We start from the raw sequence: 62,536 nt of genomic DNA, 5'->3' as shown, positions 1-62,536 counted from the left end.
ATCACATGGCATTTTATACTATTTGTGTGTGTGTGTGTGTGTGTGTGTGTGTGTGTGTGTGTGTGTGTGTGTGTGTGTGTGTGTGTGTGTGTGTGTGTGTGTGTGTGTGTGTGTGTGTGTGTGTGTGTGTGTGTGTGTGTGTGTGTGTGTGTGTGTGTGTGTGTGTGTGTGTGTGTGTGTGTGTGTGTGTGTGTGTGTGTGTGTTTGAGGACCATAAGAGATATGAGACCAATATTTTTTATTCACAACACATAGTCATCTGCTTTGTTCTGCAGCTCTTCTAAAGAGTAAGCAAATGTACAAGTCAAGGGAGATTCCATGCGTTGCCTTTTGCCATTAAGTTAATTGTGCAGCGAGTGAAATTACATTTACAAACTTAAAGACCTGCAGGCATATTTATTTTAGCATTAAAAACAGGGTGTGTTTAGTGAGCTTTAGGCATTTTGTATAACTTTATTTCTTCTTTATGGACCTTCCACCTCAATAGTTTTGAGCTTAAAGAAACATAACTGTACATAAATTAATTAAGGAATAAACGACTAAACAGGCTCTCCAAATCTGTTTTATTATATTCCTTAGTTTGATCGCGTTATAATGAACCATACTTTTCTGGAAACCATGGAACATTGCTGTGCCACCCTGTTTATATTGCTGGGGAAATCAAAAGTTCTGTATAAATAGTGATGACGCAAAGGGATGCTAATCTGATGAAGGAAAGAGCGGTATAGGCTATAATGAAGCCTATGCGGAGGCAGGGGAGTGAAGAGTGATGGTAGCAATGACTAATTCCGTAGTCATCGTTTCAAGGAGTTAATGCTCTTGAAGAGCAGCACTTATAATGCGGGATCCCAGTGCTTTCCATTAGGAGCGCACTTGGCTATCTGCGTTAATATCAGATATCTCACCTCGGTCAAGATAGCGGAGCACATCACATAAGCCCGCAGTCATTACACCATGATTACACCTATCAATACCTCTTTTTCATATTCATTTTTGCTTTACCGTATACTTGACATTTGTTGATGTTCAAACCATCCGTACAAGGATAAAGAGTTAGGTGAGTAGCCTGCCGGTCCGGTAAAAATGTTTTATTGATTGCCTTTGTCAATGGGATCGAGTTTAAGTTTTTTTTTAAGTAGTTTAACTCATTTATTGCAATATATTTTGGTTGATTGTCAACAGATATGTTATTAACGTTTGCATGCATTGCATAGGCTACTTTTACGCGGGGCTGCATTGGAATAATAGGCTAAGGAGATTAAATGTAGGATAGTCTAATTTTGAGGTAAAATTACACCCAGTTATATTGAACACGGTTCCATTTATGAGAATCACAGTCACGGACAAAAGACCGAATATCTACTCGACTTTTTCATTCTCTAATTCTTCTTATTTTGTACAGAATGAAAACGGTTCATTCTAGTGTCTACAGTTAATCATAAATATCTGCATTTTCATAAACTTTGTGGTTTTCAATACTGGTCTAATAGCATAATCATCGTTAGATATCCGCTGCTTTTGCAGAGCCTGGCTTGTGTAGTTAAAATGTGTACAATGACAGTATACTGCAGTAAACTAGTAACGATACCTGAAATAATATGTTTAATTGTTTATTGCATTACACTTTACATTAGCCTTGAAGAGCAGTAAGGAGAAACAGTTATTTGTTAGGCTATGGCTTCTATGTCTTCCTTTCTTTCTTTCTTACTGTCTTTCTTTCTTTGCAGAGGAAATGGTATGTTCTTACAAATTGTGTATTTATATTTCTTTGATGCATTTTTTCACACATACTGTATTAACTTGCTTCCTTCCGTGTTTTATTTCATAGAATTGAGCTGAAATAGGTCTAGTCCAATAATGTACGTGAAAAACAAACAGTGTGACTATTGAGCATTAGAGCTGTTGGTAATAATTTGGTAGGTGCTTATATTTGTCCTATTTCACACAGGTACAAGTGTGTATTCAACACATGCAAATTGGAAATGTGTTTTATTGCATATCCCAACTCCCCGTAGTACACTTTCGGAGAGAGTGGGGTCACAATTCTGGGTCTGCTATGATCAACTGTTAAGTGCCTTGCTCAAGGACATATGGACAGATTTTTCACCTTATCAGCTTTGTTATTCAAACTAGTGACCTTTCAGTTACTGGCCCAACGCTCTAACCGTTAGGCTACCTGCCACCCCATGCCATGTGATAGCTGAGCAGCCCCATACTATGTGATAGCTGTTCATTAAAGCGTACCAGTATTTGTAATGTAATCTTGGACAGATTGGATGATGCTGTAGGGGCGGTCACGACTGCAGTTATGCGGACACAATGTTTCAGGCTTAATGTAATGCTTGCCTTTAACCATCCATGACTTATCTTGACTGTTTGTGCAGCTTGCTAGACCCTGTTTTCTTGATTTTAGTACAATGTGTTTGCAGTTTGGGTTTGTGGTAGTTTATTGAGACATTTCAGCAGACCTGTGCACCTGAGTCTGGTATGTACCTAATATCTAACATCCAGATGTTGCCTACAAGGCACTAGGCTGAGGACAACTGAGCTTTCATGGGTGACGATGATGCAACTGTCATTGTTGATTATTCTGGAGAAATGAATGAACAAATGTCATAACTTTGTCATGGGCTGTTTTTAATTTGTTCCACACACTTCAGTGGCTGAGAATCAGATACAGTCTTAGCACCCTATACTGCCCTCAAAGCAAATGAGCACTCTCATCCTGCTACAGATGTAGCATTTTAATTTCAGCCAGTTTCCTACAGCAGGAAAATAATCCTGCATCAACAGGAAATGTGAATTATTATGTGGATTATAATTAATGGACATGTCTGTAGGGGTTGACACATTTTTCGTAAATGCAAATCAAGTCTGAAATTTCAAAGTGGAAATTGCAAACTTTAGAAGCTTTTTTAAACCTCAAATACACTACATGTTTTACATTTCCTGAGTTGCTGGACAATTCTCCTGCGACAGGGTGATCAAATTAATATTCTACATCTGTAGGACACAAGCCAAGTGCTGTTGTGTGTTATAACCACACTGTGAGTAATATGGCTGCACCATCCCAGTGTTAGCTCCAGCAGCACAGCACAGGCAGGAGCTGGTTGGAGGTGTGAATGTGGATGGCAGCTGACTGCACACAGGAGTCCACCAGGCTGCTTCAGCAGCTGCTCAGCCAGTGTGGAGCAGGACTCAGTGGGGCACAGAGGAAAGGTCACACTGTGGTTAATAATGTGACAGAGGAGATATCGAGGGAGGACAGTAGCGGACTAAGTAATACTTTAGAGCCATCACTACACATCTGCGTTTTTTCCACCCATTGTATCAGCTCTGGGACCAGAAATTGGCCCTGGCATTTCTAACACATCGGCCCATTTTTTCCTTGAGGTACCCATTATTAGCCAAATAACGATCACATTGCGCAAAAAAGAGACAAGTTAGACATGACCACTGACCTAAAAATGGACCAGCCCATCTGGCACTTGCCTGAAATGCCACATGGCTTGTCCGCCCCTGCTCACCTATTCTGCATGGCAGGTCTAATGGATAGGGTGCGTGCAAAGTGCAAGAGAGGGGGTTTGGTTAGAATACATAAACCTTGACACTGATGGACATATAGTCTAAGAGCTGCAATCAGATTAACTTCTAATGTCATCTTCTCAGTCAAAGCTGCTTATCATAACCCAATATAAATCCACTAGGGCTGTTTCCCTCCACTTTTAGTATTCTACTCTGTTGTCAACGTCAGGCATTTTATCAAAACCATATTCCATAGATGACGTCCATGTACCAATTGCCATTGAGCAGCGAGACAGTGGGCATTTTATGTGAGACATTGTGAAAGTTTGTTTTGCAACAGAAGGAGAGACAGCCAGAAAGATTGTTGCATTTCCTCCATACATCAAAGTCAAGATGAATTATATAAAAGGATCTAGCACGGCATGTCTTAAGATTTTTGACGTCATTAAAGTCAACGATCAAATCCAATTTTCTCTTCTATTCCTAGTCTACACAGATACATTGAGATAAAGGGACATATTTGCTAAGCGTTTGCAGCAGGTGCAAATTCTGCATCTGTTTTTCTTTCAAAAGATAATTAAATTCAGGACGAGAGAATATAAATGTAAAAGCAAGGTTAGAAGAAAGAGTAAGGCTGTTATTGTGATGGAACAGTTTTATGTTTTAGCTTTGTTTTTGGTCTTTTATCCCTTCCCACTGGGCACACACGGATTGAATCAACAAGGTTTCCACATCATTTCAATGAAATTACGTTGAACCAACGTGGAATAGACGTTGAATTGGCATCCGTGACCAGTGGGTAACTGAAAAAAAGCGTGATGAAAGCTTAGTAAATCTAGATAATAAACCAAAAAATCCTAAATGCTAAATATTTCGCATAGACTGCCATTATTTAACAGTGCATTCTGGTAATTATAAAAGACAAGAGCGAGTAAAACCAAAAGCAAGTAAATTGATGCCATACAATATGGTGCAGTGTGAGGAGTTGAACATGAACAGTACACCATTAGAATCCAGATTGTAATCAACATGGTTTACAGTTGACACAATGTGATGTATTGATTATCCCACATTGATTTACACAGACATGGGATAGAGATTGATGAAGTCAAGGATAAAAGCATTTCAAAGAAAATGTGTTTATTAAAGGTTGTCACTGATATTGAAATACACTATATATGCGCATGTACAGTACCAGTCAAAAGTTTGGACACACCTACTCACTCAAGGGTTTTTCTTTATTTTTACTATTTTCTTCATTGCAGAATAATAGTGAAGACATCGAAACTATGAAATAACATATATGGAATCATGTATTAACCAAAAAAGTGTTAAACAAATCAAAATATATTTCAGATTTTATATTCTTCAAAGTAGCCACCCTTTGCCTTGATGACAGCTTGGCACACTCTTGGCATTCTCTCAACCAGCTTTATGAGGAATGCTTTTCCAACAGTCTTGAAGGAGTTCCCACATATGCTGAGCACTTTTTGGCTGCTTTTCCTTCACTCTGCGGTCCAACCAGGGGCGGAAATCCCTGAAACATAACTATGTAATTTAAATAATATTAATAATAGGCAATGAAAGTAATTGTGCTGATTATAGACACTTAATAGCGCGTTTTTAAGTTTCAAAAGATTGCGACCCCCCCGCCCTTTGCCTCACAAAGGTTTGATCCACTGCCAGTTCCTTAGCTTGCTACGTAACTGCCGTGAGGTTCATCCAGTCAATCGCACACACAGTAGCTGAATATGCAGAGCTAGTGCGCAAATATTAACTATTAAGCTAGCTAGTACCTATTCCATTTATGTGGCGTCGTCAAAGATGGAATCATCATGCAGATGATGTAAGTTAGTGCTTCAAAGTCCCTGTGATAAGGTTAGCGATAAACTGAAGTCCAAACTGAACAGAACTACACTCTCTTCTACCATTGTCTTAAATATATTTAATGGTCTCGTTGCAAAAGCTAAATTGTCGCAAGGGAACTTTTATTTCTTTATTTTATTTCACCTTTATTTAACCCAGGTAGCAAAGATTATAGCAAACACCACTGAAACTGAATTGGTGCTCGCTGGCTTTGCAAATTCAGCTATTGTTGGAAGCCAGCCAATATGAAACAAACTATTAAAATTACAAAAAGTTGCAGCATATGTTGTGTAAATGGTGAACTCATACAGCTGTCAACTCTTGTCATTTTAATCCGTTTTACAGTTTAGAACTACCTTTTAGATCGAAGCCCATATAGAATGATTGAAGATGATAGAAGCCCATCTCCTACTGTAAATAACCTACACACTGTGTGTGTAGCCAGCCAGCCAGCCAGGTAGAAAAATGGCAGAAAAATAGAAGACGGACATCAGAGTATTTTTCAATACACCAAAACGCATAGTAAGAACCCTAGTAGCCTAATATCTCAAAGACTAGTTGATAAAATGTTCATAAGAAAGAAATGAAATTCTAATGGAAATGTTTCACAATGATGTCATTAGGCAGAGCAGGCAACAGATGGCACACAGACAGCAGAGTTGGGGACAGATATGCAGGGACAGACTGGCAGAGACAGGGAGTCTCAGGTAAGTTTGTTGAGTCTTTGTTTGGCAACATTATGAAAGGTTGTCAATTTTTTTGACTTGTAAAATAGGAACATAATTGGAAAATGCCATGGATACCCCCACTCTCAACTTAAACTGGTGACTGAACTAAGATTTGTTAAAGGCAATGGCATTGCTGTTGTGATTAGTTGTGTAGTTTTGGGTACCGGTAGTTAGGAGTACGGCAAACACCTTATTTCTTTGGTTCCTCAATATACATTTACCATATTACAATGTAGGCTATGTGTTACAGCACTACTTTTGGTGTCCCCCTCAGGAATTGCTCTTGAGAAAATTTCATGTAATTGTCCCCTCCAAAGTGGATATCAGATTTTCGCCCCTGGGTCCAACTCATCCCAATCCATCTCAATTGGGTTGATGTCGGGTGATTGTGGTGGCCAGGTCATCTGATGCAGCACTCCATCACTCTCCTTCTTGGTCAAATAGCCCTTGCATAGCCTGGAGGTGTGTTGGGTCATTGTCCTGTTGAAACCAAATTATAGTCCCACTAAGCGCAAACCAGTTGTGAAGGCATGTCGCTGCAGAATGCTGTGGTAGCCATGCTGGTTAAGTGTGCTTTGAATTCTAAATAAATCACAGACAGTGTAACCAGCAAAGCACCCCCACACCATCACACCCCCTCCTCCATGCTTCATCATGGGAACCACACATTTGGAGATAATCCGTTTACCTACTCTGTGTCTCACAAAGACACGGCGGTTGGAACCAAAAATCTCAAGTTTGCAAACAAAGGACAGACCAAAGGACAGATTTCAAATGGTCTAATTGTCCATTGCCCGTGTTTCTTGGCCCACGCAATTATCTTCTTCTTATGGATTTGGTATTTTACCAAATAGGGCTATCTTCTGTATACCAGCCCTACCTTGTCACAACACAGCTGATTGGCTCAAATGCATTAAGAAGGAAAGAAATTCCACAAATTACCTTTTAACAGGGCACACCTCTTAATTGAAATGCATTCCAGGTGACTACCTCATGAAGCTGGTTGAGAGAATGCCAAGAGTATGCCAAGGTGTCATCAAGGTAAAGGGTGGCTACTTTGAAGAATGTCAAATATAAAATATATTTTGATTTGTTTAACACTTTTTAACCCTGGATCATTGTTATTCTAACTTCCGTGACGCATATAAGGCCCTCCCCCGCCCTCCCTTCAGAAAAGCTGACCACGACTCCATTTTGTTGCGCCCAGTCTATAGACAGAAACTAAAACAGGAAGCTCCCGCCCTCAGGTCTGTTCAACGCTGGTCCGACCAATCGGATTCCACGCTGCAAGATTGCTTCGATCACGTGGACTGGGATGTGTTCCGCATTGCGCCGAACAACAACATTGACAAATACGCTGATTCGGTGTGCGAGTTCATTAACAAGTGCATCGGTGATGTTGTACCCACAGCGTCTATTAGCCTCTCTGGGCTAGGTGGGACGAAATCGTCCCACCTACTCAACAGCCAGTGGAATCCCGTGGCACGTTATTCAAATACCTTAGAAATGCTATTACTTCAATTTCTCAAACATATGACTATTTTACACCATTTTAAAGGCAAGACTCTCGTTAATCTAACCACACTGTCCGATTTCAAAAAGGCTTTACAACGAAAGCAAAACATTAGATTATGTCAGCAGAGTACCCAGCCAGAAATAATCAGACACCCATTTTTCAAGCTAGCATATAATGTCACATAAACCCAAACCACAGCTAAATGCAGCACTAACCTTTGATGATCTTCATCAGATGACAATCCTAGGACATTATGTTATACAATACATGCATGTTTTGTTCAATCAAGTTCATATTTATATCAAAAACCAGCTTTTTACATTAGCATGTGACGTTCAGAACTAGCATACCCACCGCAAACTTCCGGTGAATTTACTAAATTACTCACGATAAACGTTCACAAAAAACATAACAATTATTTTAAGAATTATAGATACAGAACTCCTTTATGCAATCGCTATGTCCGATTTTAAAATAGCTTTTCGGTGAAAGCACATTTTGCAATATTCTGAGTAGATAGCCCAGCCATCACGGGCTAGCTATTTAGACACCCACCAAGTTTAGCCCTCACCAAAGTCAGATTTACTATTAGAAAAGTTTGATTACCTTTGCTGTTCTTCGTCAGAATGCACTCCCAGGACTTCTACTTCAATAACAAATGTTGGTTTGGTTCAAAATAATCCATAGTTATGTTCAAATATCCTCTGTTTTGTTTGTGCGTTCAAGACACTATCCGAAGGGTAAAGAAGGGTGACGCGCCCGACGCGTTTCGTAACAAAACATTTCTAAATATTCCATTACCGTACTTCGAAGCATGTCAACCGCTGTTTAAAATCAATTTTCATGCCATTTTTCTCGTAAAAAAGCGATAATATTCCGACCGGGAAACCGTGTTTACATTCAAAGAGAAAGAAAATAAAAACATGGGGTCGCCTCGTGCACGCGCCTCAGTCTCATTGTCCTCTGATAGACCACTTACCAAAGGCACTAATGTTTTTCAGCCAGGGGCTGCAAAGACATCATTCAGCTTTTTCCCGGGTTCTGAGAGCCTATGGGAGCCGTAGGAAGTGTCACGTTACAGCAGAGATCCTAAGTTTTCAATAAAGAGAGTCAAGAAGCCCAAGAAGTTGTCAGACAGGTCACTTCATGTAAGGAGTCTTCTCAGTTGTTTGCCTGCCATATGAGTTCTGTTATACTCACAGACACCATTCAAACAGTTTTAGAAACTTTGGAGTGTTTTCTATCCAAAGCTACTAATTATATGCATATTCTAGTTTCTGGGCAGTAGTAATAACCAGATTAAATCGGGTACGTTTTTTATCCGGCCGTGCAAATACTGCCCCCTACCCCCAACAGGTTAAAACATTCCCCAACCAGAAACCGTGGATTGATGGCAGCATTCGCGCAAAACTGAACTTGCGAACCACTGCTTTTAATCAGGGCAAGGTGACCGGAAACATGACCGAATACAAACAGTGTAGCTATTCCCTCCGCAAGGCAATTAACTTGTTATGGATAGGGGGCAGTATTTTCACGGCCGGATAAAAAACGTACCCGATTTAATCTGGTTATTACTCCTGCCCAGAAACTAGAATATGCATATAATTAGTAGCTTTGGATAGAAAACACTCCAAAGTTTCTAAAACTGTTTGAATGGTGTCTGTGAGTATAACAGAACTCAAATGGCAGGCCAAAACCTGAGAAGATTCTGTACAGGAAGTACCCTGTCTGACCATTTCTTGGCCTTCTTTGTCATCTCTATCCAAAACAGAGGATCTCTGCTGTAACGTGACACTTTCTAAGGCTCCCATAGGCTCTCAGAAGGCGCCAGAATGTTGAATGATGACTCTGCAGTCTCTGGCTGAAAAACAGTAGCGCATTTGGTAAGTGGTCGATCTGAGAACAATGAGACGCACGTGCACGTGAAGAGTCCATTTTCTTCTTTGAGTCTTTGAACGAAAACAACGACTCCCGGTCGTAATATTATCGCTATTTTACGAGAAAAATCACATAAAAATAGATTTTAAACAGCGTTTGATATGCTTCGAAGTACGGTAATGGAATATTTTGAATTTTTTTGTCACGATACGCGTCCGCGCGTCACCCTTCGTTACCCTTTGGATAGTGTCTTGAACGCACGAACAAAACGCCGCTATTTGGATATAACTATGGATTATTTGGAACCAAACCAACATTTGTTGTTGAAGTAGAAGTCCTGGGAGTGCATTCTGACGAAGAACAGCAAAGGTAATCCAATTTTTGTGATAGTAAATCTGAGTTTGGTGAGTACCAAACTTGGTGGGTGTCAAAATAGCTAGCCTGTGATGGCCGGGCTATCTACTCAGAATATTGCAAAATGTGCTTTCACCAAAAAGCTATTTTAAAATCAGACACCGCGATTGCATAAAGGAGTTCTGTATCTATAATTCTTAAAATAATTGTTATGTTTTTTGTGAACGTTTATCGTGAGAAATTTAGTAAATTCACCGGAAGTGTTCGGTGGGAATGCTAGTTCTGAACGTCACATGGTAATGTAAAAAGCTGTTTTTTTATATAAATATGTACTTAATAGAACAAAACATGCATGTATTGTATAACATAATGTCCTAGGAGTGTCATCTGATGAAGATCATCAAAGGTTAATGCTGCATTTAGCTGTGCTTTTTGGTTTTTGTGACATTATATACTAGCTTGAAAAATTTGTGTCTGATTACTTCTGGCTGGGTACTCTCCTGACATAATCTAATGTTTTGCTTTCGTTGTAAAGCCTTTTTGAAATCGGACAGTGTGGTTAGATAAAGGAGAGTCTTGTCTTTAAAATGGTGTAAAATAGTCAAGAAACAAAATGTACTCTGCATTGCTGCTAAAATCTGGGTAAAAGATTGAAAGGAATGTGAGTCTTATTCAGTACATTTAGTTATTACTTGCTTTTCTACCAACTTTGCCAGCAGGCATGCCAGCTAAGATAGACAAGCTAGCTACTCTAACTTGATTGATAGCCTGTAATGTCTTCTTGGTAGCTAATTGAGGTTGGGAGATAGGTTCTCAATCTGGGCTAGATAAAGCCAACTTCATACAATTGCTGGGTGGCTAGTAGTATTACAAAGAAACAAAAACAAAACATTTAACAAAACAATAATTTTCAAACAGGACGAATCTGAGGGGGCATGTGTCACTCGTGTCCATGGCTGGATCTGCCTCTGTATTCTTCAACCAACATGTCCAATCAATAACAACAAAATAAGGCCACAGCTCCATTGATCAGCCAGAGAAGAGGGCGTTCCTGAGACATGCTCTCGCTCCCATACAATGGTGATGGATAGGAGCCAGTTTTTTGAACAGCTAATGATATTGAAACATGCTGCAGAATGCAAAATGTGGCTGTCTGAACATTTTTATAAGATGCACTTGTCTGATGAGAGTTGATTTTGCATGAGATCTTTTGTGGATATTGGATGTCAAACCAGCTTATACTTTTCCTTACTCGAGCAAAGCATCATTGTGGCTGTATCTCTTTGTTACAGGGGGAGTCACGCCACAGACACACAGTGACTACTGAACTCATCCACATCCAGACTGAGGCCGTCCCAACATTCAGAAGACTTGGACAGACTTGCCCTGGGACTAGCCTGTTTTTTTCACCTGTAATAACCCTCCTACCTCCTACCCTGGCAAGGGGTCTGGTCTGGAGCTCAAGCTTTAACGGAGAGGACATCGTTGAATATTCACTTCCAGTTGGACTGGACCAAACTAAAACCAAACTCCTCGCATTGACACTTTTACAGATTGCATATGCGTCACTTCCTCTTCCCACTATTCAATTTTTTTAATATGATACAGACTTGCACTTGTTCACTTTGATCTAGCTATTGGGAAAATCAGAGCGAGGGACCCCAGAACCTATGCCTATGATAATGATCCTCAGTAACCAAATACTACTCTGATAGGTCAGACTGTCAGAGTCAACTCCACACTCCATCAAATATATTTTAGGTCTCCAGCTGTATTATAACTTGTGGTTTAACATCAAGGATAATCTCAAGGTGGATTAGCTTTTGTTTGTTAAATAGCATTCCTCTGCATACACAATGTTTGTCTCTATCAGTGTTTTAAACAAGCCCATAGCTTTCTATTTTTGATTAATTGTAATTGCCGATTAGATTAAGACAACATGAGTCAAATGATGCTTTGACATGACAGACTTAATGTGATCATTATTTGAATGGCTCTCAGGAAAGTGCTCTGATGTCTTTGTCTTCTCTCAGCGAACTTAACTGTCTGCAGTTTGTCTGTCAGTCTACTGTTCAGAACAGGGCAGGACAGTGTATCAATACTGTTTAGAGAACAGATGGTTCCTATAGCAGACAACATGAACATGACCCCAGAGCATCCAACACAGAACTGCTCCAACTGCAGCCAGGTGTTTGTCCCAGAGCTCAATGTGGTCAAGGCTGTCGTGCTGGGACTGATACTTGGGACAATTATTGTATGTGGGGTTTTTGGGAACATCCTGGTTATCTTGTCGGTGGTCTGTCATCGACACCTACGAACAGTCACACACTACTTCATCGTCAACCTAGCGGTGGCAGACCTCCTGCTGAGCTCCATCGTTCTGCCCTTCTCTGCCACCTTTGAGATCCTAGGGTACTGGGTGTTCGGAAGGCCCTTCTGCAATGTGTGGGCAGCGGTGGACGTGCTGTGCTGCACAGCCTCCATCATGAGCCTGTGTGTGATCTCAGTAGACCGCTACATCGGGGTCAGCTACCCGCTACGCTACCCAGCCATCGTGACAGAGCGCAGGGCACTGCTCGCCCTGGTTGGCCTGTGGGCTCTGTCCGTCACCATCTCCATTGGCCCTCTGTTTGGCTGGAAAGAGCCGGCGCCAGAAGACGAGTCTATCTGTAAGATCACAGAGGAGCCTGCCTACGCCATCTTCTCTGCTGTGGGATCCTTTTACCTCCCGCTGGCCATCATACTGTCTATGTACTGTAGGGTGTATGTGGTGGCCCGCCAGGAGAGCCGGGGCCTAAGAGAGGGGCACAAAACAGACAAGTCAGATTCAGAGAGCGTCACGCTGAGGATCCACCGCGGCAACATGGCCGTGTCTGAGGACGAGGCCCTGCACAGCCGCACACACTTCGCCCTGCGTCTCCTGAAGTTCTCCCGAGAAAAGAAGGCCGCCAAGACCCTGGGCATTGTGGTTGGCTGCTTTGTGCTCTGCTGGCTCCCTTTCTTCCTGGTTCTGCCCATAGGTGAGTGTTACCCATTGTACCCAGGCTCCTTACCTTGTAGACTGTGCTCCACAGCTACCATGTCATGCTGTTAATGCCACCCCCTCTTGTATCTATACTTGGCAAAATAATTTATGAGGTTTTGTAATTAAATTGTATTGCAGAGATGGCTGTTGGCGGGAGAGAGGGTGAGGGGGGGAGTGTTGGATGACTCCCAAAATAGATTTTCACAACAGTCTCTGGTGCCATATCATGCATACCTTTCTCATGTCATACGGTATCAACCATAGAAGTAGAACAACTTTATTTACATGTGTAATAAATAAGTTATTTTATGTTATGTGAGGTTTTTGGTTTTGGATGATGTAAAACATTATATTGAGCTATGTGCTATTCTTCCATTAATCAGTAATGGGCTGCATCTGCAAAGATTTCTTTTTATTGATGCCTAATTAAAACGATCTGAAATAAGTCAAATGTAGCATCAGAATGTGTACACATGCAAAACTTCAATCTCCTCCTCATCCCGTTGTTATTTTACCTTTCGTACACGACTGCTTTGAAATATCATTTAACTACCATACTATTATTTTATGAGTATATGAATACACGTACTAATAATGTGGTATTTCATGTGTAACTAATAAAATAAAGTAATTTCAGGAGCTTTTATTTCAGACCACACAAAATGTTGAAAGACAAGTATAATTGCCGTAAGCGTTTTCTGATGTTAACACAAGCTTTGAATAGAGTCAGTATTATTTAAAAAATAAAACTGATTGATGAAAGTTTCAGAATATGCAATATTATCATCCTCACTATTTCATATTATGAAAGAATCGTGTTTACGTAACACTTTTGTGTAGAAATTATTGAGAGGATTTTCAGGCAAGCCAAAATACCAGTCTCAAGATATGATCCTACATTAGAGAGTTGAACTACACACACACACACACACACACACACACACACACACACACACACACACACACACACACACACACACACACACACACACACACACACACCCACACACACACACACACGTGCACCACAGGAGGCTGCTGTGGGAAGAACAGCTCATAATAATGTCTGGAACAGAGTAAATGGAAGGGCATCAGTCACCTGGAAACCATGTGTTTGATGTGTTTGATACCATTCCACTGATTCCACTCCAATCATTACCACGAGCCTGTTCTCCCCTATTAAGGTACCACCAACCTCCTGTGGTGTGCACACACACGCACGCTCACACATTAAAGAGTGAGAGTGATAGAGAGCTACTGAGAGACCTAGAGTACGTTTGGAACACCCATTTAAACTGAACAAAAAGTGTAAAGTGTTGGTTTTATGAGCTGAAATAAAAGATTCCAGAAATTGTCCATAAGCACAAAAAGTGTATTTCTCTCAAATGTTGTGCACACATTTGTTTATATCCCGGTTAGTGAACATTTCTCCTTCACCAACATAATCCTTCCACCTGACAGGTGTGGCATATCAAGAAGCTGATTTAACAGCATGATCATTACACAGGTGCACCTTGTGCTGGGGACAATAAAAGGCCACTCTAAAATGTGCAGTTTTTTCACATAACACAATGCCACAGATTTCTCAAGTTTTGAGGGAGCATGCAATTGGAATGCTGACTGCAGGAAAGGCCCACCAAAACTGTTGCCATAAAATTGAATGTTCATTTCTCTACCATAAGCCACCTCCAACGTCATTTTAGAGAATTTGGCAGTACCTCTAACCAGCCTCACAACCGCAGACCACGTGTATGGCGTTGTGTGGGTGAACAGTTTGCTGATGTGAACAGAGTGCCCCATGGTAGTGGTGGGATTATGACATGGGCAGGCATAAGCTACGGACAATGAACACAATTGCATTTTATCAATGGCAATTTGAATGCACAGAAATACCGTGACGAGACCCTGAGGCCCAATGTGAGGCCCATTTTTTTTAGGTATCTGTGACCAACAGATGCATATCTCTATTCCCAGTCGTGTGAAATCCATAGATCATGGCCTAATGAGTTAATTTCAATTGACTGATTTCCTCATATGAACTGTAACTAAGTAAAATCTTTGAAATTGTTGCATGTGCGTTTATATTTTTCTTCAGTATACATTGACATTATTAATTCATTTCCAGTTCATTTTTCATTTTCAGACACTCTTATTGATTTGTTATCCAGCCACAGCCTTAAGCGCTTTTCAAATTAATAGTTTGGATGTTATTTGAATTGGTTTTTCAGAAGGCCACTGAGGGGTTACTGTAATTTGGGTGTCAGGTGTCTCAGTGATGCAGTGCAGCCATCTCAGGTAAAAGATGTGGTCTGGTCTAGCATTAGGCTAGCCAGGCACTGAGCCATCATAGGGTTCCACAGATAACAGAAATACTCCCAGCATGTGTGGGTAGTCCCTTTTCAATGTTTTTATAGTCCCTTTCAGTCAGCCTCTGTCCCAGTCATCTTCTCAGTGTGATCAAAGAGCTGCTGTGGTAATGCTGCTGCTGAGAGCTGAGCACACGCTGCCGGACCTGTTAGCTGCTCATATTTCAATAACACACTTGAGCCCCCACTGAGCCAATATGTCTTCCTGGCATTTGACAAGATAACTGTTTTTTTTTCTCGCTCTCTCTTTCTCTGCCTCTCTCCACCTCTCTCTCTCTCTCTCTCTCTCACCTCTCTCTCTCTCCCTCTCTCTCTCTCTCTCTCTCGCTCTCTCTCTCTCTCTCTCTCTCTCTCTCTCTCTCTCTCCCCAGGCTTGTCATCTATTGCTCTTGCTTGCAACTCACTTATCACATAGAGGCATTCTCAACAATGTGATCATAGCAGGAAGGACAGATAGTCATCACATCATTGCTTTTATTGAAGGACAACCTCGGGTCCCCTTCATGGTTGTTTAAAGAACAATATGGAGTTCAGCAAAAGCACAATGTGTACTACACTCACTGCTAGTTAGTTTCATCATTTTAGTATAGGATGAATGTGGGAATGAAATACAAATCAAGTGTTTAAAAAAAATGTATCTGTCCAACTCCGGACTTCCTAACCCCTCAGGGTTCAGATTTATTATACGCTCTCATGCTCATAAATATAGCAAGCGCAACAGAGGGCTGGGTCTTCTTGGTGGTTATTCTACTCCCTAACCATGGCTGGCTGCCCTTTCTAACAAAACCATGAAGGCATCAAGGACAACATGTCACAATGTTATCTATTATTATCCTGTTAAATACAACGATTTTCCATTTAAGATTGATTGTGTTAGGCTGGGGATGGTTATTTTTGTTTGCTTGTTTTATTGAGACAGGCTTTATAAACTAACCCTTGTGGGGATTTGAGTGGGTCAAAAGGTTAAGGAGGGATATCACTGTCTTGGCAGTGTGTTTATTTTGAGACTGGTTTGTTCTTGTTTCTTCTTGACATTCCAGGAGCCGTTTCTGAAGGCATGACCAAGAGCATAGCAACGGTTTACTCACATGTTCACAAGGGTACTGGTATTTTGCACCCTTCCTGCTGGTGCTGTGGTTGTTAGTCAGTAGTTGCTATGGTGCCAGCCATGTATCTTTGGTATTGTTATCTTAAATCATTATCAACAATATGAATCATATTTGGTGGTGGTGGTGGTGGTACTGGTACTGGATGTACTGGATGTACAGTATGGCAATGTCTCTCTTGGGAAGTAAGCACATATCTATTGGTCATCCATTATTTATTGCTCAATCTATCTTGTTTTCCTTTGATATACATCACTATATACTCTCTGTTTTCTTTAAAAAGCATGTTTTGCGTCACTGTCTTTTTATGGATTCAACATTTTATAGACAAATGACGCTACTTGAGTAACGGCAATCTTAAATGTATGTAGTTCTGTCCTCGAGCTGTTCTTTCCATTAATATTCTGTATTATTTCATATTTTATGTTTTGTGTGGACCCCAGGAAGAATAGCTGTTCTATTGCAACAGCTAATGGGGATCCTAATAAAATACCAAATACCAATCAAGTCCCCCCTTAGGAGGTTTTAGGCTCCAAAATGTATGAATTCAGTCACAAGCAGAGTAATATAATTATTGTTGCTCGTTGCACAGTAGGAGTCATCTGAGATGTACTTAGGACGGAATCATATCGCTCAAAGTACCTCCTCTCTCTCTCCTCTCTTTCTCTCTCCCTCTCTATCCATCTCCACATCACGCTGTCATTTTTCATTTTTGTCTCCGACAGCCTCTCCAATAAAGAATTTCACAAGACAGCTCATCCCATCCTGCCTTTGAAGATAGATGCTCAATTTCAAGGCTATCCAAGACCTCAGCCATTTCATTATTTTAATGTGTCAAGCATTTGGTGTGAAAAGTCCAGTGGTGTAAAAAGTACCCAATTGTCATACTTGAGTAAAAGTAAAGATACCTTAATAGAAAATGACTCAAATAAAAGTGAAACTCACCCAGTAAAATACTACTTGAGTATCAAAAGTAGATGTTATTGCTCAAATATAGTTAATTATTAAAAGTAAAATTATAAATCATTTCACATTCCTTATATTAAGAAAACCAGATGGCACAATGGTTCATTAAAAACATTACGGATAGCCAAAGGCACACTCCAACACTCAGACATAATTTACAAACTAAGCATTTATGTATGGCTGACCAGGGATGTTCTCTTGATAAGTGCGTGAATTGGACCATTTTCCTGTCCTGCTAAGCATTCTAAATGTAACAAGTACTTTTGGATGTCAGGGAAAATGTACAGAGTAAAACTACATTATTTTCTTTAGGAATGTAGTGAAGTAAAAGTTGTAAAAAATATAAATAGTCAAGTACAGATACATCCAAAAACTACTTAAGTACTAGTAGTACTTTAAAGAACTGGACAAGTCTGCATGTAATGTGTATCTTAAACCATTTCCTCTACTGCACTATTAAGTGTGCAGCTCACACACTCTCACACTTTCTCACATTAGTCCCTCTAATCAGAAGCAGCAGGATTTATGAAGGCAATTTTAATACAACAAATACCTTGATGTCAATACCTTGACATTGGTAGCTCTAGAAATATGATAAAACTATAAATTGAACCCAAGTGGAAATAAATGTGTTTTTCTCAACACAGTCTTTGGCTTTTCTGTTGAGTGTGTACAAAGTATCTGCTTCTTTCACACGTGATCAACATTAACCCTGATTGGATTTAGATGTATTAGGAATGTTATAAAGTATGGCACAAAATCTTCATGGAAATATGTTCCTCTATTTGTTTCTTCTTATCTCATGTTGATATCCTGATTTACGTAGTCAAGTATGTTAATCAGTTTTCTTCCCTTTGTGTGTGTGTGTGTGTGTGGCCTATTATAGGTTCCATATTCCCAGCATACAGACCTTCGGACACAGTTTTCAAGATCACCTTCTGGCTAGGCTACTTCAACAGTTGCATCAACCCTATCATCTACCCCTGTTCCAACCAGGAGTTTAAGAAGGCCTTCCAGAGTATTCTGGGAGTGCGCTGTCTGAGAGCCCAGTCCAGAGCCACTCATCACCCGGGTCCAGCCCAGGTTCAGGGTAATTCTCTCACTCTGAGACTAGATGGCCGAGGGGACCCCTCCTGCTTCAGCCCCTCCTCCTCCGTAGCCCTGTCCCGCACACCCTCCTCTAGGGATGGCAGGGAGTGGAGGGTATTCTCAGGAAGCTCCGTGGCAGGGTCTGGGACAGCGGTAGAGACAGGAAGGGCTAAGGTGGCCCAACTGTGCGGTAAGAATCTGCTGAAGACCTGCTGCTGCATCAGAGACAGGAGCTTCAGCCAGGGGCCCAGCCAGGGACCCAGCCATCCTCAGCCCCCTCCACACGGAACCCTGCCCATCATTAAGATCCACCAGCTGTCTTTGTGTGAAAATGGAGAGGCTGTATAACCAGAGATAATAAGTGATTTGGATCGTCTCTGGTATGAATGTACTGTAGCTCCTCACTCTTAACCCTAACAATGATCCACCCTCAAGGTCCAGCACTATTAAAGGAAACTGAAGTGAATAGTGAATAAATGTCTATGCCCAGTGGAGTTTACAAGGATGGAATAATAATAATAGCTGGAGGAGATGGTGGAAATATTTTAATACTTCTAATATTCTGACTGCAGTTACACAATGCCAGTGGATTTGAATTAATGACTGAGAAAAGTTTGTTTTTGTACACCAAACCAAGGTTTTACCTTGAGATGGTTCTACTTTTTAAGACTTGAACATGAATTCCCCCCGTGCACATTCTCTCGGGCAGTCTTTGCCACTCTTCACACTTTACTATTCAGTTGATTTAAATAGTAAAGAAAAACAGTCCAAATGACTATGCTAAGAGCAAACTATTTCCCCCTCCCGGTTTTTCGCAGGGAGATCCGTCATTTTACTGGGATCTACACTTTAGTTATATCAATATATGTATTATTTATACCAGATATTCCTGAGAAGATATTGGGGTTTGTGAAGGTATTTCATAAAAGAGCCAAATTGTTTCTTCCTTGGGTAATGTTTACAAGTTTTAACAGGTCAAGTCTGTACATAGGTTATTGATGGTAACCTCATATATTGATCAAAATGATTACCTTTCTCCCAGTGTCTTACCATTTACCAAGCTCTTTTCCTGTTGTGAGAATAGTGTATATGACTGTGTCTAAAGCAGTCAGGAACCCAGGAGGATACTGTCCTTCCATGTCACGTATTCCAATAAAAAGAAAATGAAATATTCACAGTTTTTCTTTCATTCTCAGTAATTTCATGAACACACGTTTCATAAACACGCATGGACAATAATACTTTGTACTCCAACATTCCCATGATACCCCTTTCCTCTGCCAGATAGAAGATTAACTTCTTCCTGTGGATTTCTGAGGGATCGTTTCATGGGTTTTGACCTCATAACTGCTCCCTAAACCTCTAAATCCACCATGAACAAGTAAGAAATTAGCTATTTGCAGATTGCATCCATATGCACTTACACGCACAAGCACACAAATATAAGTGATTGCATGGATATGTACTGGCCACAGTGCGGGCATAATAATCTTTGCATCGGCTTATCTGTGACTTACGTCAAGGAAAAAAAACGAGTAGTGAACAGGATATGGTGAGCAGATAGTATTGATTGACTTTCCTGAGGTTATTTTCTCTGGGGTGTTACAATGTTATGAAAGTTAGGAAAGCAAAGGCTAGCTTTTTCAAACAGAAATATGCATCCTGTAGCACAAACTCCAAAAAGTTCTGGGACACTGTAAAGTCCATGGAGAATAAGAGCACCTCCTCACAGCTGCCCACTGCACTGAGGCTAGGAAACACCATCACCACCGATAAATCCACGATAATTGATAATTTCAATAAGCATTTTTCTACGGCTGGCCATGCTTTCCACCTGACTACCGCTACCCCGGTCAACAGCCCTGCACCCCCCACAGCAACTTGCTCAAGCCTCCACCATTTCTCCTTCACCCAAATCCAGATAGCTGATGTTCTGAAAGAGTTGCAAAATCTGGACCCCTACAAATCAGCTAGGGTAGATAATCTGGACCCTCTCGTTCTAAAATTATCCGCCAAAATTGTTGCAACCCCTATTACGAGCCTGTTTAACCTCTCTTTCATATTGTCTGAGATCCCCAAAGATTGGAAAGCTGCAGTGGTCATCCCCCTCTTCAAAGGGGGAGACACTCTAGAACAAAACTGTTACAGACCTATATCTATCCTACCTTGCCTTTCTAAGGTCTTTGAAAGCCATGTTAACAAACAGATCACCAACTGTTCTGAATCCCACCGTACCTTCTCCGCTTTGCAATCTGGTTTCCAAGCTGGTCATGGGTGCACCTCAGCCATGCTGAAAGTCCTAAACGATATCATAACCGCCATCGATAAAAGACAATACTGTGCAGCCGTATTCATGGACCTGGCCAAGGCTTTCGACTCTGTCAATCACCACATTCTTATCGGCAGACTCAACAGCCTTGGTTTCTCAAATGACTGCCTCGCCTGGTTCACCAACTACTTCTCAGACAGAGGTCAGTGTGTCAAATCGGAGGGCCTGTTGTCCGTACCTCTGGCAGTCTCTATGGGGGTGCCACAGGGTTCAATTCTCGGGCTGACTCTTTTCTCTGTATACATCAATGATGTCGCTCTTGCTGCTGGTGATTCTCTGATCCACATCTACGCAGACGACACCATTCTGTATACTTCTGGCCCTTCTTTGGACACTGTGTTAACTAACCTCCAAACAAGCTTCAATGCCATACAACACTCCTTCCGTGGCCTCCAACTGCTCTTAAATGCAAGAAAACTAAATGCATGCTCTTCAACCGATCGCTGCCCGCACCTGCCCGCCCGTCCAGCATCACTACTCTGGACAGTTCTGACGTAGAATATGTGGACAATTCCAAATACCTAGGTGTCTGGTTAGACTGTAAACTCTACTCCAGAATCATATTAAGCATCTCCAATCCAAAATCTAGAATCAATTTCCTATTTCGCAACAAAGCATCCTTCACTCATGCTGCCAAACATACCCTCGAAAAAATGATCATCCTACCGATCCTTGACTTCGGCGAAGTCATTTACAAAATAGCCTCCAACACTTTACTCAGTAAATTGGATGCAGTCTATCACAGTGCCATCCGTTTTGTCACCAAAGCCCTATATACTACCCACCACTGCGACCTGTGTGCTCTCGTTGGCTGGCCCTCGTTTCATAATCGCAAAACCCACTGGCTCCAGGTCATCTATAAGTCTTTGCTAAGTAAAGCCCCGCCTTATCTCAGCTCACTGGTCACCATAGCAGCACCCACCCATAGCACGCGCTCCAGCAGGTATATTTCACTGGTCACCCCCAAAGCCTATTCCTCCTTTGGCTGCCTTTCCTTCCAGTTCTCTGCTGCCAATGACTGGAACGAATTGCAAAAATCACTGAAGCTGGAGACTCATATCTCCCTCACTAACTTCAATTATCAGCTGACAGAGCAGCTCACAGATCATTGTACCTGTACATAGCCCATCTGTAAATAGCCCATCCAACTACCTCATCCCAATATTGTTATTTTTTTTGTTATTATTTTTTTGCTCCTTTGCACCACAGTATCTCTACTTGCACATTCATCTTCTGCACATCTATCACTCCAGTGTTTAATTGCTAAATTGTAATTATTTCGCCACTACGGCCTATTTATTGCCTTACCTCCCTAATCTTACCTCATTTGCACACACTGTATATAGATTTTTTTATATTGTGTTATTGACTGTACGTTTGTTTATTCCATGTGTAACTCTGTGTTGTTGTTTGTGTCGCACTGTAAATGGGAACTTGTTCTCAACTGGGCAACCTGGTTAAATAAAGATGAAATATAAAATGTAATCCCTCTGATACAAAGTATCTCCTGAGGGGAGTGGCCAGAAATACTTGACATTGGCTGACATGACTGTGCCCCTTTGTGAGTCATACTGTCTCAGTACTGTGTAAGGGGTGCATACTGGAGGCAGAGAAGTCAGACGCAGGAGAGCAAAAACTGTGGTTCCAACGGCTCAGTTTAATAATAAAAACCCACCGGATTACAGAACAATAATAAATAGGTAAATAACCCGACGCACACCACAACATAACGTGCACAAGCACTTACAATAAACAATACCAGACAAGGACATGTGGGGAACAGAGGGTTAAATACACAACATGTAATTGATGGGATTGAAACCAGGTGTGTGTGAAGACAAGACAAAACAAATGGAAAATGAAAAGTGGATCGGCGATGGCTAGAAGACCGGTGACGTCGACTGCCGAACATCGCCGAACAAGGAGAGGGACCGACTTCGTGACAGTACCCCCCCCCCCCTCCCTTGACGCGCAGCTCCAGCACCGGACGAAGACCGTGGAACACCTGCAGCATTGAAGGGTCCAACACGTCATCGACCGGAACCCAACACCTCTCCTCCAGACCGTACCCCTCCCACTCCACAAGATACTGAAGGCCCCTCGCCCGGCGCCTCGAATCCAGTATGGAGCGAACGGAGTACGCCGGGGCGCCCCTGATGTCCAGAGGGGGTGGAGGAACCTCCCGCACCTCAGACTCCTGGAGCGGACCAGCCACCACCGGCCTGAGGAGAGACACATGGAATGAGGGGTTAATACGGTAATCGGGTGGAAGTTGTAACCTATAACAAACCTCGTTCACTCTCCTCAGGACTTTAAATGGCCCCACAAACCGCGGACTCAGCTTCCGGCAGGGCAGGCTGAGGGGCAGGTTTTGGGTCGAGAGCCAGACCCGGTCCCCCAGTGCAAACACCGGGGCCTCACTGCGGTGGCGATCTGCATTCTCCTTTTGGCGCGTCACAGCCTGCTGAAGGTGAACACGGACAGCCTCCCATGTCTCCTCTGCGCGCCTGAACCAGTCGTCCACCGCAGGAACCTCGGTCTGACTCTGATGCCAAGGCGCCAGAACCGGCTGGAACCCCAGTACGCACTGGAAGGGAGAGAGGTTAGTGGAGGAGTGGCGTAGCGATTTCGGTGCCATCTCAGCCCAGGGCATGAACGCTGCCCACTCCCCCGGCCGGTCCTGGCAATAGGACCGCAGAAACCTGCCCAAATTGTGGTTTACTCTCTCCACCTGCCGATTACTCTGGGGGTGAAACGAGACCCCCAGACGTTCCATGAATGCCTTCCAGACCCTAGACATGAACTGGGGACCTCGATCAGACATGATATCCTCAGGCGCTCCGTAGTGCCAGAAGACGTGCGTAAACAAGGCCTCCACAGTCTGTAGGGCCATAGGGAGACAGGGCAGAGGGAGGAGACAACAGGACTTAGAGAAACTATTCACAACGACCAGGATCGCGGTGTTACCCTGTGAGAGTGGAAGATCGGTCAGAAAATCCACCGACAGGTGTGACCAAGGCCTTTGTGGAACGGGTAAGGGGCGTAGCTTACCTCTGGGCAGGTGCCTAGGAGCCTTACACTGGGCGCACACCGAGCAGGAGGAAACATAAACCCTCACGTCCTTAGCCAAGGTAGGCCACCAGTACCTCCCGCTCAAACAGCGCACTGTCCGACCGATCCCAGGATGACCAGAGGAGGGTGACGTGTGGGCCCAATAGATCAACCGGTCACGAATAGCAGATGGGACGTACAGACGCCCAGCGGGACACTGGACAGGAGCGGGCTCTGCACGTAATGCCTGCTCAATGTCCGTGTCCAGCTCCCACACTACTGGTGCCACCAGGCAGGAGGCGGGGAGTATGGGAGTGGGATCCATGGGCCGCTCCTCTGTGTCATACAGCCAAGACAATGCTTCTGCCTTCATGTTCTGGGAGCCTGATCTGTAGGCAAAATGGTGAAAAACATGGCCCACCTTGCCTGGCGAGGGTTCAGTCTTCTTGCCGCCCGGATGTACTCCAGATTATGGTGGTCAGTCCAGATGAGAAAAGGGTGTCTAGCCCCCTCAAGCCAATGTCTCCACGCCTTCAAGGCCTTGACGACAGCCAACAGCTCCCGGTCCCCCATGTCATAGTTTCGCTCCGCGCTCCGCAGCTTCTTCGAGAAGAAGGCACAGGGGCGGAACATCGGTGGCGTACCCGAGCGCTGAGAGAGCAGAGCTCCTATCCCAGCTTTGGACGCCTCCACCTCCACTATGAACGTCAAAGAGGGATCCGGATGGGCCAGCACGGGAGCCGAGGTAAACAGAGCTCTCAGGTGACTAAAAGCCCTGTCCGCCAAAGCTGGCCACTGCAAGCGTACCGGGCCCCCCTTCAGCAGTGAGGTAATGGGAGCCGCTACCTGACCAAAACCCCGGATAAACCTCCGGTAGTAATTGGCAAACCCTAAGAACCGCTGCACCTCCTTTACCGTGGTGGGAGTCGGCCAATTACGCATGGCTGAAATGCGGTCACTCTCCATCTCCACCCCTGAGGTGGAAATGTGATACCCTAGGAAGGAGACAGACTGCTGGAAGAACAGGCATTTCTCAGCCTTGACGTACAGGTCATGCTCCAACAGGCGACCAAGCACCCTGCACACCAGGGACACATGCTCAGCGCGTGTAGCGGAGTATATCAAAATGTCGTCAATATACACCACTACATCCTGCCCGTGAAGGTCCCTGAAAATCTTGTCTACAAAGGCTTGGAAGACTGATGGCGCATTCATCAACCTGTACGGCATGATGAGGTACTCATAGTGCCCTGAGGTGGTACTGAAAGCCGTCTTCCACTAGTCTCCCTCCCGGATACGCATCAGGTTGTAAGCGCTCCTAAGATCTAGTGTGGTGAAGAATCGCTGTGGCTATGAGCGGTAGCGGCTAACTATACCTCACAGTGAGCTGGTTCAGACCCCGATAGTCAATACACGGGCGCAGACCTCCCTCCTTCTTCTTCACAAAAAAGAAACTCGAGGAGGTGGGTGAAGTGGAGGACCAAATGTACCCTTGACTCAGGGATTCGGAGACATATGTTTCCATATCCTCCGTCTCCACCTGTGAGAGGGGATACACTTGACTCCTGGGAAGTGCAGCATCTACCAGGAGATTTATCGCACAATCGCCCCGTCTATGGGGTGGTAATTGAGTTGCCTTCCTTTTAGAGAAGGCGAGAGCCAAATCGGCATATTCAGGGGGAATGTGCACGGTGGAGACCTGGTCTGGACTCTCCACCGTAGTAGCATCAACGGAAACCCCTAAATACCTCCCCGAGCACTCTCGCGACCACCCCGTGATAGCCCTCTGTGGCCAAGAAACAGTGGGGTTATGACAAGCTAACCAGGGTAGGCCTAGCACCATTGGAAATGCAGGAGAGTCAATAAGGAAGAGACTAATTCTCTCCTTGTGACCCCCTGCGTCACCATGCCCAGAGTAGCGATGACCTCCCTAATCAACCCTGACTCTAATGGTCGACTATCTAATGTGTGAACGGGGAAGGGCACAGCCACAGGAACAATGGGGATCCCTAAACTATAGGCGAACACTCTATCAATAAAATTCCCAGCTGCGCCTGAATCGACGAGTGCCTTATGCTGGGAATGCGGGGAAAACTCAGGGAAAGTGACATACACAAACATATGTGCAACACAGGGCTCTGGGTGAGAATGGTACCGGCTCACCTCCAGTGACGCCAGAGCGCCCTGCCTGCTGCCTCGATACCTAGAGGAACCAACCCGGCACCGACCGGCAGTGTGACCTCTGCGGCCACAGAAGGTGCACAAGTTGGAACCCCCTCCGGTCTCCCTGCGCACCGCCCCTCCCAGCTCCATAGGTATCGGAGAGGGGGTGCGTGGGGATGGAACTAACAGACCCCGATCTGAACGTCCGCGGGTAGCCAGCAGGTTGTCCAGACGGATGGACAGGTCCACCAGCTGGTCGAACGTGAGGGTGGTGTCTCTGCAGGCTAACTCCCGACGGACGTCCTCGCGCAGACTGCAACGATAATGGTTGATCAGGGCCCTGTCGCTCCATCCCGCGCCGGCAGCCAGGGTCCGAAACTCCAGGGCGAACTCCTGGGCGCTCCTCGTCCCCTGCCTCAGATGGAAGAGGCGCTCACCCGCAGCTCTACCCTCGGGCGGGTGGTCAAAGAACTCCTCAAACTGGTCCAACGCCGCATCTCCCTCTCTCCACACGGCATTGGCCCATTCCAGGGCTTTCCCGGTGAGGCATGAGACGAGGGCGGACACCCTCTCACGGCCCGAAGGAGCCGGGTGGACGGTTGTCAGTTATAGGTCCAGTTGTAATAGGAACCCCTGGCAGTTCGCAGCCGTCCCATCATATTCCTGGAGAAGGGAGAGTCGAATCCCACTGGGAACAGGAGAAGTTGGGGCGCGTAGTGGAGACCCCGGTTGTGCTGGTGGAGGCGCTGGGAGAACTCCCTGTCTCTCCCAGCGGTCCATTGTCTGGACAATGCGGTCCATGGAGGTGCCAAGATGGTGGAGCATTGCTGCGTGCTCCCGGACGCGCTCCTCCACCGGGGTACCTGCTCCTGCTGACTCCATACATTTTGTCCGGTATTCTGTAAGGGGTGCGTACTGGCAGCAGAGAAGTCAGACGAAGGAGAGCAAAAAGTCGTGACATACTGACATCATCGAGAGGCTATTGGCTCTGGTTATCAAACCACAGATAGTATTGATGAGTGATCGGAAGTATGGTGGGGGGGTGAATGAGGGAGAGAGAGAGACAGAGAGACAGAGATACAAGAGATACAAAGGGAAGTCCAATTCAATTAAACCTGCATTAGTATTATTAAAAGCACACAGTAGCTTTTTTCAGATCATGTAATAATATCATAGAAAAGTTGTGGGTACTGTAAAAACGTACTATCAAATCAAATTTCTTTATAAAGCCCTTCTTACGTCAGCTGATATCTCAAAGTGCTATATAGAATCCCAGCCTAAAACCCCAAACAGCAAGCAATGCAGGTGTAGAAGCACGGTGGCTAGGAAAAACTCCCTAGAAAGGCCAGAACCTAGGAAGAAACCTAGAGAGGAACCAGGCTATGAGGGGTGGCCAGTCTTCTTCTGGCTGTGCCGGGTGGAGATTGTGGGATTACTATCAGTAGCGAGTAGACACCGTTCCCAGGTAGATGCTCGGGCTGTAGTTTCTAAAGAAAGATAAATTAGTCATGGAGGTAACAACCCACCAGTATCGTCAGTCAAATTGATTTTTTAAAAGAACAACTGAGAAAGATACTGCGTCTCTCTATGCTACACCCCCCTGCTACTCTATTTTAATGTTCTAATCTACAGTCTTTGAAATGCAATAGAGCTTTGGCTGAAAAGGGACCAGATTGGAAAAATACAAAACTCTTCTGTTGCAATGACTGACTTTGTTCTTGACTCAGCCCAATGTGGCGTGCTGGTGACATATGAAGGCTAGACTTCCATAGAAATACGTTGATACAAAGTTCCCACAAGGGCAAAGATGCTGCTCATTCATTTTCTCTCAGAGAGAGACTCAGAGAACATAATCATAATAATAGCTCCCTAATAGTGACTGTCATATTCTCACTGTTTTCTAGGAACACTTCTAGAAAAAAGGGTGTCCCCATAGGACAACCCTTTTGGGTTCCAGGTAAAACTCTTCTGGGTTCCTTGTAGAACACTTTCCACAGAGGAAAGAGTTCTACCTGGAACCAAAAGGGTTCTAACTGGAACCAAAAGGGGTCTTCAAAGGGTTCTCCTATGGAGACAGCTGAACAAACCTTACTGGTTCTAGATAGCACATTTTTTTCCTAAGAGTGAAGACACTGATGATGACTCAACATGCTCCTGTAAAGGATTCCCCTGGAGCTTCTTCTAGAGTTCTTCTACACTGTTTGTTTTCAGAAGCTCTCATGAAAGGGGTGTATTGATCGACCCAATGCTCTCCCTTCTCCACTCCACTATCAATTAGTGTGCCCTCATATTTATTTTATTTAACCTTAATTTAACTAGGCAAGTCATAACTAGATTCAGTCATAATTGGACAACTGCTTAGATACCACTGCTGCCATGGGGCATGGTCCAGAAAAATCATGATGCTTCTGGTAGACTAATTCCCCATGTTGTTGCCAGGATTCATTACCCCCATCTTTCTCACCACTGTCTCTCATTGGAAAGGAGCCTGGAGAAAGGGAGAAAGAGCCAACTCCTGACCATACAAAGCAGACTGTCTCCACCTAGTGTGCTTGCCTGTAGCCTACAATAAAAAAATCTACATAGCGTAAATTCCGGACTATAAGCCGCAACTTTTTTCCCAGGCTTTGAACCTTGCGGATTAAACAATGACGCGGCTAATATATGGATTTTTCCCACTTTAAAAAAAAAATTCTCCAAAAAAACATTCTGTGACGTGCTCAGTTTTTTGGCGGCATGAAGCTTTCATTAGACCAATGAAATTGCCGAACGGGTTAAGGTCAAACAACTTTTTTGTTTACAGCTTAGATTAAATCGAGCGCTCTCAAACTTCCCATCATTCTGATTACGGTAGTCATTTTGTCACCCTCATCATGGCAAAGACACGGAGAAATGCATATGATGCAGCTTTCAAATTGAAGGCGATTGATCTGGCTGTTGGAAAATGAAATAGAGCTGCTGCACGGGAGCTTGGTCTTAATGAGTCAATGATAAGACGTTGGAAACAGCAGCGTGAGGAATTGACTCATTGCAAAAAGACAACTAAAGCGTACTGCTAATTTTTTATTTTTTGTTACAAGCCGTGTTTCGTTAAAGCCTATTTATTTTTGTTACAAGCCGTGTTTCGTTAAAGCCTATTTATTTTTGTTACAAGCCGTGTTTCAGTAAAGCCTATTTATTTTTGTTACAAGCCGTGTTTCGTTAAAGCCTGTGTAAAGTTAATTTGTTTCAATGTACCGGTAGGCACCTGCGGCTTATAGACATGTGCGGCTTATTTATGTTCAAAATAATATATATTTTTTAATTCAGTGGGTGCGGCTTATATTCAGGTGCGCTTAATAGTCCGGAAATTACGGTAATTTCGGCAACTCCAAGATCTCAGAGGTTATTAGCAAATACATAGACTGAGTGTACAAAACATTAGGAACACCTTCCTAATATTGAGTTGCACCCCCTTGTCGAAAGTGTTCCACAGGGATGCTGCCCATGTTGACTCCAATGCTTCCAACAGTTGTGTCAAGTTGGCTGGATGTCCTTTGGGTGGTGGACCATTCTTGATACACATCGGAAACCCAGCAGTGTTGCAGTTCTTGACATACTCAAAACGGTGCACCTGGCACGTACTACCATACCATGTTCAAAGGCACTTAAATCTTTTGTCTTGGCCATTCACCCTCTGAATGGCAGACGTACACAATCCATATCTCAATTGTCTCAAGGCTTAAAAATCCCAATTTAACCTGCCTCTTCCCCTTCATCTACACTGATTGAAGTAGATTTAACAACTGACATCAATGAGGGAGCTTTTTCCTGGATTCACCTGTTCAGTCTGTCATGGAAAGAGCAGGTGTTCCTAATGTTTTATACACTCATTGTATAATTCAAGTACATGAATTATCAAAAGAATGAAGATGGCGCATAAAGACGGAGGAAATCAGATATTTTTTAACACTATCCATAGACTTTTCAAACTACGGAGCACGACATGGTTCAATGTCCATATAAATCAGCACAATTTACTTTTTCTTATTTTTTTTATTGCCGCCGTCTTGGAGCTAAAATTGGGATCATGTATACTGTGCTAATGCCAAACAAAAAATGAGTAATGGAGAGCACTGTAAAATACGGCGGACTTAGCAAATGAGTTGTTTGTGGTAAAGTACATGGGGGTCGTCATCTTCAAGCATCTTCGCCATTCAAGACAAATCTAATGAACAGCAAACTACTACAGTGAACAACATTGACTATTCACCTTAAGATTTAAAACAGTGATTTATACTTACTGGATTAAATGTAACATTGAACTGAAATAGTAGTTATTACAATGGGAACATGAGATTCCTGACATTATTTTAATTTCTACATATTTATTGTGTTTATTTACCGGTATGTATGTACAGTATTTTATGACTACCAAAACTAAAACAGTATCTGCTAGCACAATAATTGTTATTAGAGAGACACATCAATTGTTTTATTTTTTATTTTTATGTTTAAAACCATTTAAGTCAACACTGATAGTATTCAACGCCGTCAGGAATAAGTATTCCAAAATCCCAAAACATACATGGTCAACAGTTTATCACAAGATGGGAGGGAGGGCAACGACAGTGCTAAAAATCAGAAATAAAAAACAAACACTATAGGAAACCTCCCCACCGGCAACTTACTTACAACACGTAGGCTTGGCAAACAACCTATACCTGACAAGGCAAGGAGGAGGAAAGAATACAATGCTTGTACAGTATACAGAGAACTGGTCAGAGAAATGAGGAGCCTACTGTAAATGTCCCTACTGTACCGTTCACAGTGTCGAGTGAGTGGTTAATAATCATTGGCTTGTGGTCTGGTGTAACATTGTTCATACTCTGATGCGTGGCACTAACAGTAAGGTCTAATGTGAATAGGTAAGAGGGTAAAGCGAGTGATGGAGCGAGCACCTGTTAAAAGTGGCTCCCATCGTCAACACTCACAGGGCTGAGAGGAGGTGCTATTCTAGTGACTCCAACAATAAGGACAGGAGTCAAACCACATCATTAGTGTAAATAATGGATTTCATTATCATAGCTTTTTTCACTGGATCTCAAAGCACTACATGTACTAGCTTGGTCACTGACAGAGGTTAACAGGTATTTGTACTAGCTTGGTCACTGACAGTGCTTAACAGGTATTTTTCATAAATACATGGTTCTTAAAGCATACTATCAATCAATACTTTATAGAATAGGCAGGCAAGTGATACTGAACAAACATTCTGAAAAAACAACAAAAACAAACATATCAAATACAAATCAACGTTGCATTTCCACAGATTCACCTTTTGCACTTCAGCAGATAAAAAACAAAGACCTGTGTCATGTAATAGCTGACTCCGCTCCCCCGTAAAGAGGTTTCACAAAGCTTGAATTACTGTGGTTGAGTGGAAAAAGTAGGCACCACCATCTGCACATACACAGCATTGATCAAATAGCACCTGGTGCAGAGAGGTTGTTAGGGGAAACCTTCTATCGAGCATGGCTGTCAGTGTCATAAGAAAATAAACAGTGTGATTATAGGAAGCCTGGTGTCTCGGCGACCTTTAACTTCAGACAGCTCGTGAAAAGAGAGAAGAAAAAGGAGGAAAAAGATGCAAAATGTCTCGTCAGTTTTTTTTTGGGGGGGGGGGTGAAGGTTCTCCCTGCTGCCATGTATTGTGCATGCTTTGTGTCAAAGGTGTTCCGACTGAGGGGAGTGAGGAGATGAATGGTTTAACCATCTCCCTTGACTTCTGCGCATTCCATCAGCAGACAAGCTAAGATCTAAGAGTCAATATTTCAGAGATTACAGTAGTGTTTTAGCTCTAGACACGATCAAAAATGGATAATATTAACAACAAAAACATTACAACAATACAAAAAGTGCAGCAATGAGACAAAGGAAGATAAAAGTGAATTTGTTCAGCTGAAAGTTCTGTTGTAATACTGACCAGAAAGACAGGCTATGGAAGGACAATAACTAGAACTCACAGCTGTTTAAAATCATACAAATACTGCAAACTGACTTAGTGAGGTACAAACGTCATCCGAGTTCCTTCAACAACACTATTTTACAGCCTCGAAAATATAAAAACATTTGTGAAGCCTTCCATTTACTTATAGGATGGAATAAAAACAATAACCAACGTACTATAGTTAAAAATGCCATGTGTCTTTGACAGTGATCTAATGCAATGGCTCACTTCTTGGAATCAGAAGTGATTCTTCTTGTTTGGTGGCAAACCAAGAATGCCCTTAAATAGTAGAATGTTTAAAAAAAAAGGTGCTATCTAGAACCTAAAAGTGTTATTTGGCTGTTCTCATAGGAGAACTCTTTTTTTGCTCCAAGTAGAACCCTTTCGGTTCTAGAACAATGATTCTAAATGGAACCAAAAAGGGTTCTCCTATGAGGACAACCACAGAACCCTTTATCTAAGAGTGTAGATACATCAAATGCCACAAGACCACAATCCACAGCTCCTCTTGTACAATTAAAAGCCAAAATGTAATCAAAGACTAAACTTAAATTGTGTGTGTATATATATATACATACACACTGAGTTTACAATACATTAGGAACACCTGCTCTTTCCATGACATAGACTGACAAGGTGAATCCAGGTGAAAGCTATGATCCCTTATTGATGTCACTTGTTAAATCCACTTCAATTAGTGTAGATGAAGGTGAGGAGCCAGGTTAAAGAAGGATTTCTAAGCCTTGAGACAATTGAGACATGGATTGTGTATGTGTGCCATTCATAGGATGAATGGGCAAGACAAAGGTGACTTTGAACTGGGTATGGTAGTAAGTGCCAGGTGTACTTTTTCACGCTCAACAGTTTCCTGTGTGTATTAAGAAAGGTCCACCACCCAATGGTCCAGTGGCGGTTGTAGACCATTTCAACTGGGGGGGCCAAGCTTGGGCCAGTTGTACTGTTAGAGGGGCCAGTTACATTAGACGTTATTGTTGTCATATCATTTTCTTCACTGCATTGCAGGCATTAGCAGGCAAAATACCATGTTTCGCGTTGCCACTGTCTAATAACGGATGTAACAAAAGAACGATAGCAAAAATGTGTTATGTAAAAATGTCATACTCCACATTTAGGGGGGCCACAAGGGGGTCCAAAATTGTTGTCACAGGGGCACTGGCCCCCCCTGGCCCCACCCAGAACCGCTAGTGCAATGGACATCAATCCAACTTGACACAACTGTGGGAAGCATTGGAGTCAACATGGGCCAGCATCCCTGTGGAACGCTTTTGACACCTTGTAGAGTCCATGTACCAATGAATTGAGGCTGTTCTGAGGGCAAAAGGGGGTGCAACTCAATATTAGGAAGGTGTTCAGTGTATATACAGAAAAACATCAAGAACTCTCTAAATTCACTTGACTCTTCCTTAAAAAAAATGAAAAGATTGCATATGGCATGTAGGTAATACAAAACAATACATTGAGTGCTATTTCTTTTTTTTTCTTTGAATGAGGTGACAGAGAAGTTAAGTATGGATGAAGATGGATGAAGTGTTTTTGACCACCAGCTTGCAGTTAAGTCAGGGAGACGGGACCACAACAGATTAAGCTTTGTTGGTTGTGATGGTTGGTCTGGGAGCTGAGGTGGATCCTCCTGCTCCACTCCTCTCCAGTTCAGCTGACAGTAGAGCTTAACCCAGGCTGGTGATGTTGGACCTACCACCAGGGGGCGCCGCAATGCGCTGGGTGTTGCGGCGGGGAATGTTATCATCAACTTGTGCACCTGGGCATGAGAGATAGAGAAGAGGAAGTCAGTTACACTACATGACCAAAAGTATGTGGACACCTGCTCGTCGAACATCTCATTCCAAAATCATGGACATTAATATGGAGTTGGTCCCCCCTTTGCTGCTGTAACAGCCTCCACTCTTATGGGAGGCTTTCCACTAGAAGTTGGAACATTGTTGCAGGGACTTCCTTCCATTCAGCCACATGAGCATTAGTGAGGTCGGGCACTGATGTTGGGTGATTAGGCCTACCTCGCACTCTGCGTTCCAATTCATCCCAAATGGGTTTGAAGTCAGGGCTCTGTGCAGGCAAGTCAAGTTCTTCCACACTGATCTCGACAAACCATTTCTATATGGACCTTGCTTTGTGCATGGGGTCATTGTCATGCTGCCACAAATTTGAAGCACAGAATAGTCTAGAATGTCATTGCATGCTGTAGCATTAAGATTTCCCTTCACTGGAAGTAAGGGGCCTAGACCAAACCATGAAAAACAGACCCAGACCATTATTCCTCCTCCACCAAACTTTGCAGTTGGCAATATGCATTGGGGCAGGTAGTGTTCTCCTGGCATCTGCCAAACCCAATATGGTACAATTTCAGGCCAAATGATAATACTTGTGTGCTTAACACATCTTAGTATTATGCTATTCCTACTGATATTCCATGTGGAGCTGTGAGAGAAACGTTGAGCTGTACTGACCAGATAAGCTGAAGCCAGACTGGTGCAGGTTACGGACGGGCTGGGGAGCCTGCTGCTGCTGCTGTTGCTGCTGCTGCTGCAGCTTGGCTGGAGAGGTCTTCACCGAGGTGACCGGGGTCATGACCTTAGGTGTCACATTCTCACACACCGGCCCGTCATAGAGACCCCTGGGGACCCCACTCAGCTCCGTCAGCTGGGAGGACAGAAAGACAGATGAGATAACCGCATCAGTTCGGCTGTTCAAGTTCATCACTGTCAGTGAGAATGGTAATTAACAATCAACAATCTATATTCTATTCAATGTCAGTTTCACTGCACTACAGACTCACCCTGCTGCGAGCCTTTATCCTCCTGTAGACATGGTCAGGGAAGGGCTTGCGGCTCACATAGCGCCCACAGCCCTCAGTGGTATGGAGGTTGCCCTCTTCCAACACTATTTTGCCCTGGCTGACCACCACTAGGGGAGCTCCACGCACCTCGGTGCCTTCGAAGATATTATACTCCACAGCCTGCAAAAGAAGAGGTCTGATGAGAAGAGTTTCAAATAGACTGACAAAGTACAAGAGGGCAAATCACAGAGAAAGACAGCATTTACTCTACTTTCACATGCACATTGCAAACCCCAAAAAACATTTCAAAGATTTGAGGCTTTTCCATATGAACTTTAGTCTAGGTCCTTATATATTCAATGAATTGTGCCAGCATGGTAACTGTGGCATTCAGCTGACATCATCAGGAGAAACTAGTGCTGATGTGGCCAGCTAGCTCCTCTAAATGAAAGAAAGTGGTGACTCATCGAGGGATAACTCAGGCCCTGTCTGCATGAGCTGTTCTCTAACAAGTCATTTCAGGTCAGTAGATTTTACTTAATGGTTTGTCTCAACGCTTCGTAGGAAAAAGGCTTCAATGTTTCATATGAAAATGTTTTAGAATTGTTTGATCCAAACTGAGTCCTACATACAGTAGGTGGGACTAAAACCATGTATAAACACCACAATTATGATATGGTTAGTACAGTGTGGGTTGGCCAGGCTCTCACCAGGTTGTGACTCTTGGCAGAGATTATCTTGGTGACGTCTGGGTCCCACAAGACCAGGTCGGCGTCAGAGCCCACTGCAATGCGGCCCTTACGGGGGTACAGGTTGAAGATCTTAGCTGCGTTGGTGCTGGTCACAGCCACAAACTGGTTCTCGTCCATTTTTCCAGTCACCTAAGGGAATCAGAAGACAAGGCATTGTCACTTCCTGACTTACAAGACAGCTGCAAACGTTCACTTGAACAACTGAGAACCCCTTGATGACATGAATGACTGTGGCACAAACGGGGAAAGTAAATTGATTGTTAATTCTACAAAATCTATATCTATTTACAAAGACAGGATCAATTTGAAAGAAGCATGTTTGATTGTGGTATGTTTGATTGTAGAAAAACCAGAAGAAAAAGGTCAGTAGAGTGTGCCTCACCACACACTTGTCCCAGATGAGGGAGAGTCTCTCCTCAGTGCCGTTGGTGCCTTCTGGGATGAGGGTGAAGTTGTCTTTGCCCACAGCACGCTGGGAGGTGTGGAACGTGCAATGAGCACTACCAGTCACCTGCAGGTCACCACTGGAAAGGAACAAAGGATGGAGGGAGAGAGAGACTGAGACACTCCACTCATAGGTCTTATGTTTGCATGTTTTGTCTTGAGTGATATGACTTTCCATGGGCCTCATTTATCACCCGTGAGTACATTTCTTTAAAAAAATTCTCCCTGACTGTCTAGCTTTCATTTCTGTGATTATTAGTGAGCTGGAAACAGTCAAAAAACTGTATGAATGTAGGTCCATTATCATTTTCTACACAGTTTTGATTGGATTATAGTCATCTTAAAGTATACTGAGTTTGTTCCCCATCCCAAAAATGTATAAAACGTTATTGTTATTGTTTTTACTCAAACCACCGGCGGGCCGGATTGGACCCCCCCGCGGGCCTTATGTTTGACACCCCTGGTATAGCATCTGAAATTAAATAGGCTAGGCTACGATGTCGCGCTCCTCATCCTATCGCACAGCAATACTGTAGCCTACCCGTACTGTCACATACTGTCGAGGTTAACGGCCTATTTACTTTTGAGCAAGCTTGGCTATTGAATGAGCGATTGATAAATGGTAGCCTACTATTTGTTGTGTAACGGGAATAATTCAAACCAGTTATGTCAGAAAAGGAGAGACATGTCCTGCAATTTGATTATGATTTAGGCCTATATAATAAAATTTAAACAAACATATTAGATGACATGCTGGTTGCTATGCGATCTCCTCTTAGGGACTTTAGCATAGTAATTTGGATTGTTTTTCTTTACTATTTAAATCAACTGAATAGTAAAGTGTGAAGAGTGGCAAAGACTGCCCGAGAGAATGTGCACGGGGGGAATTCATGTTCAAGTCTTAAAAAGTAGAAACATCTCAAGGTATTTGCGTGGAGATACACACACTTTCCCGTCAAGTTCAAAATCGATAAATACCAACCTTTGCGGGAAAACTGGACGTTTTGTTTTACTTTTGATAAATGAAGTCCCAGGAGGCTAGGATGACATACCGTAATTTCCAGACTATTGAGCGCACCTGAATATAAGCCGCACCCACTGAATTTAAAGAAAATATGATTTTGAACATAAATAAGCCGCACATGTCTATAAGCCGCAGGTGCCTACCGGTACATTGAAACAAATTAACTTTACACAGGCTTTAACGAAACACGGCTTGTAACAAAAATAAATAGGCTTTAACGAAACACGGCTTGTAACAAAAAATAAAAAATTAGCAGTAAACAGTAGCCTACCAAGAAAGTCATTGGTCACTATCTTCCTCCTCCTGTGCACTGAAACCACTGAAGTCATCTCCTTCGGTGTCGGAGTTGAATAGCCTCAGAATTGCTTCATCCGATATTGGATCGTTTTCATTGTCGCTCTCGTCACTGTTTGACCTTAACCTGTTCGGCAATTTCATTGGTCTAATGAAAGCTTCATGCCGCCCAAAAACTGAGCACGTCGCAGAATGTGTTTTTTTTGAGAAAAAAAAATTGAAAGCGGGAAAAATCCATATATTAGCCGCGTCATTGTTTAAGCCGCGAGGTTCAAAGCGTGGGAAAAAAGTTGCGGCTTATAGTCCGGAATTTACGGTATCACCTTCTGGTGGAGGATGTGTGTAAGTAACACATGATTACTGCATATTTCTGTGTTGAGTAGAGGTACATAGTATAAATGGAGCACCTACCAGGAGAGCAGTGAGTTGAGATAGTCAGGGGTGGTGGGGTCAGGGCTGAGGGGTGGGGAGGTGACGAAGGCAGCTGCCTTGGCCCAGTTCTTACTCCAGTAGTGGGTTCCGTCCGTGCCCAGGCTGGCAGAGATAGGCTCTCCATACACCACAGCACCTAGAGTACCACAGAACACAGCAAAAAACCAGGTCAGAGGGCTTGTGCCCTGTCTCCAAAGCAGGACTGATTTACAAGGGGAATGATTTATGTGCGATTTGACATTTAGTGTACCTTAAAACGGACGGGTAGCCTAGCAGTTAGGACTGCTGAGCCAGTAACCGAAAGGTTGCTGGTTTAAATCCCTGAGCCGATTAGGTGAAAAATCTGTCAATGTTCCCTCTTAACCCTTATTGCTTCAGGATCGCCGTCAATAATGGCTGATCCTTGGCTCTGACCACACTCTCCGGGGGTTTCTCAGGGGCAATGGGGTATGCAAAAAAAGAATTTCCAATTCGCACGGGTGAAATAGGACAAATGTAAGCACACACATTACTATTATTAAACAGTAGTTACTATACACAAACCACAGAGTGCAATCAAAAGAAAACATGTTACAGTAGTCCATCACCACACTTCTTTCTCTTTACTATTACCCTTTTTCCTGGCCAGGGCGATGACATCAGCAGCACTCTTGCTCATCACCTTGGTGATGTAGAGGGGGCAGTTGGTCTGATTGGCCACAGTGACTGACCGGTTGACTGCTTCTGCCTCCACCTACACAACAGAGACAGACACAGAGAAAGGGAGTTCAGACCAGACTCAGTGACCTTCATGTTGAGTTACAGACTACTTCACTGCTGCAGCATTTACCAAAATGCTGACTAGGCATTCTGGAAGAAGCAAGCATAGGAAAAGAATACTCAAGAGACTTGACTCACACATTCGCTGTTCAGTTACTTCTGTAGTGAGTTCTGTTAAAGGAGAAGTTTGCTTTTTAACAACCAAATCTCTAAATAGCATGTCATAGAAAAATCCAGACACTTATTTTTGCAATTTAACTTTTTATATTTTTTATTTACTGCAACCAGTGATTCACTTTCTCTTCCTCGTTGTGGAGTACAGGGGCTCCGAAAAAGTATGAACAAAGGCTCCAAAAACACTAAAATAAGTCATTTTACAAAACGCAAACGCTCCCAGTATAGTCATGCAGGTCTTTAGAAGTTGTACACATTAAATCGTGTCATTCTGAACTTTATCCGCAATGGTATATTCCATTTCGTTGTGACTCAAGCTTTCCCCCCATCCAGCATTTCCATTCACTGTGTAACCTGCTGCTAGAATGGATGGAGAGGTATAGCTCGAGTCGCAATAAAATGGAATATAATGTTGCGGATAAAGTTCGGAATGACACAATTTCATGTGTACAACATCTAAAGACCTGCATCACTATACTGAGAGCGTTTGCGTTTCTAAAATGACATATTTTTATGTTTTTGGAGCCTTTGTTCATGTTTATTCAGAGCCCCTGTACTGCGCAACGAGGAATAGAAAGTGAATCGCTGGTTGTGGTACATTTAAAAGAAAAACAACTGTTAAATCGCAAAAGAAAGTGTCTGGACCTCCGGAAGCCCAAGGCAAAAAAAGAAAACTTCCAAGAAAACTCTTGGAAGAGGAATTATCTAGTTTGAACGACTTAGTGTCTCGTCTGAACGACTTAGTAAAAACAAGTTGTTTGAACAAGATACTAAGAGATACTAAGTCGTTCAAAAGAGGTACTAAGTTGTTTTAATGACCTATTTTATCTTGTTTGAACGACTTAATTGTTATCTTGTCTAATTAGGCCTCATTTGTTATGCAGCTTGTCAGACTGTAATGGTTGCTGCAGCCATTCATTCACTGATTTGATCGATTGATATGATTATTAATTGACAGTTCTTTGATAGCCTAAAGCAGGGCTGCTTTTGAATGCCAGAGCATGTAAGTGGACAAATGTGGAGCAAGGAGCAGAGCGTAATTCGAACAGATTTAAAAAAATGGCGTTGGCCTTCTCTCCTGCTCCAATGTCGCTGTAGCCTTCTCTCACGCTGCAATTTCGCTCTGGTACTGCTTAGCCACAAGCTCTGGGCCTGCTCTGCCTAGCATTTTATTGTTTCTTTATCACTATTCTTTAATTAGGGCTACTCGGTTGTAATTATTTAGTCTACCCCACCCACAGTAGATCTAGTTCATTTTCTACTTTCTGTAGTTTCTATTTTGAAGGACTTCAAATATATTAAAGGCTGTTTTAGGTGGTGTTTTAGCTACTGTAAAATGTATTTCAGTTTTTCTTGGAATAGAAACCCCATAATATAAATCAATTTAATAAAGCAAAAATATCAGAAGAAAAAAAATAACTAAAGGCCAGTATCAGCTTCTTTTTAAAATGAGAATAAATAATAGAAAACCGCAGCGGTCAAATGATTTGTGCACAGAAGCAAGCACCAATAAGCTTCATATGAGCATTGGATATGCACTCTACGAATTAAATATAATTATTATGACTATTATTATTATAAAGAAAGAAAGAAAAATACACATGTAAAAGCTTAATTACATAAAGGAATATTACTGGGAATATATACATAATATAAAGAAGAAAAAGGAGAATGGAATATATATGAAAAGCCTCCAATTAAAAAATACACAGATACTATTTCAAAACATGTTTTTGCATTTCTTACAGTGTGTATTATGCATTATTATTATTTTGATTGGGAGAAAGAAAACAAGTAAGCGGCCAGTATGGTGCAATAAACTTTAGTGAACTATTTAGAGAAAATATTTACAAAATACTGTGCATTGGGAAGGTATTCAGACCCCTCGAATTTTTCCACATTTTGTTACGTTACAGCCTTATTCTAAAATTAATTAAATTGAATGAACTGAAATATTGCATTTACATAAGTATTCAGACCCTTTACACAGTACTTGGTTGATTACAGCCTCAAGTCTTCTTGGGTATGACGCTACATGCTTGGCCCTCACCTCCCTGTAGGCTGTCTCGCCATTGTTGGTAATCAGGCCTACTACTGTTGTGTCGTCTGAAAACTTGATGATTGAGTTGGAGGTGTGCGTGGCCACGCAGTCATGGGTGAACAGGGAGTACAGGAGGGGGCTGAGCACGTACCCTTGTGGGGCCCCAGTGTTGAAGATCAGCGAAGTGGAGGTGTTGTTTCCTACCTTCACCACCTAGTGGCGGCCCGTCAGGAAGTCCAGGACCCAGTTGCACAGGGTGAGGTTCAGACCCAGGGCCCCAAGCTTAATGATGAGCTTGGAGGGTACTATGGCGTTGAATGCTGAGCTATAGTCAATGAACAGCATTCTTACATAGGTATTCCTCTTGTCCAGATGGGACAGGGCAGTGTACAGTGCGATGGCGATTGCATCGTCTGTGGATCTATTGGGGCAGTAAGCAAATTGAAGTGGGTCTAATGTGCCAGGTAAGGTAAAGGTGATATGATCCTTAACTAGTTTCTCAAAGCACTTCATGATGACAGAGGTGAGTGCTACGGGGTGATAGTTATTTAGTTCAGTTACCTTTGCTTTCTTGGGTACAGGAACAATGGTGGCCATCTTGAAACATGTGGGGTTAGCAGACTGGGATAGGGAAAGATTGAATATGTCCGTAAACACTCCAGCCAGCTGGTCTGCGCATGCTCTGAGGACGCGGCTAGGGACGCCATCTGGGCCGGCAGCCTTGCGAGGGTTAATACGCTTAAATGTCTTACTCATGTCGAGGAGAGCCCACAGTCCTTGGTAGCAGCACGCGTCGATGGCACTGTGTTATCCTCAAAGTGGGCAAAAAAGGTGTTTCGCTTGTCCAGAAGCAAGACGCCGGTGTCCACGACGTGGCTGGTTTTCCCTTTGTAGTCCATGATTGTCTGTAGACCCTGCCACATACGTCTCGTGTCTGAGCCATTGAATTGCGACTCCACTTTGTCTCTATACTGACGTTTTGCCAGTTTGATTGCCTTATGGAGGGAATAACTACACTGTTTGTATTCTGCCATATTCCTAGTCACCTTGCCATGGTTAAATGCGGTGGTTCGCGCATTCAGTTTTGCGCGAATGCTGCCATCTATCCACGGCTTCTAGTTAGGGTAGGTTTTAATAGTCACAGTGGGTACAACATCTCCTATACACTTCCTGATAAACTCAGTTACCGTATCAATGTAATTATCAATGTTATTCTCAGATGCTACCCGGAACATATCCTAGTCCCAGTGATCAAAATAATCTTGAAGCGTGGATTCCGAATGGTCAGACCAGCATTGAATAGTCCTTAGCACAAGTACATCCTGTTTGAGTTTCTGCCTATAGGAAGGGAGGAGCAAAACAGATTCATGATCAGATTTGCTGAAGGGAGGGCGGGGGAGAGCCTTGTAAGCATCCCGGAAGTTGAAGTAGCAATGGTCAAGTGTTTTAGCAGCGCAAGTACTGCAGTCAAAGTGTTGACAGAACTTCGGTAGCATTTTCCTCAAATGTGCTTTGTTAAAATCCCCAGCTTTAATAAATGCGGCCTCAGTATATGTGGTTTCCAGTTTGCATAAAGTCCAGTGAAGTTCTTTTATGGGCTGTCGTGATATCGGCTTGAGGGGGAATATACATGGCTGTGACTATAACCGAAGATAATTCTCTTGGGAGGTAATACGGCCGTCATTTGATTGTGAGGTATTCTAGGTTGAGTGAACAAAAGGACTTGAGTTTCTGTATGCTATCACAAACACACCATGAGTAGTTAATCATGAAACATATACCACCGCCCTTCTTCTTCGCGGAGATATTTATTGCTGTCTGCACGATGAACTGAGAACCCATCAGACAGTATATCCAGAGAGAGCCATGTTTCTGTGAAACAGAGTATGTTACAATCCTTGATGTCTCTCTGGAAGGAAATCTTCGCCCTGAGCTCGTCAACTTCAATATCCAAAGACTGAACATTAGCGAGCAATATACTCGGATGCGGGTGGTGTGCGCGCCTAGAAGTCCACTCCGAATACCTCTTCTCCGCCGGCGGTGTTTTGGATCAGCCTATGGAATCAGTTTAATTGCCCTGGGGGGTAAGAACAAAGGATCTGATTCGGTAAAGTCATATTCCTGGTCGTAATGCTGGTAATGCTGGTGAGTTACCGCCGCTCTGATAGGCAAAAGCTTTTCCCGGCTGTCTGTAATCACACAAAAAAAAATCTGGGCTAATAATGTAAGAAACAACACATAAAAAAACGAAATACTAAAAAGTTGCCTAGGGGCTGGAAGCATGGCGGCCCTGTGTGCTGTGTGCTTAGGGTCATTGTCCTGTTGGAAGGTGAACTTTCGGCCCAGTCTGACGTCCTGAGCGCTCTGGAGCAGGTTTTCATCAAGGATCTCTCTGTACTTTCAGTGGCAGGGACTGCTCCGGTAATCTTTCCCTCGATCCTGGCAAGTCTCCCAGTCGCCTCCACTGAAAAACATCCCCACAGCATGATGCTGCCACCACCATGCTTCATCATAGGGATAGTACTCCGTTAATCTTTCCATCGATCCTGACTAGTCTCCCAGTCCCTGCCACTGAAAAACATCCACACTGCATGATGCTGCCACCACCATGCTTCACCGTAGGGATGGTGCCAGGTTTCCTCCAGACGTGATGCTTGGAATTCAGGCCAAAGAGTTCAGTCTTTGTTTCATCAGACCAGAGAATCTTGTTTCTCATGGTCTGAGAGTCCTTTAGGTGCCTTTTGGCAAACTCCAAGTGGGCTGTCATGTGCCTTTTATTGAGGAGTGGCTTCCATCTGACCACTCTACCATAAAGGCCTGCTTGGTGGAGTGCTACAGCGATGGTTGTCCTTCTGGAAGGTTCTCCCATCTCTCTGTCAGTGTTTATCGGTTTCTTGGTCACCTCCCTGACCAAGGCCCTTCTCCCCCGATCGCTCAGTTTGGCTGAGCGGCCAGCTCTAGGAAGAGTCTTAGTGGTTCCAAACTTCTTCCATTTAAGAATGATGGAGGCCACTGTGTTCTTGGGGACCATCGATGCTGCATACATTTTTTAGTACCCTTCCCCATATCTGTGGCTCGACACAATCCTTTCTTGGAGCTCTATGGACAATTCCTTCAACCTCATGGCTTGGCTTTTGCTCTGACATGCACTGTCAACTGTGGGACCTTATGTAGACAGGTGTGTGCCTTTCCAAAACATCCAATCAATTGAATTTACCACAGGTAGGCTCCAATCAAGTTGTAGAAACATCTCAAGGATTATCAATGGAAACAGGATGCACCAGAGCTCAATTTCGAGTCTCATAGAAAAGGGACTGAATACTTACAGTTGACACTAAGTTGACTTTGCCTTTTAATAGCTTGGAAAATTCCATAAAATGATGTCATGAATTTAGAAGCTTCTGATAGGCTAATTGACATAATTTGAGTCAATTGGAGGTATACCTGTGGATGTATTTCAAGGCCTACCTTCAAACTCAGTGCCTCTTTGCTTGACATCATGGGAAAATCAAAAGAAATCTGCCAAGACCTCAGAAAAAAAATTGGAGACCTCCACAAGTCTGGTTCATCCTTGGGAGCAATTTCCAAACACCTGAAGGTACCACGTTCACATCTACAAACAATAGTACGCAGGTATAAACACCATGGGACCACGCAGCCATCACACCGCTCAGGAACCTGCCCTCTAAATACACCTCTGCTGTCTTCAACCAGGATCTCAGTAATTACCGCCTCATTGCCTGCATCCGTAATGGGTCTGCGGTCAAACAACCACCCCTCAACACTGTCAAACGCTCCCTAAAACACTTCAGCAAGCAGGTCTTTCAAATTGACCTGGCCCAGGTATCCTGGAAGGATATTGACCTCATTCCGTCAGTAGAGGACACCTGGTTCTTCTTTAAAAGTGCTTTCCTCACCATCTTAAATAAACATGCCCCATTCAAAAAATGTAGAACCAGGAACAGATATAGCCCTTGGTTCACTTGATCCTGTGGCGTTCTGCATTAGCATCGAATAGCTCCCGCAATATGCAATTTTTCAGGGAAGTTAGGTACTAATATACACAGGCAGTTAAGAAAGCAAAGGCCAGCTTTTTCAAACAGAAATTTGCATCCTGTAGCACAAACTCCTAAAAGTTCTGGGACACTGTAAAGTCCATGGAGAATAAGAGCACCTCCTCCCAGCTGCCCACTGCACTGAGGCTAGGAAACACTGTCACCATCGATAAATCCACGATAATTGAGAATTTCAATAAGCATTTTTCAACAGCTCTGCACCCCCCATAGCAACTTGCCCAAGCCTTCCACATTTCTCCTTCACCCAAATCCAGATAGCTGATGTTCTGAAAGAGCTGCAAAATCTGGATCCCTACAAATCAGCTGGGCTAGACAATCTGGACCCTCTTTCTAAAATTATCCGCCGCAATTGTTGCAACCCCTATTACTAGCCTGTTCAACCTCTCTTTTGTATCGTCTAAGATCCCCAAAGATTGGAAAGCTGCCGCGATCATCACCCTCTTCAAAGGGGGAGACACTCTAGACCCAAACTGTTACAGACCTATATCTATCCTACCCTGCCTTTCTAAGGTCTTCGAAAGCAGAGATAACAAACTGATCACCGACCATTTCGAATCCCACCATACCTTCTCCGCTATGCAATCTGGTTTCCGAGCTGGTCATGGGTGCATCTCAGCCACGCTCAAGGTCCTAAATGACATCATAACTGCCATCGATAAAAGACAATACTGTGCAGCCGTATTCATCGACCCGGCCAAGGCTTTCGACTCTGTCAATCACCGCATTCTTATCGGCAGACTTAACAGCCTTGGTTTCTCAAATCACTGCCTCGCCTGGTTCACCAACTACTTCTCAGACAGAGTTCAGTGTGTCAAATCGGAGGCCTGCTGTACGGACCTCTGGCAGTCTATGGGGGTGCCACAGGGTTCAATTCTCGGGCCGACTCTTTTCTCTGTATACATCAATGATGTCGCTCTTGTTGCTGGTGATTCTCTGATCCACCTCTATGCAGACGACACCATTTTGTATACTTCTGGCCCTTCTTTGGGTGTCCAAACTGAACTCCAGATGAGCTTCAATGCCATACAACACTCCTTCCGTGGCCTACAACTGCTCTTAAATGCATGTAAAACTAAATGCATGTTCTTCAACCGATCACTGCCCGCACCTGCCCGCCCATCTAGCATCACTACTCTGGACGGTTCTGACTTAGAATATGTGGACAACTACAAATACCTAGGTGTCTGGTTAGACTGTAAACTCTCCTTCCAGACTCACATTAAGCATCTCCAATCCAAAATTAAATCTAGAATCGGCTTCCTAATTCACAACAAAGCATCCTTCACTCATGCTGCCAAATATATTCTCGTAAAACTGATCATCCTACCGATCCTTGACTTTGGCGATGTCATTACAAAATAGCCTCCAACACTCTACTCAGCAAATTGGATGTAGTCTATCACAGTGCCATCTGTTTCCTTCCAGTTCTCTGCTGTCAATGACTGGAACGAATTGCAAAAGTCACTGAAGATGGAGACTCACATCTCCCTCACTAACTTTAAGCATCAGCTGTCAGAGCAGCTTACAGATCATTGCACCTGTACATAGCCCATCTGTAAATAGCCCACCCAACTACCTCATCCCCATATTTTTTGTTGTTGCTCCTTTGCACCCCAGTATCTCTTCTTGCACATTCATCTTCTGCACATCTATCCTGTGTTTAATTACTACATTTTTATTATTTCGCCACTATGGCCTATTTATTGCCTAACCTCCATAATCTTACCTCATTTGCACACACTGTATATAGACTTTTCTATTGTGTTATTGACTGTACGTTTGTTTACTCCATGTGTAACTCTGTATTGTTGTTTGTGTTGCACTGCTTTGCTTTATCTTGGCCAGGTCGCAGTTTTAAATGCGAACTTGTTCTCAACTGGCCTACCTGGTTAAATAAAGGTGAAATAAATATATTTTTTTTAATTACCTGACTCGCTGCTGCAGCGGGGAGAGGACTGAGAGGTGGGGGAGGGGCGGAGCGAAGAGGGCGGGGATCGGACGCAAGTGATGGGTGCACAAACAGGGAAGTTGCTAAATCAACCAAAAGTCGCTGAGGCAGCCTTAATAAGTAGCTACATTTTTCGCTATAATCTTTTGCCAATAAAAGTTGCTGGAGGGGTCTGAAAACTTGCTAAATCTAGCTGCAAAGTTGGTAACACTGGATGAGGAGATGTGAATGGGAACTGAGTTACAGTCGCTCATACAATAGTAGCAGTAGGATCAAGTTATAACCCGTCTATTTCTTGATAGAGAGCTGAACTAGCCAATTGAGTTGTTTCGAGTTTCATCCTGGCAGCTGAGTTGTTTCGAGATGAGGCCTGACAGCTAAAAAAAACAATAATCCTGATCACTGAAAATGCCAAATTGTAGTTTCATAAACATCTGTGATCACAAATCATGACGTTACATTGGATCCATTTGCATTGAATATGTTATTTTATATTCTCAAACTAACAGCAGTGCCATTATGATGTCCTTCCATACAGGCTTGACATGCTGTAGTGATGCTTCTATGAGAATGTTGTTGATCAGTAGGATAATATCAGTCCCAAATGGAAGGCAAACAGATGTATTTGTCATCTGAAGCATCAGACTCCACCAATCAGTCAAAACAAGCTCAATAACTCAATGCATGCACACACTTCTATTGAATATGCATTCACCTGCACTGTGAATAAGCCTATTGTATGGCATCTTGATTTACCTAGTTAATCAAGAGATTTACCTTCCAAATACAATTATTTTGTCATCAACATTTTCAAATTTAATGATATCAAATATCGGCCTCCTTTACTGCCAAAAATTGGTACAGGAATCAGCCCTAAAAAAAATCCACATCACTCGTTCTCTAGTGTATTCTCTCCAGCAGTGGTGAAGTGTAGGCCTATGACTATGTAGCCTTGTGGCACTGTCCTACTGGACTCTGTGCCGGTCCCTATTGTATATTGAAATCTCATTATCTCCTGCAGATGACAGTATTGTGTCATGACCTGAGGGCCTACTTGTTTTCTTTCTCTCACCTGTCTTTATTATAATAATAATATTTAATTTGTAAAGCGCATTTCCCATGCTTAATGCGCATGTGAAGCTTATTGGCGTTTGCTTCTGTGCGCAAATCTTTTGACTGCTGCAGTTTCAGATTATTTATTCCCTTTTATTTATGAAAAGAAGCTGATACTGGCCTTTATTATTTACGGTTAATTTCTGATATTTTAGAATAATTCAAATGATTTATTTATATTATGGTGTTCCTATTCCAAGAAAAACAAAAATACATTTTACAGTAGCCTATGGATTGCCTACCTAAAACATCCCTGAATAGATTTTGTCATTTAAAATAGAAACTACATATCCTAATGTTAGAAAGTAGAATATAAACTAGATATATGCTACTCTGGGTGGGGTAGGCTAAATAATTACAACCAAATAGACCTAATTAAAAGAACAGTGATAAAGGAAACAAAAAATGCTAGGCAGAGCAGAGCGAAATTGAAGCGGGAGAAGGTGCACACCATTTTTTAAATCAGCTCAAATTACGCTCTGCTCCTCACTCAACACTCGCCCACTTACATGCTCAGGCTAAAGCAGGGCTGCTGTTGAATGCCAATCAAAAAACTGTCAATTAATAATCATATCAGTGGATGGAATTAGTGAATGAATGGCTGCAGCAACCATTACACGGTCTGACAAGCTGCATAACAAATTAGGTCTAATTAGACAAAACAACATTCATATATATTTTTTTACTAACTTGTTCAAACAAGATAATTAATAGAGTCTAAGTTCTTATTTTATTTTGCCAAGGGCTTCAGGGCTTCCATTTGGACCCATCTATAACATGAGATTTACATATAAAATTTAGATTTGGTTGTAAAAAAGCAACATTCTCCTTTAATATCATATAGCCTCTTTCTTGCTTTCCATGTAAAACAACCAAAGGCACACTTCAAGTTCAAGTAGAAGACTAATAGAAGCACAGCACTTGGCCAGAGGTCGTAGTTACCTCCTCCGGACGGCTCAGCACGTGACCCTCAGGGCCAGTGATGCCCAGCTCCAGGATCTTACGCTGCTCCTGCAAACACATCAGACAACAGCTTTAGTGGCTTGGCCTGTGGAGACAGCAAACTGGGACATGGTGATAGGATTTATTACAAGTTCTGTTACCTCGGCAATGATGTCCCCGTTCTCTGCGTGCACCTGAGCGATGGCTCCCAAGTTTCTGATGACATTGAACACCTCGTACATCTACAGGAAGAGGAAAGCATCCTTTCAACACACAGGCCAGGGAACAAGGGGCTTTAGCAATGAGGACATTTACAATGTGTTTTTTTGGTGGTCCAAGCATTTAGTGGAGATCTTTGTCAGAGCAAGACATGTTGGATGAGAATGTTAAATGCATAGATTAATTAATTTACTCTACTTCTTTAGGTTGACCACATGGTTCAACTCAGAATTCACATGGCAATCAACTAGGAATTGACGTTGCAATAGGCCACAGGAAACTGTCAGGCGATCTTTCAGCACGTGTTACAAGAGTCATCCCCAGTGGCAGTCCTAACCACTAACCAGCCTGTGCTGAGTGGGAAAACTCAATACAGTGCCATTAACAAAGCTTTCCCAGAAATACATGTGCCACGTGAGAGAGATCAATCACCCCACAGAAAGACAATCCTTTATCTAGCAGTCGGAAAGCAGTAGATATTCCAGAAGAGGTGAAGAAGGCTTCGATAATCTCATAATTGTTGGAGCAGTGATGTGCTGTTGTCACCAAATTTGAGATATGCACGCACAAATCCATGCAAATCTCCCATTGACATCAACTACTTTTTACACGTACTAATCTCAAATTAGGTTTCAGCCTTCAAAGAGTTTATAAGCAATGGGTAACACTTTACTTGACACGCAGTGCCATAACATGGTCATAACCATTAACTAATGTCATAACAGCTGACATAAGTTGTCATAACTTGTCATAATATGGTCATAACATTGTCATAACCCATATTTACACCTGTTATGACATATATTGCATTATTTTATGGCTGGTTATGACACTTACATAAGTGTCAAAACCCACATTTATTCAAACTAGTTTTTTCCCTGCCAAGAAGTTTCCTTTCGTTTGAAAGTTTGTTTCTAAAATCCTTTGTTGTTGTTGTAATAAATTATTTATAGTCATGTTTTATTCATCATATTTTAAATAACTTTATGACACTCATGAAGAATTATGACCACACTGTGTCACTTTACTTGGACTAAGGAAATACACTTTATTACACTGTCAAAAAGCATTATGACCTTAATACTCATACAAGCCAGATAGGCCTATCACGTGCATGCCCTTATATCAGTCATCAGTCAAAAAGAGGGGGTCTTGTCCTGCTCCTGAAATCTGTTCCTGCATTCATCCCAGTCATCAGCAACAGAGCATTGGGGTAAGCTGCATGTCTGACATCAATGTGTGCACAATTACAATGATCATTTAATATGGTCAACAACAAAAAAATAGATATAACATAAACATACTGTTGACACAGACTATGGTGTAATGAAATGTTTTTGCTTTGTGTGGTAGGTTTTGTGGGTTTTTACATTCTTATGTAGGTGTCATAACCAGCCATAAAATAACACAATATATGTCATGACAGATCTAAATATATGTGTCATGACAGTGTTTCTAACCATATTATAACAGGTTATGACATATTATGACATGGTTATGACGCTGGGTATCAAGTAAAGTGTTACCAAGCAAGATCATACAGAATATAATTTCATGCAATGCATTTTCGCAAAGTGCAATCACAACTTTAAATGCATGCACAAGCCTCCACAAATGTTGACTCCTCCATCCGTCGGCAGTAAATCATACCAATCTGAAATGCTTCAAATCGTACCTGTGAGTCGGAAAGTTGGAAAACATCCTTATAAGCCAAATAGACCAGGAAAGAGTTGACACCTAAAGATAGAAAACTTATGAGCAATAGTAGCAATAGACAAAGGGTTAGCAAAGGGAGAGGAAAGGACAGTCACAGGAAGGAAATAAACCACAAGGAGAGTCTTAGTAGAAATCATAGCTCCCCCACCCCAACTGACATGAGTGAATGGGTGACAATGGTTTGTGTAATTGTGTTAGTTGCGTACCGTGGTCCTTCACCAGGCTCTCCATCTCCTCCTGCATGCCCTTGTGCCAGTTAGTGATGTCCACATGCAGGGAGTAGTCACAGCAGGACTTGGTGTCGGCCCATTCCCTCCACTGGTTGAACGCTGCCACCAGGCTCACACCAGGTTCTGGAACCACATGATCAACTACATACATACATACACCCCCCGACAGACAGACAGACAGACAGACAGACAGACAGACAGACAGACAGACAGACAGACAGACAGACAGACAGACAGACAGACAGACAGACAGACAGACAGACAGACAGACAGACAGACAGACAGACCACTGTCATCGAAACCACCTTAGCAGTAACATTATCGCGTTTTACAGAAGCCAGACATAATATTCAAAACTATGAAGCAACATGAATATCTGCAAAGGGTAAATTAGTAACAAATGTTTTGGCTGGTTGATATCGGTATTTCAGAATCTAGGGGTTTCTGTAAAGTGTGTCATTGGGGATGAAACATTTCATTAGTACATACCTATCATAGTGGTTCCCCCAGCCAAAGCAGCACGGGTGCCCTGGTAGAAGTCATCTGCTGACACCATGCCCCTGTCTGGCATCTGGAAGCGTGTGTGCACATCTATGCCCCCGGGCATCACCATGCGTCCATGGGCATCAATGATCTTCACCCCACCAGGAACTATTAGGTTCTCTCCAATTTGCCTGAGGAGAAGAAATGTATTAAGAGAGGGAGAGACCAGAAATGATCAAAGGCATTACAAAATAAGATACTCTGTTTTTTTTCATATATATAGCCAACAAAAGTGCCAACAATGGCGCTCGAACTAATAAGACTTACTTGATGACTCCATCCTCGATATAGATGTCAGCAAGGAAAGACTGGTCATCATTTACAATCTTTCCACATTTGATAAGAAGACGATCACTCTGTGAGAAGAGACAGAATTTAATTTGTGACTTAATTGTTTTAATAGCAGTGAGCACCACAACCCATTGATGATAGATTTAAAAAGCATACTTTATATTGGACAAATTTGGCATGAAAGGTAAGCTAGCCAATACTCAACCCCAGCACATCCATCCATCCAGGAGAGCTTCAACAGAACCTAACTGAATAGCAGCACATCAGAGGCATACCATAAGGGACTAAAAAGCTCCACACAAGGATAGAGTCCTTAGTATGCGTTCCTATATAAAAGAGCACTAGGGCTTGGCCAAGACATGGCCATTGTCTTGTCTGCCAAGAAACCCCAAACAACAATGCATAAGCAGAGCTAAATCAGAAACAAAGTAACACCCAATTGTATTCAACAATATATGTTTAAGTGTTTTATCTAAATGGAAAAATTCAAACAAAAGGACACAGGCTTATGGCCACAATTTTCTTTATTTTTGTGATCTTTCTGCAAAGTTATCATCTTAACCAACAAGAGCTGTTTCTTTCTCTGTCAAACCAGTGATACAGTTAAGGGGAATTCCGACACCTACTCAGAATGTCTCTACACTGAGTATACAAAACATTAAGAACACCTGCTCTTTCCATGACATAGACTGACAAGGTGAATCCAGGTGAAAGCTATGATCCCTTATTGATGTCACTTGTTAAATCCACTTCAATCAGTGTAGATGAAGGGGAGGAGACAGGTTAAAGAAGGATTTTTAAGCCTTGAGACAATTGAGACATGGATTGTGTATGTGTGCTGTTAATAGGGTGAATGGGCAAGACAGATTTAAGTACCTTTTGAACAGGGTATGGTAGTAAGTGCCACCGGTTTGTGTCAAGAACTGCAACACTGCTGGGTTTTCACACTCAACAGTTTCCTGTGTGTATCAAGAATGGTCCACCACCAAAAGGACATCCAGCCAACTTGACACAACTGTGGGAAGCATTAGAGACAACATGGGCAAGCATCCCTATGGAACGCTTTCGACAAATTGCAGAGTCCATGCCCCGACGAATTGAGGCTGTTCTGAGGGCAAATGGGGTGCAACTCAATTTTAGGAAGGTGTTCCTAATGTTTGGTATACTCAGTGGATATCATGCGAGTACAGAAAATGTACAAAAAAAGTATGCACTCAATACTGTAAGTCGCGCTGGATAAGAGCGCTCGCTAAATGACTGAAATGTAAAAATGAGTGCAAAGATTAGGCTAATGCCCAACAGAAATGCCTTATTAAAGCAACCACTACTCAGATAACACTTGGCTTCTCCATTTTTACTAGGCTATTGGTCATATATTTCATATAGAATAAGGCTTTATGTGTTAAGTCATGACATATTCCACCCTGATCACAAACAGCTCAGATCTTGAGATCAGTCTGAGATGCAGGGCTGTGTAGAGTAGAGCATGGGTTAATGGAAGACCAGGAGCATCCACTTAAGAGTAGGACAAATAATCCCATTTCCATCTGAGGAGAGCATTCTACTGTAGGCTCGGGCTGGCCTACTTCTCATCAGGCCTTCTTCTCACCTGGCCTTCCTCAGGGAGCGTGGGCTGAGTTGCTACCTTAATGAGGCCGATAGAGGCTCATCCTCTCTCCAGACCATACAGCAGTCACAAGATGTAGAGTGTTAGTATCCCCTAGCTAGCACACTGCCCTGAGTACTTTCACATTCAGACAGTGACCTATAGCCTACCACTAATAGTTGTGGTGGTCGCACAGAAGACTGTTCACCGGACGTGCTTGTTGCACCCTCGACAACTACTATGATTATTATTATTTGACCATGCTGGTCATTTATGAACATTTTAACATTTTAACATTTTGACCATGTTCTGTTATAATATCCACCCTGCACAGCCAGAAGAGGACTGGCCACCCCTCATAGCCTGGTTCCTCTCTAGGTTTCTTCCTAGGTTTTTGGCCTTTCTAGGGAGTTTTTCCTAGGGAGTTTTTCCTAGCCACCGTGCTTCTTTCACATGCTTTGCTTGCTGTTTGGGGTTTTAGGCTGGGTTTCTGTACAGCACTTTGAGAATATCAGCTGATGTACGAAGGGCTATATAAAAATAAATTTGAAATTTTGATTTGAACAGGCCTCACAAAACTTAATTCTTCCAGCATGATCTAACAGTCTATTATCTTCAAATGGGTCAGTTGACTTCAGATTAGACCACATTTTTGCACTCAACCAGATAAAGGAAAATAACAGGCCTGAGTGCAGGGAATAAGGCAAATTGGTTCCAATATCCTCTTTCATATGTCTTTGATAAATCATGAGTGATCTTGTCTTACTTATCTTCATCTGTTCAACATGCATAGTAGAGGTCGACCGATTATGATTTTTCAACGCAAATACCGATACTGATTATTGGTGGCCCAAAAACCCCGATACCGATTACATCGGACGATTTCCCCCCCCCCTTTGTAATAATGACAATTACAACAATACTTAATGAACACTTTTATTTTAACTTAATATAATACAAAAATAAAATAAAATAAATAATGAAACATGTTCAATTTGGTTTAAATAATGCAAAAACAAAGTGTTGAAGAAGAAAGTAAAAGTGCAATATGTGCCATGTAAAAAAGCTCATGTTTAAGTTCCTTGCTCAGAACATGAGAACATATGAAAGCTGGTGGTTCCTTTTAACATGAGTCTTCAATATTCCCTTGTAAGAAGTTTTAGGTTGTAGTTATTATAGGAATTATAGGACTATTTCTCTCTATACCATTTGTATTTCATATACCTTTGACTATTGGATGTTCTTATAGGCACTATAGTATTGCCAGTGTAACAGTATAGCTTCCGTCCCTCTCCTCGCCCCTACCTGGGCTCGAACCAGAAACACATCGACAACAGCCACCCTCGAAACATCGTTACCCATCGCTCCACAAAAGCCGCGGCCCTTGCAGAGCAAGGGGAACAACTACTTCAAGGTCTCAGAGCGAGTGACGTCACCGATTGAAACGTTATTAGCGCGCACCCCGCTAACTAGCTAGCCATTTCACATCGGTTACACCAGCCTAATCTCGAGAGTTGATAGGCTTGAAGTCATAAATAGCTCAATGCTTGAAGCTCAGCGAAGAGCTGCTGGCAAACGCATGAAAGTGCTGTTTGAATGAATGCTTACGAGCCTGCTGCTGCCTACCAACGCTCAGTCAGACTGCTCTATCAAATATCAAGTCATAGACTTAATTATAACATAATAACACACAGAAATACAAGTCTTAGGTGATTAATATGGTAAAATCCGGAAACTATCATTTCGAAAACAAAACATTTATTCTTTCAGTGAAATACGGAAACCGTTCCGTATTTTATCTAACGGGTGGCATCCCTAAGTCTAAATATTGTTGTTACATTGCACAACCTTCAATGTAATGTCATAATTATGTACAATTCTGGTAAATTAATTATGGTCTTTGTTAGGAATAAATGGTCTTCACACAGTTCGCAACGAGCCAGGCAGCCCAAACTGCTGCATATACCCTGACTGCTTGCACGGAACGCAAGAGAAGTGACACAATTTCCCTAGTTAAAAGAAATTCATGTTAGCAGGTAATATTGACTAAATATGCAGGTTTAAAAATATATACTTGTGTATTGATTTTAAAGAATGGCATTGATGTTTATGGTTAGGTACACATTGGTGCAACGACAGTGCTTGTTTCGCGAATGCGCTTGTTAAATCAACACCCGATTGCAAAATAGGCTGTGATTCGCTGAGAAATTAACTTCTTTGGGATAGGGGGCAGTATTTTCACGGCCGGATAAAAAAACGTACCCGATTTAATCTGGTTAGTACTCCTGCCCAGAAACTAGAGTATGCATGTAATTAGTAGATTTGGATAGAAAACACTCTAACGTTTCTAAAACTGTTTGAATGGTGTCTGGGAGTATAACAGAACTCATATGGCAGGCCAAAACCTGAGAAGATTCCATACAGGAAGTGCACTGTCTGACAATTTGTTGTCCTTCTGTTGCATCTCTATCGACATTACAGCATCTGTGCTGTAACGTGACACTTTCTAAGGCTTCCATTGGCTCTCTAAAGCCACCAGAAAGTGGAATGGGGTGTCTGCTGTCTCTGGGCAAAGTACAACAGCAGAGTTTGTAAGTGGTCAGCCTGGGGACAGTGAGACTGAGATGCGCGTTCACGAGACTTCTCCATTTTTTTCCTTTCAGCCTTTGAATGAATACAACGTTGCCCGGTTGGAATATTATCGCTATTTTACGAGAAAAATAGCATAAAAATTGATTTTAAACAGCGTTTGACATGCTTCTAAGTACAGTAATGGAATATTTCGATTTTTTTTGTCACGAAATGCACTCGCGCATTACCCTTTGGATAGTGACCTGAACGCACAAACAAAACGGAGGTATTTGGATATAACTATGGATTATTTGGAACCAAAACAACATTTGTTGTTGAAGTAGAAGTCCTGGGAGTGCATTCTGACGAAGAACAGCAAAGGTAATCCAATTTTTCTAATAGTAATTCTGAGTTTAGTGAGCCCCAAACTTGGTGGGTGTCAAATTAGTTAGCCTGTGATGGCCGAGCTATGTACTCAGAATATTGCAAAATGTGCTTTCGCCGAAAAGCTATTTTAAAATCGGACATAGCGATTGCATTAAGAAGTTCTGTATCTATAATTCTTTAAAAAATTGTTATGTATTTTGTCAACGTTTATCATGAGTAATTTAGTAAATTCACCAGAAGTTTTCAGTGGGTATGCTAGTTCTGAACATCACATGCTAATGTAAAAAGCTGGTTTTTGATATAAATATGAACTTGATTGAACAAAACATGCATGCATTGTATAACATAATGTCCTAGGAGTGTCATCTGATGAAGATCATCAAATGTTAGTGCTGCATTTAGCTGTGGTTTGGGTTTATGTGACATATATGCTTGCTTGGAAAATGGGTGTGTGATTATTTGTGTCTATGTACTCTCCTAACATAATCTAATGTTTTGCTTTCGCTGTAAAGCCTTTTTGAAATCGGACAATGTGGTTAGATTAACGAGAGTCTTATCTTTAAAATGGTGTAAAATAGTTGATTGTTTGAGAAAATTGAATTGTGGTATTTTAGTTGGTTTTGTATTTCGCGCCGTGCGATGCCATTGGCTGTTGGCTTGGGGTTCCGCTAGCGGAACGTCTGTCCTCAACAGGTTAACAGGCACCGCATCGATTATATGCAATGCAGGACAAGCTAGATAAACTAGTAATATCATCAACCATGTGCAGTTAACTAGTGATTATGTTAAGATTGATTGTTTTTTATAAGAACAGTTTAATGCTAGAAATATTTAGGCTACACCACAAACATTGGTCAATAGGTCTAGGTCAGGGATGGGCAACTTTGATGGGGGTGGGGGCCACAAAACAATCTAAACTCAGGGGCCGCAGTGGCTCGCGGGTCTGCATACCCACATCCATACCCGCACATGCAGTTAGAGCCAGCCCTAACCTTTTGGGGGCCATACGTGAAATTTTGTAAGATGTTTTAGAGTTAATTAACTGGCAAGTTGCCCATCCCTGGTCTAGGTCATTATAATAGCAGGTATATTACTATTTTCCATGGGGTTGCATATCAATCACTGCTATGCAGTCTGTAGACAAGATCTCCATTATATTTTATAGCACTGTTAGTAGATGAGGTGGTGCATCCAAAAGGGAACTACTGGAATAGAAAAGTAGAACAACAGCTCACTCTGTCAATGCCATGTACATTAGCAGCATCCCATAGCTTCTCTCTTTGCATTTGGTGGGCTGAGAGAGGGGTGTGCAAGTAACAGGGCCAAGGCCTAGGATGCTTCAGTAAAAGTGTTTCACATGGAAGATCTGAGTCAGCCACACCGCAATGAGGTGGTGCCACTGGTACAGTTGATGGGAAAACAGCACATTGCTCTGCCCCCATTTTAAAGCCACAACACGCTGTCATTTTAGAGCCCAGGGGCCTTCTGGGATTGAGCCGTCTGTATGCAATGCCTGAGATGTCAGGTGCTTAGATAAGTCTGCTCCAGTTGTGAGGGAGAGCCGACAGCTGCCCGAAAATACCTCCCCCAATCCCAGCTCCCTTCCATGTTGCCCTTGCAGAAACAAAAGGAACAGATCTCTAGAACCATTTTATTTCAATAATTCATATATTTTTGACAGGAACGCACGCAAATGTGTGGTTATTTTTATGCCTAAATGTCATTACTGCATGTAGAGTATGGCAGCATACAGACAAAAGTTAGGCCTTCACGGCAGGTAGCCTAGTGGATAGAGCATTGGGCCAGTAACCGGAAGGTTGCCAGATCGAATCCCCGAGCTGACAAGGTAATAATCTGTAATTCTGCCCCGAACGAGGCAGTTAACCCACTGTTCCTAGGCTGTAATTGTAAATAAGAATTTGTTCTTAACTGACTTGCCTAGTTAAAAAAAAAAATTAAAAAAACAGTTTACAGCAAGGATGGATTTAATCCAATGACCTACTTTTCATTAAAGGTGTTTGCCCTTTTAACTACTAAGGTTATGACCCCCTCCCTAAACGTCATCATGGCAAATCAACCCTTTGCTGTTTTGGGTTGATAAGACGAATTGTTGTGACAAATACATATGTATTCAATAAATGAATACATTTTCCAAAAAAAACATTGTATTATTGTTGCTGGGATTTCCCCCACATTTTACCACATATTGTGGTATCCCCATAGTCTATAGCTACAGTATTACCAATAAGGCATTACAAGTATATTAGAATCAATCTGAATATAAGGATGGACAATATAAAAGATTTGTCCCAATCATCCATTCTTGTTCCTGATCCTGTCGGCTAGGCTAAATCGTCTAACATGGTAGGATATGGAATGGCTAAAAAATAGCATGCACACAATAAAATGAGCGTCTTGACGATTATTCCAATGACATGGGCGCATGAACTGAAGTTCCAATTATGACCAATTACCCTGCCTTTGTTAATTATTGCAAAGCAAGTGGTGACATTGCATTGGTATGAATGCCCCCCCCCACCCTCTCCTCCTCAGATAGCGTGATACTACAGCTAGCACCGTCTAGCTGTCTAATCCCTACTGCTAGTTTATTCATAGGTATAGATTTTACACACAATTGTTAAATTATGAGCATTTAAAACACTACTCACTGTAATGCGTGGTATATTTTTCTTTCCCTGGTATCCAGACATCTTAGCGGCGCGTTGTCAGCGTTCTCGATTATGGCTGTCGCCTCACTGATGTTAGCTAGACCGCTAGCAATGAAAGGGATGGATGCTCGGATGCGTTGAGACCAGTCGACGCCCAGACAAAATTGTGTCTCCGGCTATCGCCTGACTAAATTCGTGAAATAGCTCAATCCGTTCCAACTAGGTTTGCTGAATGAACTTAAAAAGTTCTGACAGCCTTTCCTCACGTTCCAATGCTGCGCCAAGCCTGTCCAGCTGTCACCAAGCGATAAGATAAACGGCGATGAGGGCCACGGCCACTGTGCATGCGCAATGCCCCACCCTGCCTCTCCACTCACCTGCTGCAGGCCAAGTCTGGAGGATGGATGGGAGACTAGGAGTGACACTGATGCTTATTTGACTTGTCTGAAACAATGCAACTTCCTTTCATTAGAAAGGACAAGCAAAGTCCAATGACATGAGCGCATGAACTGGCGTTCCATGTTTGACCAATTACCCTGCATTTGTTTATTATAGCAGTGCAAGTGGTGACATTACATTGGTATGAATGGAATGAACTGGTAATAAACCTGAAGTAAGCAAGATGTTTTCTCAGATATAAAATATTTTTCTGAAAACACACACTGCATTATAATTATCTTTTGAACAATTCATTCTTACAGATACAACCCATGTATCCCAGTCTAGACTGAGTAGGTGTGGAAATTATCCTTTCATCTGAGTGGTGACTAATGAGAGTAATGAGGAAAAGGCCCACACACTAATATCCCTGTACCACCTATTGATGGTATAGGAACAATCTACTGTCAGGTTTAAATTTCTTACACCTTTGATGATTGAAACCAATTATGTGTATTTAGTAATATACTTAGTGTGTATGTATTATCCTTATGGATTAAATGCTGTTATGTTTCATCAAACAATATGACAGTCAAGTGTGCATGTTGATTCAATTATTTAATTCATTCAGGGATGTATTGTGCATATTCTGTTTAATGTAATATAAATGCAATTAGATTGCTTTTAAAATGAGGAAGGAAGCCATTCACTCATATACGCATAGCCATGTGGCCAAGTAACAGTTTGTCCATGTAGGTAGAAATTTCAACACATACAGTGCATTCAGAAAATATTCAGACCCCTTCCCTTTTTCACATTTATGTTACAGCCTTATTCTAAAATAGATTCAATAATTTTTCCCCTCAATCTACACACAATGCCCCATGAAAGCCAAAACAGTTTTTAGAAATGTTTGCAAATTTATTTAAAAAAATAAATACATCTGAAATACCTTTACATAAGTATTCAGACCCTTTTCTATGAGACTCAATTTTAGCTCAAGTGCATCATGTTTCCATTGATCATCCATGAGATGTTTCTACAACTTGGGAGTCCACCTGTCCAATTGATTGTACATGATTTGGAAAGGCACACACACACACCTGTCTATATGGAGGTCCCACAGTTGACAGTGCATGTCAGAGCAAAAACCAAGCCATCAGATCGAAGGAATTGTCCATAGAGCTCCGAGAGGGGATTGTGACAAGGCACAGATCTGTGGAAGTGTACCAAAAATAATTCTGCAGCATTGAAGGTCCTCAAGAACACTGACCTCCATCATTCTTAAATGGAAGAAGTTTGGAACCACCAAGACAGTTCATAGAGCTGGCCGCCCGGACAAACTGAGCAATCAGGGGAGATGGGCCTTGGTTTGGGAGGTGACCAAAAACTCGATGGTCATTCTGACAGAGCTCCTATGTGGAGAACCTTCCAGAAGGACAACAATCACTACAGCACTCCACCAATGGCCTTTATGCTAGTGGCCAGATAGAAGCCACTCCTCAGTAAAAGGCATGATAGCCTGCTTGGAGTTTGCCAAAAGACACCCAAAGGACTCCGACCATGAGAAACAAGATTCTCTGGTCTGATGAAACCAAGATTAAAATCCTTGGCCTGAATGCCAAGCATCTGGAGGAAACCTGGCACCATCCCTACAGTGAAGTATGGCGGCAGCATCATGCTGTGGGGATGTTTTTCAGTGGCAGGGACTGGGAGACTAGTCAGGATCAAGGGAAAGATGAATGGAGTAAAATACAGAGATCCTTGATGAAAGCCTGCTCCAGAGCGCTCAGGACCTCAGACTGTGCAGCGACTCTCCCCATCCAACCTGACAGAGCTGGAAAGGATCTGCAGAGAAGAATGGGAGAAACTCCCCAAATACAGGTGTGCCAAGCTTGTAGCATCATACCCAAGGTTTAAGGCTGTAATTGCTGCCAAAGGTGCTTCAAAGTACTGAGTAAAGGGTCTGAATACTTATGTAAATGTAATTTCAGTTTATTTTTAATAAAATGTGGAACAACAAAAAAATCATCTAAAAACCAGTTTTTCCTTGTCATTATGGGGGTATTGTGTGTAGATTTATGAGGGGGAAACTATTTAATCAATTTTAGAATAAGGCTGTAACGTAAAAAGTCAAGGGGTCTGAATATTTTCCAAATGCACTGTACCACTTCTTTCAACATCAGAACATCTGCTGTAAGCCAATCGAGATGTCTGAAATCCCCAAACCTCTCCTCTTTTGCCATGGGTTAAAAGAGCTATTTATCCCTCAGAGTATAATAGAAACATGAATTAATGGGATGAACCAAAAGGGATCTGGTCCTCAAACAGTGTTTCGGCATACACAGACAGAAACGTAAGCATTCATTTAGAGACAGCATGCTGAGGCTAAGACAGACATCTTAATACAGTACTTTTCTATTTACACAATATTTCCTCTAAACCTCAACATTAACTGCTCCTTAACTTGGTAAAAGGGGTGACTTGACATTGTTTAAATTATTCAAGTCATAGATAACAGCAATAAACCTTGCTTGCAACAATAATCTACAACCTTTCACCGATATTCAGATCAATGCAAAGTGGTTCATTTGACCTTATTATTGATTTAGTGCGTCACTGTTTGAAAATATGGAGAGAAGGTACTGTTACATCTACCCAGTCGCTGTCTAGGTTCAATAAACATCTGCCAATTAATGTGAAACACCTCTCCCACTGCCTATTCTTTCTACTTTTCATGCATCAAGAGTACTTGACACTAATCCATCACCCACCTTCCTCCTGTTGACAATGTTCTTTGTTTTACAATGCATTTCTGTTATATCCGTTTTCACCATTCAAAAACCACATTGGAGTGTATTGCGGTTAATTCTCATTTTAATGTCAGATTTTCATCAAATTGGAAAAACTATCAAACAAGGCTGAAAGTTCTTGCTTCTAGAATCAATATCACAAACAAAACATGTTCCAAGGAAAAGCATCTTTCAGTTTGTATTATCAAAGGAAAAAAAAATTCAACCAATGATAATGCACATACTTCTTCTGCGTTAGATACAGGATGGACTTGACAATATTAAATGAAAGCTATGACAGCCTTTGGCATCTCATGAATGATAAGTTAATCAATGCCAATTACAAGCTAAAGGCATGCATGCAATGGG

The 62,536-nt window shown here is 42.5% G+C and overlaps 2 protein-coding genes across 2 annotated transcripts; one reads left to right on the top strand and one right to left on the bottom strand.

The window, feature by feature from the left end:
• Positions 1-11,167: 11,167 nt before the first annotated feature.
• Positions 11,168-19,558, top strand: adra1aa (adrenoceptor alpha 1Aa). Its single transcript, XM_014171433.3, has 2 exons — positions 11,168-12,887; positions 18,217-19,558. The coding sequence occupies exons 1-2, from the start codon at positions 11,984-11,986 to the stop codon at positions 18,765-18,767; spliced, it is 1,455 nt and encodes a 484-aa protein (XP_014026908.3). The 5' UTR covers positions 11,168-11,983; the 3' UTR covers positions 18,768-19,558.
• Positions 19,559-30,429: 10,871 nt separating this feature from the next.
• Positions 30,430-59,348, bottom strand: dpysl2a (dihydropyrimidinase like 2a). The gene is made up of 14 exons (XM_045707007.2): positions 58,998-59,348; positions 51,741-51,829; positions 51,420-51,604; positions 50,907-51,071; positions 50,660-50,721; positions 48,927-49,007; positions 48,766-48,834; positions 38,325-38,445; positions 37,692-37,848; positions 35,901-36,042; positions 35,477-35,647; positions 34,767-34,946; positions 34,438-34,630; positions 30,430-33,731 (listed from the first exon to the last, which is right to left on the bottom strand). The coding sequence occupies exons 1-14, from the start codon at positions 59,037-59,039 to the stop codon at positions 33,640-33,642; spliced, it is 1,749 nt and encodes a 582-aa protein (XP_045562963.1). The 5' UTR covers positions 59,040-59,348; the 3' UTR covers positions 30,430-33,639.
• Positions 59,349-62,536: the final 3,188 nt, after the last annotated feature.

Source organism: Salmo salar, chromosome 24, assembly GCF_965601325.2.
Source record: "Salmo salar chromosome 24, fSalSal1, whole genome shotgun sequence".
Lineage (NCBI taxonomy): Eukaryota > Metazoa > Chordata > Actinopteri > Salmoniformes > Salmonidae > Salmo > Salmo salar.
The sequence above is the reverse complement of the archived record's forward strand: the minus strand, read 5'-3'. Positions and strand labels throughout refer to the sequence as shown.

Bases quoted from the DNA above. Each gene is read 5' to 3' on its own strand.
- dpysl2a (XM_045707007.2), bottom strand. From the start codon at position 59,039: ATGTCTGGATACCAGGGAAAGAAAAATATACCACGCATTACA. The intron at 50,722-50,906 runs GTACGCAACTAA...TTCTATCTTTAG, and splicing joins GAGCCTGGTGAAGGACCACG to GTGTCAACTCTTTCCTGGTC. The intron at 38,446-48,765 runs GTAACTACGACC...TCTGTTGTGTAG, and splicing joins TGCTGAGCCGTCCGGAGGAG to GTGGAGGCAGAAGCAGTCAA.
- adra1aa (XM_014171433.3), top strand. From the start codon at position 11,984: ATGGTTCCTATAGCAGACAACATGAACATGACCCCAGAGCATCCAACA. The intron at 12,888-18,216 runs GTGAGTGTTACC...GGCCTATTATAG, and splicing joins CTTCCTGGTTCTGCCCATAG to GTTCCATATTCCCAGCATAC.